The sequence below is a fragment of the Vigna umbellata genome, chromosome 9 (assembly GCF_029865625.1).
Source record: "Vigna umbellata cultivar VRB3 chromosome 9, Vumbellata_1.0, whole genome shotgun sequence".
In the NCBI taxonomy this organism is placed as follows: Eukaryota; Viridiplantae; Streptophyta; class Magnoliopsida; order Fabales; family Fabaceae; genus Vigna; species Vigna umbellata.
The window spans coordinates 39030464-39101674 of record NC_142173.1 but is presented as its reverse complement, the minus strand read 5'-3'; the positions used below and the strand labels follow the sequence as shown (position 1 = coordinate 39101674).

The 71211-nt window shown below is 39.6% G+C and overlaps 5 protein-coding genes, 1 long non-coding RNA gene and 2 pseudogenes across 11 annotated transcripts in view; 5 read left to right on the top strand and 3 right to left on the bottom strand.

Moving 5' to 3' along the window:
- Positions 1-1198, top strand: part of LOC148193480 (uncharacterized) — a 2834-nt gene extending 1636 nt beyond the window's left edge. Inside the window, exon 3 of the long non-coding RNA XR_015782126.1 lies at positions 870-1198. This is a non-coding gene — a long non-coding RNA (uncharacterized LOC148193480). The remainder of the gene's footprint in view (positions 1-869) is intronic.
- Positions 1199-1451: 253 nt separating this feature from the next.
- LOC148193479 (uncharacterized) lies at positions 1452-6124 on the top strand. Its single transcript, XM_088098615.1, has 3 exons — positions 1452-1497; positions 1587-1679; positions 2132-6124. The coding sequence occupies exon 3, from the start codon at positions 2852-2854 to the stop codon at positions 6122-6124; it is 3273 nt and encodes a 1090-aa protein (XP_087954741.1). The 5' UTR covers positions 1452-1497; positions 1587-1679; positions 2132-2851.
- Positions 6125-10944: 4820 nt separating this feature from the next.
- LOC148193478 (DNA repair protein RAD4-like) lies at positions 10945-16149 on the top strand. The gene is made up of 8 exons (XM_088099431.1): positions 10945-10969; positions 11565-11707; positions 11793-11894; positions 12590-12639; positions 13204-14025; positions 15054-15297; positions 15377-15571; positions 15671-16149. The coding sequence occupies exons 1-8, from the start codon at positions 10945-10947 to the stop codon at positions 15896-15898; spliced, it is 1809 nt and encodes a 602-aa protein (XP_087955557.1). The 3' UTR covers positions 15899-16149.
- Positions 16150-22177: 6028 nt separating this feature from the next.
- Positions 22178-22876, top strand: LOC148193477 (uncharacterized). The gene has a single exon (XM_088099430.1). It carries the CDS (start codon positions 22178-22180, stop codon positions 22874-22876), a length of 699 nt encoding a protein of 232 aa, XP_087955556.1.
- An 11606-nt stretch (positions 22877-34482) lies between these two features.
- LOC148193476 (uncharacterized) lies at positions 34483-36223 on the top strand (annotated as a pseudogene).
- A 15015-nt stretch (positions 36224-51238) lies between these two features.
- On the bottom strand, positions 51239-54820 carry LOC124848278 (putative 1-deoxy-D-xylulose-5-phosphate synthase 2, chloroplastic). 6 transcript variants are annotated; one of them, XR_015782265.1, is made up of 7 exons: positions 54708-54820; positions 54206-54617; positions 52938-53679; positions 52586-52736; positions 52194-52488; positions 52003-52091; positions 51239-51469 (listed from the first exon to the last, which is right to left on the bottom strand). XR_015782265.1 is itself a non-coding variant. In XM_088099145.1 (6 exons), the coding sequence occupies exons 3-5, from the start codon at positions 52695-52697 to the stop codon at positions 52077-52079; spliced, it is 426 nt and encodes a 141-aa protein (XP_087955271.1). In that variant the 5' UTR covers positions 52698-52736; positions 52938-53679; positions 54206-54792; the 3' UTR covers positions 51239-51469; positions 52003-52076. The 6 variants fall into 6 exon arrangements, 1 of the variants encoding a protein (XP_087955271.1); XR_015782263.1 differs by having other exon boundaries at positions 52938-53076; positions 53236-53679; positions 54206-54792; XR_015782264.1 differs by having other exon boundaries at positions 52938-53073; positions 53236-53679; positions 54206-54792.
- A 6402-nt stretch (positions 54821-61222) lies between these two features.
- On the bottom strand, positions 61223-61838 carry LOC148193475 (uncharacterized; annotated as a pseudogene).
- Positions 61839-65161: 3323 nt separating this feature from the next.
- Positions 65162-66274, bottom strand: LOC124835722 (MLP-like protein 43). Its single transcript, XM_047310695.2, has 2 exons — positions 66017-66274; positions 65162-65612 (listed from the first exon to the last, which is right to left on the bottom strand). Exons 1-2 carry the CDS (start codon positions 66201-66203, stop codon positions 65341-65343), a joined length of 459 nt encoding a protein of 152 aa, XP_047166651.1. The 5' UTR covers positions 66204-66274; the 3' UTR covers positions 65162-65340.
- Positions 66275-71211: the final 4937 nt, after the last annotated feature.

Below are 71211 nucleotides of genomic sequence, written 5' to 3'. Positions count from 1 at the left end.
TACCAAACATGTGTAAATAGTGTTCGTCCAAATATTTTAGTAAATGCGTATTTCCACGTTCGGTCATTGACTGGCAGACGGTTTCCCTAAGTGAATTGATCTCGGTATAAATCTTTATTTGTCTTGTGGTGTTTACATCCATTTGAATTCGGCCTAGAGCCTTTATACTTAACTTATTCTAAGTATTATTCGGATCGTACTAGAGTTAGTTCATTTAACTGATTCAAAGGAGTCTTTCTCGGTCTCGTCTTTAACGTTCGTCCTCGTTATGAAGAGGGCTGAACACTCGTACTTTTGTGTAATTGGAACAGTATAAGAAAATGATATTAATATGGAAAATTATAAAGAGTGAACAGTATATGAGGTGATTTGATGGTTGTGGAATTTGAACGAGCGTTCCAGGGAGGAACGACTCTTGAATGAAAGTTGGAATGGTAAAGTATGAATGTGGACAAAGCTTAGCTGGCGATTCATCCTGATGTTCCGTGAGTGCTTCGTCCTCATGTAGAGGGGAGTGTCATGTGTGGGAACGGCAGGAGGTCCTAGTCCTAGACTGTACTTAGGACGGAACGGACTAACCTCGGGTGGCAGCTGATGAGAGCAGTTACTACACCACCTGGGTGCACGAACGTCGTAGCTACACAGAATTCATACGGTCCGGACAGTCAGTCTAGTATCAGGAATTGGTTGATTTAAAGAGTTGTTTGAATTGTATACTTGAATGTAATTGAGATGGTTGATGTGTTATGAATTGCATATGTTGTACTTGAATTAAATTCAATAAGCTTACCCTGCATGTTTCCTTGTGTTGTCTCGTTTTGTACGTCCGCCCTTGTCCTTGCAATGATCATCCGTGTGGATGTGAGCAGATGGAGAGGCGTTGCTTGAGGAAGCTCTGGAAGAAGAAATTTTGGAGGAAGCAAACCTCGTTGATGTTGAAGTGAAGGCCGAACAGTAGTACGTTCGGTTAGCTGATTAGTTTAGTTATATTAGCCTTTTGTATTAGAGCGCCCCTTCCCTTCCTTTTAGTTTTTGACCGTTCGGTATTTTTTTATTTTGTAAATCGTTCGGTTGTTTTTGTTTTTGGAACTTCTTTAGATATATGTATAGTTATGTAAGGCCGTTCGGCCACGAGCGTGCTTTACTCCTTTTATTGTAAGACTGATTTGATAAATTAATATATGTGAATATTCTATTCTATATGGTTTATTACTGTATTTTATGGGATGTTACAGAACCCAAGTCTTGGATCCAGTGCTTCAACCAAAAACTTCAAAGGTTGGACATTGCAGTAGAAATCCCTTGGGAAATGCTTCTGCTGGAGAGAAATGTAGTAGTTCAGGTCAGGACCACTTGGATAACAAGGAAGAGCTCGATGACTCCGATTGGGAAGATGGTGTAATTGCCAGTGATGATCATCCTGTAACAATTGAATTGAATATGACCCCACATTCAACTGTACAGAAACAAGTCCGACGAGCTTCTGCCGAGGATAAGGTCAATTGCTATAACACTGAACTTGGCTTGGCTTTAATATGAAAATAACATTTAGCTATTTGGTAAAAGTAATATGTAAAATTCTTCAGGAGTTGGCTGAACTTGTACACAAGGTTCATTTGCTTTGTTTACTCGCACGAGGAAGATTAATAGACAATGCTTGTGATGATCCTCTTATTCAGGTTGACCATTGTTAATTTTTAATATTTTGAATGGATAAAAACTTTATATTACCATTTCCTTTATATGCTACATCTGTGTTATCAAGCTTTTGCCTCCTTAGCACCACTTGTTTGTGGTAATCCATAACTCAACTACTGTATCAGATATTACTCTTTTTGTTATATTTTTTAAAACAGTTGTTAATATAGGATTTCGTTACAACGTGTTCATTATATGTATATGTTAAGCTACTTCGTCAATTTTGATTGAGTTTACTTGTTCCTAATTCTATTTTATAATGTTTGATAGATATTTAGTTTGGAGAACATTTTTCTAAGCTGTCATCTGAAGCTGCAAAAGAAATATGATGCTTGGCTGGCCACAATAAAGGCTAATCTAAAAGTGAAACAATTTAAAACTTGTTCTCTCTCCAAAATTGTTTGTCAAGTTGTGCATTTCTTGATAATGGCAGGCTTCTCTGCTTTCTCTACTTCCAGCACACTTGCTCCAGCTATCAAATGTTGAAAAACTCACTTCAAAAGCTCTATATCCTTTAATATCATGGGTAGGGTTTAATTTAATTAGGATATATACTATTTGGTTACTGTTACTACCGTCGGTAGGCAACCGACCGTGGCTTGTGGTATTACCGAGAGTAAGTGACCGACCATAGAGTGTGTTATTACCGAGGGTACACAACAGACTGTGGATTGAGTTGCTACCGAAGGAAGGCAACCGGTCGGGTGTTCATAAAACAACCGATCGGGTGAGCGCAAGTAAAGGAGAGGGCAGACAGCCGTTAAATGTTCATGAATGCGTGGTTAATGAGGTAACGGCCCTTGTCGAGTATTTAAAGTGAGTATTGAAAGTCATTAAAAGGTAAATTAATGAATAATATTCCCTGTAATTGTATAAATAGAAGTCAAAGGGGAAGGTAAACTCTCTATTCAATTTGATAACTATAGACTTGCGAGAGCCCATTCTGACTTGAGCGTCGGAGTGTTTGCTGCAGGTCAACCCATTTGTACGGACACCGAGCGTAGAGGAGACCAGAAGAGGAAGACCGATCAGAGGAGGAGGAGTGTTTCCGGACGGAGGTGGCAGGAGTGTTCCCCGGTCCCGTTCAGCAGAAACATTTTGGCGCCCACCGTGGGGCCGAGGGAAGTAGAAGATAACCCTTACGACCAGAGGAATGGATCAAGACCCAGCTGCGTTTGTACAGGAGATGAGAAGAATGGAGGCTATGCAGGTGGAGATAGAAACTTTGAGAGCCGAGCGTGATGCGGCCAGGGGGGCGCACGCCAATCGTCCTGCGCGCGCCCTGTCACCAGTAGTGGAGATGCCGGAAACTGATCCGGATTCAGAAGATGGTACGGACCCAATGACTGAGAGTTATGGTCAAGAGAGGGAGCAGAGTGAGGCCGAGTCGCATCGGGGTGCTAATCGTCCGGCCACAGCCGGTCGGGTTAGAGCATTGCATCCATTTACGGCCGCGATTATGGAGGAACAGATCCCGGATCGATCGTTCCCAGCCTTGGAAAAATATGACGGCTCGGGTGATCCGGAGGAGCATTTGAGGTCCTTTGTGGACGCAATGACTATATATTCACCTAGGGAGAATGTGTGGTGTAGGGTTTTTTCTTTGTCAATAAAAGGAGAAGCCTTAGCCTGGTTCCACTCATTAAAACCACGAACCGTCAATAGTTTCACAATATTGAGGGATATGTTCGAACGGCAGTTTTCGGCGGGACGAGCGCGAAACCTGACATACCTGGAATTAACTAATATAAAGCAGGAAAAGGGAGAAAGTCTTAGGGCTTTCATGGACAGGTTCAATCGAACCGCGCGGCAAGTAAGGGGGGTGGGCAAGAAGTTCACCATCAGTACTTTGGCGACCGCATTGAGACCCTCCCCATTTGCTGATAACCTATTCGCTGAGCCTCCATTGACCCTGGACGAGCTACAAGAAAAGGCCGCTCGTTTCATTAGAATTGAAGAGATGAGGGCGGTTCAACGAAGGCAGCAGGATCAAGGGACGAGCGCGGGGCAAGAGAAGAAAGAAGGCAAGAAACCGTTCGTCCCGAACGAACGGCCAAAGGGCCAGAAATTTAGAGATGGCCCCAGGGGAGGAAGGTACGAGCAATACACCCCATTGAACGCACCAAGAGCGAGGGTACTGGAAGAAGCTCTAAGTGCAGATCTGATGAAGGTGAGACCGTCTAAGTCATCACCAAAAGCAGATGGAACTAAACACTGTACTTATCACTTGAACATAGGGCACAACACTGAGGAGTGCACGGTGTTGAAGGATAAGGTGGAGGACTTGATCCGAGCGGGTCATTTACGGAGGTTTGTGAAGGAAGAAAGGAAGACAAGAAGCCCGCCCAGGAGGACGAGGGTGGAAAGAGATAATAGAAGAGAAGACCGGCGGCCTGAACGTAGAAGGAGTAGAAGCCGCAGCCATGATCGATCGCTGCGAGGGACCATAAACACTATCTCAGGTGGGTTTGCGGGAGGATCGTCGGCATCTGCAAGAAAAAGGAACTTAAGGGAGCTCAAGAGTGTCCATAGGGTAGATGTGAGGAAGCGGCACATGCCGCCAATCACATTTTCGGATGAAGATTTCCATGCTCCTGATCTGGATGAGGATGATCCGATGGTGATAACGGCAGTTATTGCTAGATACAGCGTGGGAAAGGTGTTGGTAGATCAAGGTAGTTCGGTTAATATCTTATACTGGAAAACCTTCCAACAGATGGACATATCCGAGGACCTGATCGCCCCGTACAACGAGCAGATAGTGGGATTTTCGGGGGAGCGCGTAGACACAAGGGGATATGTGGACCTTAGAACATGCTTGGGAACTGAACGGAGCAAGGAAGTGAAAACCAGGTTCTTGCTGGTGGATGCTAACACTTCCTACAATGTGTTATTGGGACGACCATGTCTCAACGCATTTGGGGCAATCGTCTCCACGCCTCACCTTACATTGAAATTTCCATTGGACAATGGAAACATTTGTGTCGTTCGGTCGGATCAGAGGATCGCACGAGAATGCTATATGGCAGGATTGAAGGTTCAACCTTCGTCGTCGGGTTTGCGCAGGCGGAGTAGGAGAGGACGATCGGAAGTAGCCATGGCAGACTTAGATCCAAGGACAAATACTGACGATCGTATGGAGCCGATGGGAGAGACGCAGCCCTTCCGCCTGGGACCGAAGGAAGAACAAAATACAGCCATCGGGAGTGAATTGGAGGAAGATCAGGCCAATCTAATTGGCAATTTGTTGACAGACAACAAGGATTTGTTCGCCTGGACTGCAGCTGATATGCCAGGAATACATCCGAGGGTAATGTCACACAAGCTGGCATTATTCAGGGAAGCCCGACCGGTCGCTCAGAAGAAGAGAAGAATGGGGGAGGAAAAACGGTCGGCAATAGCAGTTGAGGTGAAGAAGCTGTTGGAGGCTAATTTCATTCGGGAAATCAAGTACACAACGTGGTTGGCGAACGTTGTGATGGTGAAGAAGATGAATGGAAAATGGAGGATGTGTACCGACTTCACTGACCTGAATAAAGCTTGTCCCAAGGACTCCTATCCACTACCAAGTATCGATGCGCTGGTGGATGGGACGTCCGGATTTCAAGTATTAAGCTTCCTGGATGCCTATTCGGGGTATAACCAAATCCCCATGTTCCCTCCGGACAGCGACAAAACGACATTCATTATCGAGCGGGCAAACTATTGCTATGATGTTATGCCGTTCGGGTTGAAGAATGCAGGGGCCACTTACCAACGGCTGATGGATAGGATATTCGCTGAACAGATTGGTAGGTGTATGGAGGTATATGTGGACGACATGGTGGTGAGAAGCCGTTCGGTAGAAGATCATGTGCGAGATCTGGCAGAGGTTTTCCAGCAAGTTCGCAAGTATGACATGCGCCTCAATCCAGCTAAATGTACGTTCGGGGTACCGGCGGGAAAGTTTTTGGGATTCCTGCTAACAACTAGAGGTATTGAGGCGAACCCTGATAAATGCCAAACGATATTGGAAATGAGGAGTCCTCGCAAGTTGAAGGAGGTTCAGAGGTTGGTAGGAAGACTCACCTCCTTATCCAGATTTCTCCCCAAACTGGCCGAGCGGATAAAGCCGATAGTGAGGATCATGAAAAAGAGTTCAGGTACGGATTGGGATGACCAATGTGAGCAGGCCTTTAACGAAGTAAAACACATGTTGGTCAGCCCTCTGGTCATGGGACGACCTGAAGAAGGACGCCCTTTACAGCTATTCTTGGCGGTTTCGGAGGACACGGTCAGCTCGGCATTGGTGCAGGAGCAACCTGAATTCAAACTGGTGTACTTTGTCAGTCGCACCTTGCAGCCGACGGAGACTAGGTACAAAAGGGTGGAGAAGATTGCTTTGGCCTTAGTGGTGGCAGCAAGACGCTTAAGGCCGTACTTCTAGAGCCATCAGGTAGTAGTGCGAACGGACCACCCGATCGCAAAAATATTGCGCAAACCTGATTTGGCAGGGAGAATGGTAGGATGGTCTGTGGAGTTGTCAGAATTCGGACTCCAATTTGAGCCGAGGGGATCAGTCCGAGGGCAGCATCTGGCCGATTTTGCAGTTGAGTTACAAGAAGAAGGACCTTATGAATGGATCCTTTATGTGGACGGTTCTTCGGAAAAATCTGGAGGAGGAGCAGGCATTGTTTTGGAGGGACCGGATGGCTTTATTGTCGAACAGGCAATTGTCTTTCAGTTCAAGATAAGCAATAATCAGGCTGAGTACGAAGCTGTACTAGCCGGGCTCGAATTAGCCAAAGACCTGGGAGCAGTCTCGGTCAAATGCCGAACGGATTCTCAACTGGTGGTGGGACAACTGACAGAGAGTTTCCAGACCAAAGACGATCAACTGCTTCGCTATTTCCACAAGGTAAAAGAGTTAGTGAAACAGTTCAGGACGGTTGAGTTCAAGCATGTGCCGAGGGAGCAAAATGCGAGGGCGGACATCTTGTCCAAGCTCGCCAACAGCAAAGGAAAAGATCACTTGTCTTCGGTCATAAGGCAAGTCATGATGAACCCATCGGTAGAGAGCTTGGTCGTTCATGAGATATCCGCTCCGCTTGACTGGAGGAAAGAAATAAGAGAGATTATTCAGAGCCAGGAGGGTGGATTACATATTCGGGCACAGGAAGCAAAGAAGGCCGCTCGGTATATGATGATAGGAGAAGACCTTTATAAAAGGGGATTCTCTGGTCCTTTGTTGAAATGCTTATCTATGGAGGAAGCCGAATACGTAATGAGGGAGTTGCATGAGGGAGCATGCGGCATGCACACAGGGCAACGAGCGTTGCGGGCCAAAGTGATACGAGCGGGATATTTCTGGCCGACGGTGGAAAAGGATTGCAAAACGTTCGTGCAGAAATGTTTGAAATGTCAAGAGCATGGCCGAAACTTCAATCGGCCACCGGAAGAGCTACACAGTTTGATGTCACCGTGGCCGTTTGCGCAGTGGGGAATGGACATTGTCGGACCCTTTCCAGTAGGACGAGCGCAGAAGAAGTTCCTGCTGGTGGCCATTGATTACTTCACCAAGTGGGTAGAAGCGAAGCCGCTCGCAACGATCACTGCCGCTCGGGTACAGAAGTTCGTATGGACGCTCGTGTGCAGATACGGGATTCCTAAAGTAATAGTCACGGATAACGGGCGGCAATTCATTGACAAGCGTTTGGGAGAATTTTACAAACGGTTGGGAATTAAACATGTGACAAGCTCGGTAGAACATCCTCAAACGAACGGTCAAGTGGAGGCGGCCAACAAGGTTATCGTGGGCGAGATAAAGAAAAGACTTGGCGAAGCCAAGGGCCTATGGGTAGATGAGCTACAGGAGGTCCTATGGGGATACCGCTGCACGCCGCATGGTACAACAGGTGAAACCCCATTTTGCCTGACATATGGTGTAGATGCGATGCTGCCAGTAGAAGTAGGGGAGCCCTCCCTACGAAGGAAGATAACCTTGCAGGATAATTATGAGGAGATGCGAGTAGAGTTAGACACTCTAGAGGAACGAAGAGAGGTGGCTATGATCCGAGCGGAGGCTGCTAAGAGACTATTGGCAAGACGTTACAACACCAAGGTGAAACCAAGACAATTTGTGGAAGGAGACTTGGTGTGGCGGAAAACAGCAGAAGCCCGGCGGAACCGATCGGCAGGAAAGTTAGCTACTAATTGGGAAGGCCCCTTTAGGGTGGTTCAGAATTTACAAAATGGAGCATACCGTTTGGAGCACCCGACGGGAAGGGCTATACCCAATACTTGGAACGCATCTCATTTAAAATTCTATTTCAGCTAAGAGATTTGTATACACCATTCATTATCAATAATACATTGCTTATTACACAGAATTTGTTATGTGTACACAGAATTGATGCTACGTCGACAACCGAGCGGGTGAGGCAGTCTCCTCGTGAGCTCTCACCTTGGTCTTAGAGCACGCTCCCCGGAGCTTCTAAGACCTAAACCGAGCGGGTGAGGCAGTCTCTTCGTGAGCTCTCACCTTGGTCTTAGAGCACGCTCCCCGAGAGCTTCTAAGACCTAAACCGAGCGGGTGAGGCAGTCTCTTCGTGAGCTCTCACCTTGGTCTTAGAGCAAGCTCCCCGAGAGCTTCTAAGACCTAAACCGAGCGGGTGAGGCAGTCTCTTCGTGAGCTCTCACCTTGGTCTTAGAGCACGCTCCCCGAGAGCTTCTAAGACCTAAACCGAGCGGGTGAGGCAGTCTCTTCGTGAGCTCTCACCTTGGTCTTAGAGCACGCTCCCCGAGAGCTTCTAAGACCTAAACCGAGCGGGTGAGGTAGTCTCTTCGTGAGCTCTCACCTTGGTCTTAGAGCACGCTCCCCGAGAGCTTCTAAGACCTAAACCGAGCGGAACTCGTGCAAAGATAAACCAAGCAGGAAATGAAAAGCTAAGTGCGAGGAGACAATTAAAACAGGAAAATACAAGTACATAAAGACAAAGGCGAAGTGGCAGAAGGAAATTAAATTCTTCATTGATTGCAAAATGCTATTACAGGTACATGTTTTAAAATAAAGCCCTAAATCTAGGCACTTAGGACTGGCCTGCGGGTTCGCCAGTCTCTCCAATCACCTCGACGGCAGCTTCGACATCCTGGCCGACCGGAGGGCAAGATGGGGGAGCATGGATGGGAACTAACTTGCCATCCATCACCATCATGCTCACGTCGATACGGGGATCGTCGGTAGGCACTTGGAAAAGAAGGTGGCATTGGGCGAGAGCCTTGTCAAAACCGAGCACATGCTCGTTCACTACTTCATCACCCAGCAGTTGGACTTCGGCCTCCAGCTTAGTTACCCGGTCGCGAAGGGAATCCCGTTCGGTAGTCAAGGAGGTGTTGGAAGCAGTGGCCTTTTGCAAGTCCAGCTGGGCATCATCCAGAGACCGTTGCAGGCGGCGCTGAGTAGCACGCGCTTCGGTCAACAGTGTGCTGGCTTTCTTCTTATCCTCTTCGGCCATCCGTTCGGTTTCGGCTATCCGAAGAGTAAGGTCCTGGTTGGCCTTAACAGTAGACTCCAGCTTCTCTTGGAGTGATTGAAGTTCGGCAGAAGCAGAAGCTTTCTTATGGCTAGCATAGGCCTGACATAAGGCCGCCCGTGCCGTCAGCTTTAGAGACATGTTGGAGGCCTCTTCCTCGGTCATCCCACTGACCAGGGCCTTATCCTCGGCAAAATGATCGAAGTGGAGGTGTTTTGATACCCAGGAGTTAGGACTTAGCAGACTGAGGAGAGGAGGCCCGTCGGGCAAAATCCTCCTAGCATGGATGGGCTCCGCAGAGGCGTCGCGAGCGGCTTTTCGTTTCCCTTTCTTCTTAGGGGGGGATTTGGAAGGCGCTGGAGTGGCAACTATCTCGACCGGAGGAGGAGGAATGGAAACTGGAGGCACTGAACGAGGAGCGACAGGTCCGATGGTGGTGGACGGGGCGTGGGAAGAACTCCCGCCCGGTTTTCGCACATCGCCCCCTCGTTGAGTGAACAGGCGAGCGAAAGTGCTACCCTTGGACGGATCCATCTTCGCCAAATAATCTGCAAAGACAAACGAAAACTCAGATAAGTTCAAAGGGCTGCTCGGTAAAGGGCGGCCAAAGGTAGCTTACCGAACACGTTAGAAGGCAGGTTCTTATTGCCAAGAAACCCGATCAGAACACGGCACGAGGATTTGGGGGTAGCTGACAGAGCTGACTGATTAAATCTAGGTCCTCGGTACTCATTTGCAGTTTGGGCCAGGAGAGGACCTTCCGAGGGTCTCGGGTCCAGTAATGAGGAAACTTGGCATCCCGGATGGGCCCGGGGTTGCAAAAAAGTGACTTTTAAAGTCTTTGTAGGAGCTGTTGTAGAGAGTCAGTAGATGCTTATTCCCGACCGTCCGCAGGGATACCCACGGTTTGGACGGGTGTGGTTGCACGTGGAAGAAATAGAGGAAAGCTAGGGGAGTCGGCTTAAGCGCCAAGCCAGCGCAGATAGCAGAAAACGCTTGCATGAAGGCCCATCCGTTCGAATGAAGTTGAGTAGGGGCCAAGTTGAGGGTTTTCAGTACACCCATCTGAAAGTCAGTGAAGGGCAGGAGAACCTTTAGATCCTTAAATAGGGTGGCATAAGCATAGAAGAAGTCAGTGCGGTAGTTTTCCCGACCGTGGCAGACGCGCTCGGTCCGCTGGCAGATAGCAAGCTTGAAATGTCTCGCGTCATTAGCATTCTTGACCAGGCAGGTACGGGTGACCAGACTCCGGAATGCGTCACGATTGTAAAAGGAGGAAGGAATCTGTCTAACCTCGTCAGGCACCCAGTCATAGCCGGGGACAGTAGGCCAATCTCGGGGCTTCCCGTCCCAAGCGCCGGTGGAGTCCACATGGATGGCGACTTCGTCAGGGGCATCACTATCCACCAGAAGATCGGAGGAGTTCCCGGAGGGCGAAGCCCTGGCACCATGACTAGCAAGGGCGGCTATGGAGGTCGACGGATTGGAATTGTCTTCATCAGCGTACCCCCTCCCCTCGTTGCCGGAGAAATCAGACGACATGATTACCTGAGAAAAAACGAAAGGAGCAGAGATATTTTGAGAAGAGGCTGGCGACGGCGAGAAGAGTAGAGACAGTAATAAATTAGGGTGAAAAGAAGGATATTTATACTTAGGTTAAAACCGACTCAGTGGATAAATCTAGAACGTCAAAGGTTGCGAGATCTGACGGTTCAGGAGTTGTGACGTTTCGGGGATGGAAGGATCTGACGGTTCAGGAGGTGTGACGTTTCGGTGACGGGAGGATCTGACAGTTTGGGGCGGGAAGGCGTTTTGATTTTTCACATTTCCCGCCTAAATGTTACAGGCGAGACTTCTCAATTCCCACCCGAAAACAGGGCCAAATTTTGCTAAGTGGCAAGGAAGGCCGAGCAGAGGTCACTTCAAAACCCTACGCAAAAGTACTTTTGCTAGGGCTTGGGGGGCTTGTGTTACTACCGTCGGTAGGCAACCGACCGCGGCTTGTGGTATTACCGAGAGTAAGTGACCGACCATAGAGTGTGTTATTACCGAGGGTAGACAACAGACTATGGATTGAGTTGCTACCGAAGGAAGGCAACCGGTCGGGTGTTCATAAAACAACCGATCGGGTGAGCGCAAGTAAAGGAGAGGGCAGACAGCCGTTAAATGTTCATGAATGTGTGGTTAATGAGGTAACGGCCCTTGTCGAGTATTTAAAGTGAGTATTGAAAGTCATTAAAAGGTAAATTAATGAATAATATTCCCTGTAATTGTATAAATAGAAGTCAAAGGGGAAGGTAAACTCTCTATTCAATTTGATAATTATAGACTTGCGAGAGCCCATTCTGACTTGAGCGTCGGAGTATTTGCTGCAGGTCAACCCATTTGTACGGACACCGAGCGCAGAGGAGACCAGAAGAGGAAGACCGATCAGAGGAGGAGGAGTGTTTCCGGACGGAGGTGGCAGGAGTGTTCCCCGGTCCCATTCAGCAGAAACAGTTACATTTAATGTGCTGTTTTATGTAAATCCATGCTATATCACTTGTTATATCTTGTTTGATTCCTTGTGTGAAACACATGCAGTTCCACAATAATTTCCATGTTAAAAACTGTACGAGTCGAGAAACTTCACCATGCTTTGGTTTGACATCAGCTTTAGAATTACATGAGGGCAGTCCTGAAGAGGTACATCTACTTTTATTATGGCCTTTTTTAAGATGTCTCAAACTGCATAGGAATATGGCTAGATACTGCTTATAGGACTTGTGCAGTCCTGCTCTCCCAATGTAGTATTTTGGGAGCGAGTTATGCTTAGTTGTGTTGTTCTCTAATATGGTATGTAAGCCTCTTTGATATCAATGTTGGGCTATCTGTAGATGTTCAGCTCCGCAAAATTTAGGCTCTAGATGTCCAATCTTGAGGGGTTGTGTGCTTAAGATAACCCATATTGATTAAGAATATGGTCTATACATTTTATAAGGCTTCGATAATGCTTGTTCCTTGAGCCGGCTTTTGGATGCAAGTTTGGCCCGGTTCATTTTTAATAGCATTTTTGTTAATATGCTTCAAAGATTTTGAGTTTGTCTTTTAATAAAGCTTCCATTCTCTGTCATATGATTACCCAGGCATATAACAAATGCTCTAGTTCTAAGGTCGGAACTTGAAAGTGCAGGATATGTTACTACTAATTCTTTCATTACTTGTAAAAAGGATCTGATGATGGTCTTCATCTGATTATTATTCACTAACCTAAATCAGTAGTAAAATAAAGTTTCTTGAGGGTGACTGGGTTGATTCTGTTATCTTGTATACTTTATATAATTGCTTAGTGCCTTGCAGAACATTTACAAGGGCAAGTATTTTTTTTTTTTAAATTGCAGATTGCAGCATTATCAGTGGCTCTATTAAGAGCTTTAAATCTTACAGCCAGGTATTAAAGCACATAACAGAATATCTTTCTATCTTTCCTGAATTACTTTTCATATTGCTGATTGGAAAATTGTGTACATTAAATACTTTTAAGTGCAACTTTAAGCTAGTATTTTCTATTTGATAGAGAAACACCCTGATATTACATATTTATATTCTTGGTTTCCAACTGCTGAAGCATTCCCTAATTTATGAATCATCCACTCCAAAATGCTTTCATATCTTTAACCACTTGCAGGATCGTACTTTCTATTATTTGAGCTGGGAATGGTAATATACAAACAGTGACAGTGCATGTAATGAATCTAGAAAAGGAATGATAACAATGATAACGTAGCAATTACTCTATTTTGACCTTCATGGTATAGAATGAAGTTCTGATTCCAGATGTCATGGCAAGTCAGAAGTGTGACTTTAAATAATTGGTAATAAAATATGTAAAACAAAAGTTAGTGGATCAATACTATTGCCATGAACAAGTGTCAGTAACGAAATTTATTCAATTTTTGTGATTCATGGACTTCTGAGGATATCTGCTGTTAAATTTATGAAATGCATATTTCAGGTTTGTGTCCATTTTGGATGTTTCTCCTCTTAAACCGTTTCAAGTTGCAAGTGGATCTAGTTGTGGGATATTTAAAACTTCTACACCAATGATATCTAAGCGAAAATTGGATTTTAAATCACCTCAAGAATCATTATCTTGTCGTGAGGGAGAGAATGTCTGTGAAAGTTCTCTTGCCCCTTCGCAGAAAAGTAAGAAATGTCGTGTGACAAAGCACATGGATCAGTCTAGAGAGAATGTCTGTGAAAGTTCTCTTGCCCCTTCGCAGAAAAGTAAGAAATGTCGTGTGACAAAGCACATGGATCGGTCTAGAGATCTTCCTATTTTTGAAGTAAGAAATGATAGTGTTGCAAACTTGAAAGCTTCTGAGACACAAGATAGTAACCTGGAATCGTGTCTCACTGACAAATCTCGTAAATCAAAGAGGAAAGGAGATCTTGAATTTGATATGCAGTTGGAAATGGCTCTTTCTGCTACAGCCGTTGAATCTAAGGAGAGTAAAAACAAGTCAGCTGCAAGTCCTGAGTCTTTGTGTTTTTCTTGTCCATCCAAAAGAGTGAAAAGGGTTACCGGTGAAGAATCTTCAACCTCCTCTCAAGTAATTTCTACAGCAATTGGATCAATGAAAGTAGGATCTCCTCTGTATTGGGCAGAAGTATATTGCAGTGAAGAAAATTTGACAGGAAAGTGGGTGCATGTTGATGCTGTGAATTTGATTATTGATGGAGAGGACAAGATTGAGGCCATGGTGGCTGCATGCAAAACATCTTTGAGATATGTTGTTGCCTTTGCTGGGCAAGGGGCCAAAGATGTGACCCGCAGGTTTGATATTTTCTCTATATGTGTTAAGTATGATAAAGTGAAGTTTTTTGAACTTTTATATTATTGCCTAACTTGCTTTGTTATTTGTTTTTGGGAATTTCAAATATTCTTAGAAATTAAGAATGAATTATTTGTGTTTCTTGGAGATCAAACAGAAATTCTCTCTCAATACTTCTTGGAAACTAAGTGAAGGACAATAGATGACAAGTTTTGCAGTGAATAAGCACTGTAGGATCAGTTATAGTAACATAGATTGTAATATACTATTTTTTATTAACTCTCACTCAAGTGAGAGGAATACAGGGGAAATCCTGTTCACTAAAATATCCATGTTCTCACTGAATACTTCTTGGATACTAACAGAAGGACAATAGATGACAAGTTTTGCAGGAATAAGCACCGTAGGATCAGTTATAGTAACTGAGATTATAACACACTATAATTATTTTAACTTTCATTCAATGAGAGGAATACGTGGGAAATCCTGTTCACTAAAATATCCATGTTTACTTTGGTCACATACACAATGATACGAAAAAACAAAATACTTCCTTAGACATTGGAGGGATTAGTTTAAGGCTAATAACTTGAGCTGCTGAATGGGTTTCTAAATTAGGAAAGGAAACATGGTGTGAAGACACAAGTGAATGCCTTTTTATAATTTTACCTTGTTAGAGTAAAAATTTTGAGGGAACAGGTGGGAAATCTGGGGGCCAAAATCCCACCTTTCCCATTTTCAACCCAATCCTTCCCCCCTCCCCCATCCCGCCCTTCTCCAATATTAGAACCAGTTTGGGGAAGAAAAGTGTTTTATAATTTCTGAATTGTGCTGATTAAATTGTCTTTAGATATTTTTCCCTATAATATTTAAGGTTGTAATAGTACATAAATTTTTCCCTCCCCTCCACCCTCTTCTTTGAACATGTTCATGATTACTTTTTAGTAGCTTTTCTTAAGGCATGAGACACCTCTATATAAAGTTACATCTCATGGTGGCCTGAAAATGCTACCACATGTTGACATGTCAGGTATTGTATGAAGTGGTACAAGATAGCATCACATCGAGTCAATTCAACATGGTGGGATCCGGTGTTGGCACCATTGAGAGACTTGGAGTCGGGAGCAACTGGAGGTGTGAATGATTTAAGAAACAGCCAAATCATTTCTAAGCAATCCAAAGTGAGGGATTCATTTTTCCCTACTAGGAGCTCTATTGAGGATATTGAGTTGGAAACTAGAGCATTAACTGAACCTCTTCCTACCAATCAGCAGGTAGGTCAAAAGTAATAGGAAACATGATGCTTAATACTCTACATGGTGATATATATCTTGACTTTTTATGCCTTTGCAGGCCTACAAAAGTCACCCACTTTATGCCATAGAAAAATGGTTGACAAAGTATCAAGTACTTCATCCAAAGGGTCCAATACTGGGCTTTTGTTCAGGTCACCCAGTTTATCCTAGGACTTGTGTGCAAACAGTTAAGACAAAAGATAGGTGGCTGCGAGAAGGACTTCAAGTTAAACCCAATGAATATCCTGTGAAGGTATCAATTGGCTGACTATGTTAGCGTTGCTTTCCTGATTCTGTTGTTTTCTTTCACTTTAATTAATGTAATTTATTATTTACCAATAAAATCCATCAGGAACTTCAACGTTCCATAAAGCCTCAAAAAGTAGAAGATTCTGAAGCTGATGACTATGGCTGCAATGATTCTATGCACAAAATCAAACTTTATGGGAAGTGGCAACTGGAACCGTTAAATTTGCCCTTACTTTCTGGGTGTTGTTTAAATATTGGAAATAGCATGGATATGTATGGTAATGGGTGTATGAAAAATTCTATGCAAAGTATTCAACTATTTACCACATGACTTGCACACCGGATCATTGCAAAACAATTGTTGGTTTGACATTTTAAGATCATGTCAAGTAGATTTGTGACCCCAACTGTACACTCCTAGTGGTCTAGTGTATGGGTGTTCTAATGAGGTATTTCTGTTCTCAGTACAGCCCTGTTTCTCTCCCAAAAGAATCCGCTGCAGTTCTACTTAATTGTTCTTTGTTCAGTACAATTTACCTTATAAAATATGTGAAGTTCAAAGAATGTTGGCTTTTCTTTAATCAAATGGAAAAACAGAGTTTTCATTTTCTTTATTATTATTCTTTTTTATTTACGCTAACAAGAGGGATGGTCTTCTAAATAAAATAAGATAACCCTACACTACCATAGTCATGGGCATCCCTAGTCTTCTTTATAGTTATCTCTTTTCAGAGGTGAATGGACACTAGTGTTTACATCAACAAGCAAATTCTTTATTTTAATATATGGTTGCTATAGCTTTTTATTTTTTTTTAACTATTGAATTAGACTTTGTATCTCGTTTTTAACAATTTCCTTTGCTGCAGTCTAAATCTTTTACCCTTTAATCCATGCACAACATAAAACTTAGAGAGAATGAGAGTAACCATCTAGGAGATATAGATAAAACGTTGATCTTGAGAAATTATCTTCGACTAGCATAAAGGACTAAAAATTATGAATTAGTAGTCCTTAGAAAGCTCTTTGAGTCTATATACCAATAAAACAAGAATCATCTCATTTAGAGTTTGGTAGAGAGAGTTATGCACAAAATAGTCAGCAAAGGTTAAAACTTAAAATACATGAGCGTGATTAAAACGTCCATTTTAATAATTTTACTGAAGTTAGTCCCGTTGTTCAAAAATTACTAATTAGTAGTCATTGAAATTGAGTCTATTTTCTAATAAAAAAGAATCATTCCATTTGGAGGTTTGTGGAAAAAGTTGTACTTAAAATATTGAGCAAAGGTTAGAGTTGACAATATGTTTTTTTATACGTTTATCTTTCTCTCTTGATTCAGATATCTAAGTGGCATGCCTTCTCTTAGACTGATTTTAAAATATGATCTTTCAATTTGATTATATTGTGGAAAAATGATTAAAGACATTGTTAAGGTGGTATTAAAGCATGCTCAACTAATTAAAGATTATATATTATACGTTGAACTTAATTATTAAGCTTTGTTGGATGTTGTATGTGAGATACTATTTCTGTATAGGTTGTAAGAATTAGCTCACCCTATTTGTTTGTGTTTGTATATTTGTGTGTATAAATTTGCGAAGATCGTATAATGTATGTTATACGGGAGCTTAGATAGGAACATAGATGATTTTGGAGACTTTAAATGACGAGAAATGGGATCTACAATGGCAATATATAGTAATGTTTTAGAAGTTTATAGGGATAAAGTATATGTTGTAATGTAGGTTTTCAAAGGGTACTACTTGAAACTCATAAATGTTAACATTTTCCTCTTGTTTTCCACGATTCCTTCATCGTTAACAAAGAAATGTCTTCGTTTAGTGGAGCAATTGATGGAGAACCAACGGAAAAAGTTAACATGAATTTGGTTGCGGAAGATATGTAGGGTAGGTTTTCAAAGGGTACTACTTGAAATTCATAAGTGCTAACATTTTCCTCTGGTTTTCCACCATGCCTTCATCGTTAACAAAGAAAAGTTTTCGTTTAGTGAAGGAATGAATGGAAAACCAGAGAAAAAAGTTAACATGAATTTGGTTAGGTGATGACAAATTTATGAACACCGAAAAAAAATAAAAACAGAAAATAAAATAAAATAAAATAAAAACCGAAAAATAAAAACAGAAAATAAAAACAAAAATTCAAATTTCAAAATTCAAAAACAAGTCAAAGATAATCAATAATCACAAAAATAAACTAGTTAAACCACGAGTCCCGGCAACGGCGCCAAAAACTTGATGACAAATTTATGAACACCGAAAAACGGCGCCAAAAATTTGTTTAACCCTCGGCAAGTCTAACCGAATCGTATCAAGTAATAAACTCGGTAAGACCAAGTATCGTTCTCCCAAAGGACTCACGGCCTAGTTAGTTATATGATTTGTTGATTATTTAGGACTTGCGAATAAATTCTTGAGGTTTCAAATACAAAAGACAATAAGTAAACATGTATGCATGAGTTTTGATCAATGGAAAAGAGGAACACAAACACTTGAACGAATTAGATGGATGAATACATTATTGGGGTAATCAATTTCATCTTATTCACTCTCATATACTTTTAGGAATTCATCATTCTTTTCATCAATGTTAATGCCACTCTCTAAATAACCTTGCAAGAAAGCCTATCCTTAATTACGAATTCATACAATTCCTAGCATCCCTAATAATTAATTCTGAAGTACAGAAGCTTAAAGGCAACCAACCCTCATATTCCTATGTCTAGGCAACATGCTATTGGGAGAATTTCCCCGAATCTAGATTTCCTCGTACGCTCTCATATCGACAAAATCAATAATCATGGCATCGAATGAGTTAAACAATGCATGCTTTGAGCAAAGAGGAAAAACCCTAACTAATGATGAAAGAAAGCATGTATCTCAAATAAGATGTTTAAACACAAATTCCATATATGAGAGCTTCACAAGATTACATTGATTCCCCAACAACAATACAAAGTTTAGTTCACCATATTCATGGTGAAGCTAGATGAACAATAATGAAAGAATGGAAGATAGAATCCTAGAAAGATGAGTAGGTAGCCTGAGCATCCAAGATCTTCCTCCAAGGGGTGCAAAAGTGAGTGTTTGTGATGGAAAACCATCAAGAAATCACATTGGACCTCTTACTAGAGCAATGGCTAGGAAGATTCAAGAAGAAGAAGGATCATCTAACATTTTACTTCTATGGAAGGTTACTTATAAAAATCCTTCTTCTCTTAACTAAAGCACTTATATTTTGTTTTGCAGGAATTAATAAATCTTGGAGAATATGATTGAGCCATCCAAGAAAGAACCAAGAAAAGGATCCAAAAAGCAAAGGAGGTGCTTACGGCATGCACCAGCATTTTCCACGTGAATGTTGGCTGATTTGGAAGGAAGCACACACCTTGCTGGATGAGCTGGAATGAGGCATGGATTTTGCTTGATCAAAATCTGAATAATTTGAATTTTAGGAGGGAATTACAAACAGAATTTAGGCTCCTCTTCACCTATAAATAAGAGGGCCTTTTCTTTGTTTTGGGTTACTTTTGAGCTTAGTAAATTGCTGCTGAAATTCATTGCCAGCCCTATTGCTCTTGAGTCACTAATTCTCTCTACTTTCTCTTCCCTTTCCTCTAGCTTCCTTCCATTGTAGGAAGGCCTTCTGAGCTGTGAGGTTCCCACACATACTTATTCCACTCAAATACACCAAAATCTCACCCAATTGCTACTGCATCCACTCTGCTGTATTTCACTCACTGCACCAATACTGTTTTTCATCCGCTGCATCTGTTTTGTCTGCAAGGCCAGGTCATTCAAGCATGGATAAGCTTCCATCAAGTGGTATCCAGAGCTTAGGTTCTCCACGCACCAAGGAGCTAAGCATTTCTTCTCATTCTGCAATTTAATTCTGCTGAATTCCATCTCTGTTTTTGTTTTCTGTTTCTGTTTTCTGTTTCTGTTTTCTATTTCTGTTTCAGTTTTAATTTTGCTTCTGTAATCCTGTTCCAGCCTTTAATTCTGTGTTCTTACAGTGCCTTATGTCCATCTTTCATTTTAAACGGTGAATTTTATTTGTTTGAGTCATTTCTACCTTTATTTTTTTCATTTTCCAGTAATGTCATGGTCATGTCCTGTTGTGCAGTTTTTCAACTCTGTCATCAAGTATTTGATTCTGTTCTAGCTTTCATTTTCGTTTTAAGTGTGTCCTGAGCAATTGCTAGCTCTATGTTGATCATATAAAGCAATGGCAACATGTCCAGCTTTGATCATTTGAGCCAATTAGCATTGCAAATATTGATTCCAGTAGAAAAATCTGCATAAAACATCATTTCTGGATTAATTTGATATCAGCTGATGCAGTCCAGATTTCTTTATTTTCAAGCTTTGTACAAGTTTGTTTACTGTTTTTACATGTGTTTGAAGTGATAGCAACTTCTAATAATCACAGAATTGAAAAATGAGTGGTTGAGTTGCTTGAAATCTGGTTTCAAATTACTGTTACTCTTTTAATCCAAGCTTTTCACCGTGCTAAGTTTCCTTGAATTGTATAATCTGAGTTTGGTCATGCTAAGCACATTAAATCTAGCTTAGATCTATGTTTTTACACTTCTTAGAGTCATTTCCTTTGCTGTCCAGTTTTTGATTCCATGAAAAGCTAAATTTGGTTGGTTCATTGATGGTTTTTGCTGCATAATTTGGCCATAGCAAGGGTGATTTTCGAATCCTGCTATTTCTGTGTGTTTGGACAGTTTGAACAAGTCTAAATGGATGATTAGAAGTTGCTAATACTGTTCATTTGGTCAAAATTGAAGTTATATGCAGATTGGATACTTAAACCATCAATTTTGAGTTAAAATTGGAAGTGGACCAGTGAATTTGAGTAGTAAGCATTAATTCAGCTGTTTAAGAGTTTAAACATGTTTAATATCATGAATAAAAGTTGTTTGAACATTCATCCAAGCTGCTGAAACACTGCTACTCATTTTGGGTTCCAAAACCACCATTTTAGTTCATTTTTCTAGTGCAGTTTCTGTTTTCCAGCCACTGTTTGGTAATTTTAGTGTAAAATTCATTGTTGGATTGTGAAAAAGCTGGTTCAATGTTTAAAAATGAAAATACATGATCAAAAGAAGAAGTATCAAGTGTTAAAAAGCTGTTAGAACCAACCAATCCAGATTACAGGCCCTGAAAAAAAATCAAAAACAAAATCTGAAATTCATTGGGGCATTTTATCAAACACTTCTGAAATTTATCAAACAGTTTGCATTTGGAATAATTTCTGAGCTGTGCTTGTGTTTTTCTTGCTTTCTTCATCCATTCTAGTGCCTTTGATAAGTTCATTTTGTGTACCTACTTTCATTTGTGTGTTGTCCAATTGTTTGTGTCTATTTTTTTGGCATCTAAAGTGTTCAATACAGCAGCCTATACTAGTGCAGTGTGCAGAAATTTGGTGCAGATTTTTAATCTGTTTGGTGTGATTTTGCTGAGTTTTGGAGTGTATGTGCAAGCTGTTTGGGGCATCCAGCACCAGAATCCTTCTCCTACTTTGGTAGCTTCCTAGGAAGTGGTTTGAGCATTGAAAGTGGAGCAAGAAGGAAGACTCAACAGCAGCCCAAACACCACTGTCCAGCAGCTGGAAACTTCTGTTACAGCAGCATTTCAACCCTGGAAAAAGAGCAACTCACACCTTCATTTTGAGTGGCTTTCTGCAGCAGCAAGAAGACAAAGCTCACATTACTTCTAGGCCTCATTTCAAGTTTATTTACATCAAATATCACGGAATTTGCTGTTAGAAATTGTATATTTTTTTTCTTTGCTGTTTTTGAGCCAAGTGACTTGGAAAAATGCTCTTGAAGCAATTCCAAGTTCACAATTGAACATTGTAATAGTCCAATTTCGTTTTCTTAGTGTGGAAGTGTGTCAAGGGGCTCCAAGTGTCACTTGCACTTTCACTTAGGGCCGTCTAGCATTTACATTCTTGCATCTTTATTGCTTTCCTTAAATGTCTTGAGTAATCCTTTTGTTTTTAGGTCTCCGTGGTATTTAGGATAGCATAGCATATAGTAAACCTTTCTTTGGTTTGTAGGTTCATAACATTTAAAAAGAATTTGAAGAATTTCTACTTAGAAACTAAAGTAAAAGAACATTCTAAGGAAACTCTGGCTAAGGAAGAACTTGGTTTCTAAGCTTGTCCATTTGTGACTCACCTCTTCTTCCTGGGAGCTACTTAGAAACATCTTTTGCTTCTAGAATCTCTTTAGAAATTTTTCACCAAAAAAACAAAGAAAGCTTGTGAAAATCTTTTCACTTATTACTTGTCAAATATTTTGAAAACTTTGTGAAAACCTTTTCCTTTGACAAGAATGAGTCAATCAAGTGTGCAAGGAAGTTTGAAACCCAATAGTGAAATATCTTTAAGGGAAGAATTTGAGCAAAGATTTGAACAAAGGGATAAAGAGATTAGTGAGCTCAAAGATATGATTAGTCAACTTTTGATTAATCAAGATAAAAAGAAAGAGAGGTCTTCCCATAGGAGAAGAGAAGAATCATCATCTTCTCCAAGTGAAATTGAGCAAAATAGTAGTCATCACAATGATGACCACTACCAAATGCCTCCTAGAAGACAACATAGAGTTAGAGAACATTACCCAAGAGAGCCTAAAATTGATCTACCTTCTTTTCATGGAAAGGATGATGTGGAAGAATATCTAGAGTGGGAAATGAAAGTTGAACAATTGTTTGAGTGCCACCAAATAGATGATGAAAGGAGAGTCACCATGGCTTCTCTAAGCTTTCAAGGTTATGCCTTAATTTGGTGGACAGCCTTAGTCAAGGACCATAGGCTAAGACACTTACCTCCCATTAGGTATTGGAATGAAATGAGAGCTGCCTTGAGGAGGAGGCATGTACCAGCCTACTATGATAGAGAGATAATGGATAAACTCCATAAACTCCAACAAAGGAACATGAGTGTTGAGGAATATAGACAAAAAATGGAGTTACTCATGTTGAGAGCTGGGATAAGAGAAGAACCTAGGATAACAATTGCTAGGTTTCAAAGTGGACTCAACTATGACATAAGAGATAGGGTTGAACTTATACCCTACAATGATCTCAATGAGTTAGTCCAACTTTGTGTGAGGGTTGAGCAACAACTAAAGAGGAAAAGCTCCACCAAGAAAGATTACCCTCATAGTTCTTACCATAAGAAAGAGTATAAGAGGGAGGGTAGTCAAACCAAGCCAAGATATGAAGACAGAGAGAGAGAGAGGAAAAGAAAAAGTCAAAGAACCTTCAAAAGATCATAAGAGTAAGGAGACTAAGTGCTTTAGATGTGGGGAAAAAGGGCACTATGCATCTGAGTGTCGCAATAGAAGGTCAACTTACATCCTTGAACATGAGAGTGAAAGTGAGGGTTCTTCATATAGTGAGTCTGAAACATCCACTTCTGAAGAAGAAGAAGCTTTACCTTGTGATGGTGACTTACTTATGGTAAGGAGACTCCTAGAAAGTAAACATGTAGAATTAGAACAATCACAAAGAGAGAACCTATTCCACACAAGATGCAAAGTTTTAGAAAAGACATGTTCAATGATAGTGGATAGTGGCTCTTGTTGCAACTGTTGTAGTTCTAGAATGGTAGAGAAGCTTGGTTTAACCACTACTCCTCATCCTAAACCTTACAAACTTCAATGGATCAAAGAGGATGATGGAATAGTAGTTAAAGAACAAGTAAGTGTACCTATTTCCATTGACAAATATGAAGATCAAATTGTTTGTGATATAGTACCAATGGAAGCTGGGCACATATTACTTGGAAGACCTTGGCAATATGATAAACAAGCCTTACATGATGGAGTCACCAACAAAATCACCATTCAACACAAGGGAAAGAAAATTATTTTGTGTCCTCTTACACCTTCACAAGTAAGAGAGGACCAAATAATTCTTAAAAAGAAGTTGGATGGAGAAAAGAAAAAAGAAAATAAGAAAGAAAAAAAGAATTTGGTAACCCATGCCTCAGCCCATGAAGTTGTCCAACCTCAAACCTTGAATATTTCCAAAAATCTTTTTCTTGGACAACCTCATTTCCTTCTTTATTGCAAAGAGGCATTTGTTTCAATCACTCATGAACTTGGTTCTCTACCAAAGGGGTTGCAAAAACTTTTAAAGGAATTTGATGATATATTTCCCAAAGAGGTACCAAGTGGATTACCACCTTTGAGGGGAATAGAACATCAAATAGATTTGGTGCCTGGGGCAAGCCTACCCAATAGGCCAGCCTATAGAACCAACCCTATGGAAACAAAAGAAATAGAGAAACAAGTTAATGACTTGTTGAACAAAGGGTGGATCCAAAAGAGTTTAAGTCCCTGTGCTGTGCCTGTGTTGTTGGTCCCTAAAAAGGATGGGTCTTGGAGAATGTGTACAGATTGTAGGGCCATCAACAACATAACTGTCAAGTATAGGCATCCCATTCCTAGGCTAGATGACATGTTGGATGAATTACATGGAGCAAATCTCTTCACCAAAATTGATCTTAAAAGTGGATACCATCAAATAAGAATTCATGAAGGAGATGAATGGAAAACTGCTTTCAAGACCAAGTTTGGTTTGTATGAATGGTTAGTCATGCCCTTTGGCTTGACCAATGCTCCAAGTACATTCATGAGATTAATGAATCATGTGCTTAGGGAATGCATAGGTAGATTTGTAGTGGTCTACTTTGATGATATCTTAATCTATAGTCAAGGCCTTCAAGAACATCTTAACCATGTCAGAAAAGTCTTGCTTCTTCTTAGAGAACATCATCTCTTTGCCAACTTTGACAAATGTACTTTTTGTCAAGAAAGTGTGATTTTCCTTGGATTCAAAGTGGGAAAAGAAGGTGTACATGTTGATCCAGAGAAGATCAAGGCTATACAAGAATGGCCAACCCCTAAAAATGTAGGAGAGGTGAGAAGTTTTCACGGGCTAGCAAGTTTTTATAGGAGATTTGTGAAAGATTTCTCCACCATAGCTGCTCCTTTAAATGAGCTAGTCAAGAAAGATATGCCTTTTATTTGGGGTGATAAGCAAGAGTTGTCTTTTGAGACTTTGAAACACAAGTTAACACATGCACCTATTCTAGTTTTGCCTGATTTTTCCAAAGCCTTTGAACTAGAATGTGATGCATCTGGGGTAGGAATAGGAGCTGTTTTAATACAAGGAGGACATCCCGTAGCTTACTTTAGTGAAAAACTTAGGGGGCCTACCTTAAATTATCCTACCTATGACAAAGAGTTGTATGCCCTCATTAGAGCTTTGAAAACTTGGGAGCATTACTTGGTAACTAGAGAATTCATCATACACACTGATCATGAATCTCTCAAGTACATTAAAGGGCAAGCAAAGCTAAACAAAAGACATGCAAAGTGGGTGGAATATCTTGAGCAATTTCCCTATGTCATCAAACACAAAAAGGGGAGTACTAATGTTGTTGCGGATGCTTTATCTAGAAGACATGCATTATTAGTAACCCTAGGATCTCAAATATTAGGATTTGATGACATAAAAGAGTTATATGAAAATGATGAAACATTTGCATCCACTTATTCATCATGTCTTAAGAAGCCTTTTGATGGATTCTATCTTTCTGAGGGGTATCTTTTTAATAAAGGAAAACTTTGTATACCCCAAGGATCCATTAGAAAACTTCTTATCAAAGAGAGTCATGGAGGAGGACTCATGGGCCATCATGGAGTTGATAAAACTCTAAACATTTTGAAAAGTAAATTTTATTGGCCACACATGAGAATAGATGTTCAAAGGCATTGTTCTAAATGTATAGCTTGTTTGCAAGCTAAGTCCAAAATTATGCCTCATGGACTCTATACACCTCTTCCTATAGCTAATACCCCTTGGGAGGACATAAGCATGGACTTTGTCTTAGGATTGCCAAGAACTCAAAGGGGGTATGATTCTATATTTGTGGTGTTAATACCCAATTTCGTCCGGATAGTTAAAAAAATATCTAGAGTCGAGAAGAGATAATAAAATAAAATAAATGTGCAAAGATAAATTTGATACGGAAAAATGATGGTTTTGTTTCGTTTCTCTTTTCCATTATCCTTTGTTTTTTTTTTACTTTTTTTTCGTTTCTATTCATTTTCTCTCCTATTTATATTTTATTTTTGCTTTATTTTATTTTTATTTCATTTGGTTTTATTTTATTTTGTTTTTTTTTTTCCTCTTTTTTCTTTTTTTTTTTTTATGTTGTTATTCCATTTTGCTTTTATTTTTTATTTCCGTTTTTTTAGGGTTTATTTTTATGTATTTTACTTTTATTTTTATTTTTATTTATTTATTTTTTATTTTATTATTACTATTTTTGTTGTTTTCCTTTTAATTTCGTTTTTATTTTTATTTTTATTTTTATTTTTATTTTTTAAAAAAAAAATTCAAGAAAGGTTATTTTTTTTATGAAAAAAATTTGCACTGCAATATTAAAAAAAAGAAGTGAAAGAAAAAAGCAAGCAGAAAAGTAAAATCCCAAGGTCAACTCTTTCCCTCCTCTGAAGCCAATTGCAGTGAATGCTTAGAAAGTGTTAGCGTGGTGGCAGCGTGGAAAAGTTACTTGTTTTTCTTGCTGAAATTCTTAAGCGGCAACAGCGGACATACATGGAAGAGGAAAAAGTTTTGAACGGGCATCAAGCCAACTGCAAAATGAAACATGAAAACATGAAAAAAAGAGACGAAGGAAATCTGGCACCAGAGGAGATCCCAAGGGGTACAGCAGAGAGGAGGGGGCTTTGGGTTTTCAAAAGGAGGGGAGAATCACATTAGAGAGGGATGATCATCATCAGAGGAGAGGGCAAGGGATCTGAGACAGAGAGAAAAGAGGAGAACCGACTGTGAACCTAGCTGCCCAGTCAACTTTACTTTCCGGCATTGAGGAGGGGAAAGGAAATTAGAACCCGAAAGACATCTTGAAGCTGCGAAGGTAAGTCTTCATGTACCTAAGCTCTTTGGTCATGCTTCACGTATATATGCTTTCCTTAGATACACTTTCCTCATGCGTGCTGAGTGATGAATGATTGATGCTGGATCAATGTATATATTTGCGTTTGCTTCCCTTCCTCTATTAACCAAAACTGCACCCAAAATGCAGTTTCAGTGCTTTCATCTATTTAACTAACGATAGAAGATTGGCATACACTCCCTAACATCAAAGCTTCAATACCCTTTAAACATCCAGAAAACATGTAATAAAAAAGATAACAGAAGCAGCAGAGATGTCTTCATATAAATCCTCATAAGAAAATAGAAAAGAGAAGTAGTTTTTCTTTCTTGTAAACCATGCGCATGTCTGCCACAGCTGCCTTCCGTCTCAAGATCATATTTCACCTATAGTAAACACAGTGAACAGACCAAATAATGAATCCCATGCCATTAGGTTCAGAGCTTGTCTTTTGGAACAACTCTCTCTATCCCCTGCTATATCCATTGCATTCAGGGCGAGATTGGCCACTGTCCCTATGTACTTGATCTTCCACTTTTCCTTCTGATACCGGCACAGTACCCTTTAACCACAAATTCGCAAAAGCCAGTTTCCTGCAAAGACAACACAGCACAATTCACACAACAAAGTCCCACCCTCCGAAACCAATCTCTCCGTCACGCACGTCCCAGAAACCTATCCCTTCACCCAATCTCCCACCGTTATCCATCCCCGTTGCTACAGCCACCATTCATCTGCAAGAGACAAGAAACTCTTTCCTTCATCACAACCGGACCCATTATAGTGAGAAGATGAAGAAGAGAACCTAAGTGTGGTTTGCAAGGGTTGTTGGCGATGGCAGCTGCGAGAAGAAGAAGGAAAGGGCTTCCTCTGTTTGCAAGCGAGAAGGGAAGGAGGATGTTGACGTGGTGACCGGAGGCATCTCCGGAGACGACCGGTGACGCTAGCGGAGCCTTGGCCGGCGCGGTGGTCGAGCTCGCCCAAGGGGCGATCCACGAAGGAGAGAACCATCTCTCTTGTGCGCGAGGAGAAGAGGAAGAGAGAAGCCTGATCTGGAGGCGGCGGCGGCCAGTTTCAGTGGGGGCGAGGTTCGGCGGCAACCTTGGCCGTGACGTGCGACGCCGGTGGTGTCTTGGTTCGAGAGGTCTGGGCTCGCTCAGGCGATGCTGGACGGAGGAAGGGAGAGAACTTCCCTCACGCGAAGAAGAGGGAGGAAGGAGTTGGCGGCGGCCCCGGTGGCGCCTGGTCGCCGGGGACGCCTTGGGCTGAGCGGGGATCCGTCACGTGATGAGTGCCTCTAGGATTTCTCGTCCATGGGAGAAGCTTGAATCTCTGATGCATGTCTGAAATGAGTTGGGACGTAAGAACCCCTAGGGTTTTCCAAACCTGAGAAGTGAAATGGGCCCTGGGCCTGCTCCAGTTTAAAAATATTCACATGTATATAATTAAAAAACATTTCTTTCCTTCGCGCACCCCCGTTTCTCACTCACGCGCCCTCCACCCATTCCCTTGGTCTGGGCTCAGGCCCATTCTGTTACTAAAAGAGTAAAAAAAAATGAATTGCTTCCCCGCATCCCCTTGTTCTTATTTCGCACCCCTCCCTGCCTGGGCTTTGGCCCAGTTCGTTTTTTTCTAAGCACCCTTTTTTTTTTTAGCACTTCCACACCCTTTTTTATATGTATTATTTACTTATTATTTTACTTCTATTTTGTTTTATCCCTTTACTGGGTACTTTATTTTCATTATTTATTTATTTATCATTTTATGTTATTTTCATTTCTATTTTTATTTATTATTATTATTATTATTTTTCTTTTCTTTTTTTCTTCTTCTTCTCTCTCTTTTGTTCCCATTTTAAATATTTATCTACTTTTAAAATGCCTTTTTATGAGAAATGATAAAAAATAATAAATGTTTTAAAGGTTTAGGCACATGTGTGATCGCACGCATCGTCCTTGTGTTAGAACCTTTTCTTCTTCTCTTCTAAAAAATTACAAAAATACGTCTAAAGGTTAAGGCACACGTGTGACCGCTCGCGTCGTCCTTGTGCTAAAAACCTTTTCTTCTTTCTTATAAAAATTACAAAAAATACGTTTAAAGGTTTAAGCACACGTGTGACCGCTCGCGTCGTCCTTGTGCTAATAACCTTTTCTTCTTCCTTATAAAATTACAAAAAATACGTTTTAAAGGTTAAGCACACGTGTGACCGCTCGCGTCGTCCTTGTGCTAATAACCTTTTCTTCTTCCTTATAAAATTACAAAAAATACGTTTTAAAGGTTAAGCACACGTGTGACCGCTCGCGTCGTCCTTGTGCTAAAACCTTTTCTTCTTTCTTAAATAAAATTACAAAAATATTTTAAAGGTTGAGCACACGTGTGATCGCACGCATCGTCCTTGTGCTAAATACCTTTTCCGTTTATTTTATAAAAATATCAAAAAATATAAAATTTTCAAAAACTAAAAACATCAACAATTTCAAAGCAACAGACAATTTCTTGCCAGAACTACGTGTTCCTTGATTCTTCATCAAAAATGGAGATCCGTAGGAGCAAGGTTAGCCCTTGTCAGGTTCACTTCCCTATTATCCAAAATCATTTTAAAACAAATTTTCAAACAAATTTCCAAACAAATTTCTCACGCAGTTTCCAAAAGAACTACGTAACCCTGATTTCTCATTCTGAATGAGAATACGTAGGAGCAAGGTCAATCCTTGTCGGGCCCAAAAAACTAAAAAAATATATTTTGCTTCTTTAGAGTTGTATTTTAGGGGATAGTTAAACATTTTGAAAACCACATCATATTCGCGTATTTAGTTAAAGGTACTGCCTTAGGGCAGGCGTTGTAGGGTGCTAATACCTTCCCTACACGTAACCGACTCCCGAACCCAGAATCAGGTTTTCGCGGACCGTGTCTTATCATTTTATGGTTTTTCCGTAGTTTTTCCAGAATAAACTATGGTGGCGACTCCAAATCTCTTTTTCAAAAACCGTTCTTTTTTTGGATCGTCGTCCCGTCGCGATTCCGGTTGCGACAGATGGCGACTCCACTGGGGACATGAAGAGAGTCAGGCCATTTAATTAGATATGCGAATTTGATGTGGTTTTTCTTTATGTTTTCCTTTCCCATTTCTTTATCTATGTTTGATATTTATAATAATTGCATGTGAGTTGTTTTGCTTGTTCTGTGAAAAAATTGTTGTATGTTGAACCCTAGGGTAGAAAACATGTTTATATCTGCCTGGGAATTTTTCTGGTCGTTTTGCAGGTGAGGGTTTGGGTATGCATTGCATTCTCCCTTCACACACACACTTTGTGCATATCATGAGTGAGGCCCTATACCCGGGTCTGAGCGTAACTTAGAATTAGAGGAGTTGTGTAGCGGTGTCATTCTGGGATGTACTTCCTGTCTGGCTATCGTGAGAACTCCAGCTAGAGTCTGTTCTCTTCATTTGTGTCTCTACATCTAGTTGATTACTCTGACTGTTGTGGAGAAGCAATGAAAAGGGCCATAGCTCTAGTGACCATCGACCTTTAGGTTCAGAGAGCCATCCTTGTGAGGTTGCATGTACTTGACTTTCAATCTGAAGCGCTGAACCTTTATTAGGGCACAAAGGGAGAAATGTGCATTCCTGTAACCCTCACTCTGTTTGTTCTTTTTTTGAAAATAATGACTTTGCATTCTCATACCATGCATACATTTTGTTAGTCATGTTGTTTTACTTCACTATATTTTCATGCATCATGTTCATTCGTCATTTGGTAACATGCTGGTTTTAGGGGGAAATCACAGGCATTCGCTTGATCTCGTACAAGATGGAAGTTGATGCAAGATCTGGTGCTACACAACAGACCGACTCTGCCGTGTTAAGAAAAAAATCTCGCCTGAGGACTCATAGTGGGAACTTGACAGGGTTGATAGACTTAGGCAAAAGGTTAAAGACCATAAAGAGGGAAAACTTCAAGAAGAAGTATGGGAATCTGTTGGATTTAATGGAGGTAGAAGTACAGTTGCCTGCTATCACAGCCCTGGCACAGTATTACGACTCTCCGCTAAGATGCTTCACCTTTCAAGATTTTCAGCTGGCGCCAACTATAGAGGAGTTTGAGCACATCCTGGGATTGCCGCTAGAGGGTACCACTCCGTATCAACACTTGGAGCATCACGCCTCCATCCCTACCATCGCCGCCATAATGAAGGTACATCCCGAGGAACTTGAAGACAGGTTGGTGACTAGGAATCAAGTGCGCGGACTGACGCAAGGATATTTGGAACAGTACTTGCACCATCTAGCTGATGGGGAAGAGTGGGAGACTTTTATGGACGTGTTAGCCCTTACCGTGTATGGCGTCATGTTGTTTCCCAAAGTAGAGGACTTTGTGGATTATGCCGCGATAGATGTCTTCGTGGCAAGAAAGACAAGATCAGAAAACCCTGTGACAGCAGTCCTCGCAGATGTTTATGGGACCTTGAGTTTTTGCCATGAATGAAAGGGGAAGAAAATTCTTTGTTGTTTGCCGGCACTGTATGAGTGGATGACTGCGCGCGTATGTAAGGGGGCGGTTAGTGTCAGGTGTCTATCGGGATATCCTTCACACCAAGGGCCCAAGGACAAAGGAGGAAACGAGTGGGCCCAATTCTTTGCTGGCTTGAATGGTGGAAAAGTAAAATGGCGTCTTCCTTGGCTTGGGATTAAGCCCTCCATCCATCATTGTGGCAACTTTCCCAATGTACCCCTCATAGGTACCCGATATTGCATCAATTATAACCCTGTCTTGGTTCAAAGGCAATTCGGAAATCCCATGAAAGGGGCACCTTCACCGGACTACCTTACGACATTGTTCGTCTATTATGAGGATGGGCACCTCACCGAAACGTTGAGGAAAGTTAGAAGTGCTTGGGAAAACGTTATGCGAGCTGAAAAGGATTTAAGGTTGGGAGTGGTGGACGACAAAGTTAGTTATCATACCTGGATCCTGGAAAGGGTAAAGGAAGTCAAACTGCCTTTCAAGCCAATCAGCGATCAGCCAGTTGATGAAGGGTCCTCCCAAGACCTAGAGAGCGAAGAGGTGAAGGGGTTGAAAATAGAGATGGAAAAACTGAGGGAGAAGAATGCTAGGTTGAGAAAGGAATTACAAGCTGCGCGCAACGATTTCGTTGATATGAGGAATGATAAAGAAGAAAAAGCACAGGCCTATGAAGAAATTGTCAGAAGTCAGAAAGCCGAAAGAGATTATACATTCCGACTGAAACAAGATCTTGCAGCTGCAAGCAAGGAGCTCGCCATGAGAGTGAAGGAGAAGAATGCGGCGTTAGAAGAGGGAAAACAGTGGAAGCACCTCTACGAAGAAGCCAAAAGAGATAAGCGAGAGGCCCTGAAAAGACTAAGAGAAGCGCAGGTTCAGGTAGAAAAAGCGGGGCACGAGATGAAAGAAATGGCCGTGTCTTTTGAGTCAGATATGAGCCAGGAGCGTTGGAAGCTAGCAGAAGCAGAAGAAGAGCATCGAACCATGATAAAACAAATGGAGGAGTACATTGAGGAGCAAGAGGAAAGGTGGAGGTCGACGGAGTTCGAAGAAAGGCATCAGGCTTTGGTAAAGCGAATGGAGGATCACATCGCCGAGCAAGAAGTGGTTGTGAGACATTGGAAGGAAAGTTTCTCCCAATTGGCGGCCTTGGCAAACGAAGCAATTGAAGACATCCCCAAGATGGTGTTGGACGCCGAAGCGAGTATTCATTTTTATAGCCCGCCGGAAGAGATAAAACTTTTTTAATCATTGTAAATGGTTGGTAGGCGAGATGAAATCCTTTATCGCTCGAGCTCGAGCGTGATGTATTTTGAGATCCTTGTGTCTCGTTTTCTTTATGCGATGTATTGAACTGAGTATTTTAATGAAAGATATGGAAGGTTTGTCTGGTATCAACTTGTATTGATTTCCATCAGTAATGTCATCGTGATCTTGTGATTTCCACCTGTTACCAACATGCATCATGTTTTCTTTATTTCGTTCTCATCTAATTTAAAGTTAATCAAATAATAAAACAGTACAAGTGAGGAAAACAACGGCCAATTTTCCGCGACATCCCTACAGGACTCGAGCCAATTCAAGGATAATGGAAAGCTGGGAGGAGTCGCAAGAATCCATCAAAGCCGAAGTTAGCCAGTTGAAAGACCAGGTTGGCCAGATCTTGGCTGCCCTTGAATCCTTGAAGACTACTGCAGAGTCTTCGTCCGCACAGATCGGAGGAAATGCCCATTTTTATCCCCCGTTGTTGAACACCGCCAGCCAATCGATACCTTTCCCGCCATATGGGTTACCCCCAGGTTACACTCCTCCCGTAGGAGAATACTTAGAAACAGAGCATGCATCTTTCTCCTTTCCCACAACTGTCAATGTACCGCCAATCGGCACTCAGGGACCCGTCTCCGTGTCAGCTCCCATGGTGAGTGCACAAGGGAACGAAACAAACACAGTTGAAGGGACACGAGTAACTGCAATGCCGTACGTGGTCGCTAATCATGAATCTTCAGCTAGGGCCGCATCGCAAACCGCAGTGCATGGGAGAATCAGTGACCTTGAAGGAGCTAAAGGCAGGCTGGAGATTCTTGAGGAAAGATTGAGGGCCATTGAAGGGGTGGAAAGCTACGGCTTTGGAGATGTTGCAAGACTAAGCTTGGCCCCTGGTGTGAAAATACCGCATAAGTTCAAGGCGCCGGAGTTTGAGAAGTACAAGGGTAGTACATGCCCTAAAAGCCATCTGACCATGTATTGTAGAAAGATGGCTGCGTACGCCTATGATGACCCGCTACTCATCCACGTTTTCCAAGACAGTTTGGCTGGGGTGGCGTTAAACTGGTATACCCATTTAGAGCCCTCTAGAATTCGTTGTTGGGCGGATCTAGCTGACGCTTTTGTGAAACAATACGTATACAACACGCATGTTGCACCGGACCGTCTGCAGTTGCAAAATATGGGGAAGAGAGACAATGAAACTTTCAAGGAATATGCCCAACGGTGGAGAGAATTGGCCGCGCAAGTTGAGCCACCTTTGTTTGACAGAGAGATGGTGGCAATGTTTGTAAATACTCTTCAGCCGCCGTTTTATGAACATATGGTGGGGAACGTGTCCGTCAATTTCGCGGATGTCATCATAATTGGCGAAAGGATAGAAATTGGGCTGAAAAACGGGAAAATTGTGTATGGCCCGCCCGCAGCTACAAACTACAAAAAACCCGGTTTCAATCCGGGAAAGAAGAAGGAAGGGGAGGTGCATGCAGCCTCGATAATGCCTGCGTGGAGAGGTCAGGCTCCCACTCATGGTTATCGACCATACTTAGGCCAACCCCCCTATGCAGCTAACGCCTCGTTCGATCATCAAACTAGGCCACAACAACAACAAGGGTATTATCAACCACCGCGAGTCCCAACTGAAGCGTGGAGGGCCGGGGCAAACGCGGGTCCAAATATCAATGCGGGTCAAAACACCAACCCGAGAAAGAATCAATTTGTTAATTTCACCCCCATCCCTATGACTTACACGGAGTTGTTGCCTCAACTTGTAAAAAAGGGTTTGGTTGCCATTTGCCCGATGAAGCCTGTACAACCTCCATACCCAAGGGGTTATGATGCAGATGCCAAGTGTAGTTACCATGGAGGAGGCATTGGTCACTCAACCGAGCGGTGTGTGGCTTTCAAGTATAAGATACAGGCTCTAATCGACTCTGGTTGGCTAAAGTTTCAAGAAGATAAGCCTAGCATCGAGGATAACCCATTGTCCGGGCATGGGAGTACCTCGACGAACGCCATCGAGGCCGAAAACAGGAGTTGATAAGGGATGTGAGTGAAATCCGGAGTTCTAGGAGGTTTATTTTCGAGGCGTTGTTAAAAGTGGGCCTAGTGAAAGGTGATTATGATATGGGTACATCATGTGCACTTCATCCAGATGCTGAGCACTCTATTGAAGAGTGTGTTGAATTAGAAGATATTCTGCAAGACCTGCTTGACAGAAGTTTGATGCAAGTATGCCGCGAGGATAAAGAGGAAGAAGTGTTTGCACAAACTGGTGGGGAATCTGATGTAACTCTACCGGAACCGCTGGTGATACGTTTCACTAGAACCACTCCTGCACCGATGACTGAAGAAAAACCGTCTGTGGTTATCTGTGTCCCATCCCCCTTTCCTTACAAAAATGAGAAAGCTGTCCCTTGGAGATATGGGGCATTTGCGTTAGGAGAAGGAAAGGGTGCTGACCCGGCCATTGAAAACATATCAGGCATCGGGGGAATGACGAGAAGTGGTCGAATCTTTACACCACCAGAGCTGACAAGAGAGGGAGCCAACAATAAGGAAGCAACAATGACCGCAAAAGCTAAGGAGTTCTTGAAAGGGAAGGGTGTACAAGAAAAAGAGACCCCTGACGAAGGAGAGAAGAGAGAGATATCCGAAGAAGAGGCTTGCGAGTTTTTAAAGTTCATACAACAGAGCGAGTACAAGGTGGTGGAACAGCTATTTTTTGTTTTCTCGCATGCCTGCCCGGATCTCCTTGCTAGAACTGCTCATGCATTCTGCATCTCACAGGAAGTTGTTAATGAAGATACTTAGTGAGGCCCATGTGGAGCAAGGTATTTCTCTGAACAAGTTTGAGGGCATTATTAGCAATATCGTTGCTAATAATTACCTCACCTTTACCGATGAGGAGATACCTATTGAAGGCAGAGGGCATAACAAGGCTCTTCATGTCTCTGTGAAATGCCTGGATCACGTCATAGCGCGTGTCTTGGTGGACAATGGCTCCTCTTTGAACGTCATGCCAAAGTCAACATTGGAGAAGCTACCCTGTGACGGAATGCATATGAGGCCAAGCTCAATGATTGTGAGGGCGTTTGACGGCAGCAAGAGGGAAGTCATGGGCGAAATAGAGTTGCCGGTCCAGATTGGCCCATGTGTGTTTCAAATAACCTTCCAGGTCATGGATATCCTCCCAGCCTATAGTTGTTTATTGGGTCGCCCGTGGATCCATTCTGCGGGAGTTGTACCTTCCACACTGCACCAGAAACTGAAATATGTCATGGGAGATAAGCTAGTGATAGTTTCTGGAGAGGAGGATCTCCTTGTGAGTGGGCCATCCTCTGCCCGTTATATAGAAGCAGCCGAGGAAGCTCTCGAGACAGCTTTCCAATCATTGGAGATCGTGGGAAACACCTATGTGGAACCATTTCCAGTAAACCCATATCTGTCATGTGCCTCTATCATGGCGGCCAAGGTCATGCTGAAAGAAGGCTATAAGTACGGGAGCGGTTTAGGCAAGCACGGACAGGGGCGGACATTCCCATTGGAGGTGGTCGAGAACAAAAGCAGGTATGGCCTAGGGTACAAGCCCAGCAAGGGGGATAAGAAGAGGCTGATCGAGGAAAGGAGGGAGCGTAGTCTGGCTCGGATAGAACGACGGGAACCAAGGACGAGGAAGATTCACATTTGTGATATCAAGGAGAGTTTTCGCAGCGCTGGATGGGTGAACACTAGCCTTATAGCGGTCTTGGAAGAGGAAGATGGATCTGAAAGCTCGAACTTCGTGTGGGCTTGCTCACCAGATGCGCGGCTCAGCAATTGGAAGACTGTGGATTTACCTGTGATGTTTAATTCGAACGAAATGTAATATATTAATTGATCCTATCGCTTTACCCGGGGCTTTAGGATTCATGACTTACGGGTTGACGCTTTTATTTTGCTTTCAGTGTGATATTTGAATCGTGTTTATCCTCATTTAGCCTCCTCCATCGTTTTTTTTGTTTATTTATTCTTTTTTCAAAAACTTAAATAATGCAGATATGACAATGAATATTTTGAAAATAACAATGTCGATATCCCTAATCTGGAGCACCCTGTCGATGATACGGAAGATGATTATGAAGATGGTTCGGAACCCTCTCCAGAACTAATGAGGTTAGTGGAACAAGAGTCTAAAGAAATAAAACCCTATCAGGAAGATGTCGAAATACTCAACTTGGGTGAGAAAGACGAGATAAAAGAAGTCAAGATCGGCACAACCATGAAAGAGGAAGTAAGAGAAAGGTTGCGTGTCCTATTGAAGGAATTTAAGGACGTGTTTGCTTGGTCGTACAATGATATGCCCGGTTTGGATACCGATATCGTGCAGCATAAACTCCCTCTTAAGCCGGAATGCCTCCCGGTCAAACAGAAACTAAGGAGAATGAAGCCTGAGATGTCTTTGAAAATCAAGGAAGAGGTGCAGAAACAATTTGATGCAGGATTTTTGGCTGTGGCGAAATACCCGCAATGGGTGGCGAATATCGTACCAGTACCCAAGAAAGATGGTAAAGTTCGAATGTGCGTTGACTACCGTGATTTGAATCGTGCAAGTCCAAAAGACAATTTCCCACTACCGCACATCGACACTCTAGTCGATAATACAGCCAAGTTTTCGCTATTTTCATTCATGGATGGTTTCTCAGGATATAATCAGATCAAAATGGCGCCAGAAGATATGGAAAAGACAACCTTTATCACGCTGTGGGGAACTTTTTGTTATAAGGTGATGTCCTTTGGGCTCAAGAATGCCGGGGCAACATATCAAAGGGCGATGGTGGCACTTTTTCATGACATGATGCACAAGGAAATCGAAGTTTACGTGGATGACATGATTGCAAAGTCTGAATCGGAAGAAGAGCACGTTCTCAACTTGAAGAAATTATTTGAGAGATTGAGAAAGTATAAACTCAGGTTAAACCCCGCCAAATGCACGTTTGGAGTGAAATCTGGGAAATTGTTGGGTTTTGTGGTTAGCCAAAAGGGGATAGAAGTGGATCCTGATAAGGCGCGAGCGATAATAGAAATGCCTGCGCCTAGAACAGAAAAGGAGGTTCGAGGTTTTTTGGGTAGACTGAACTACATTGCTAGATTCATCTCCCAATTAACCGCTACGTGTGAACCAATGTTCAAGTTGTTACGAAAGGATCAAGCTGTGGTTTGGAACGAGGACTGTCAAGCCGCTTTTGAAAAAATCAAACGATACCTGCAAGACCCTCCCGTATTACGTCCACCTGAGCCAGGAAGACCACTTATTTTGTATTTGACTGTGTTGGATAAGTCGATGGGTTGTGTGTTGGGTCAACACGATGAAGCTGGGAAGAAAGAGCACGCCATATACTACTTGAGCAAGAAATTCACAGACTGCGAACAAAGATATTCGTCGTTAGAACGAACTTGTTGTGCATTGGCGTGGGCTGCTCATCGCTTAAGGCAATACATGTTGAGTCACTCAACCTGGTTGATATCCAAGGTGGACCCTATCAAGTTCATTTTTGAAAAGCCTGCTCTTACTGGAAGGATAGCTCGGTGGCAAATGCTATTGTCAGAATATGACATCGTGTATGTTACTCAGAAATCCGTCAAGGGGAGTGCGTTAGCAGAATACCTGGCTCATCAACCCATCGCGATTATCAGCCAATGCAGCCCGAATTTCCCGATGAAGATATCATGGCTCTATTCGAAGAAGGCAGAAAAAACCGAGACGAAGAAACGTGGGTGTTATTATTCGACGGAGCCTCGAATGTGATGGGGCATGGCATAGGGGCAGTTCTCATCTCTCCAGAGCATCAATACCTACCTATGACGGCAAGATTATGCTTTAATTGCACAAATAACATTGCAGAATATGAGGCCTGCGCTATGGGTATTCGGGCGGCAATAGAGTCCAAAGTGAAAATTCTGGATGTATATGGAGATTCAGCCTTAGTCATCCACCAGTTAAAGGGAGAGTGGGAAACTAGGGATTCGAAATTAATTCCTTACCAAGCTTACATCAGGGGATTAATGGAGTATTTCGACGCCATCACATTTAACCACATACCGCGGGAAGATAATCAATTAGCAGACGCTTTGGCTACTTTGTCTTCGATGTTTGAAGTTGACCAAGATGCAGAATTACCAATGATTGAAATGAAGTGCCATGCAGAGCCAGCATATTGCCATTTCATCGAGGAGGAGGTAGATGGTAAACCTTGGTATTTTGATATCAAGCACTATCTTAAGACCCGAGAATATCCTGAGAAGGCATCTGAAAACGATAAAAGGTCGTTAAGGAGGTTGGCTGGCAGCTTTATTTTAAATGGGGATATTTTATACAAGAGAAATCATGACATGGTTCTCCTCAGATGCATGGATGCAAAGGAAGCCGAGATGATACTGAAAGAAGTGCACGAAGGTACCTTTGGCACACATATGAATGGGCATTCAATGGCCAGGAAGATCTTGAGAGCTGGTTACTTCTGGTTGACCATGGAAAATGATTGTTGTACACACGTGAGGAAGTGCGAGAAATGTCAAATGTATGCAGACAATATCAATGTGCCGCCCACGACCTTGAACGTGTTGTCTGCACCGTGGCCATTTTCAATGTGGGGAATAGATGTTATCGGAGCTATAGAGCCAAAAGCGTCAAATGGACACCGTTTCATACTAGTCGCGATCGATTACTTCACCAAGTGGGTTGAGGCTGCTTCTTATGCCAACGTGACTAGAAAAGTGGTGACCAAATTCATAAAAAAGGAGTTGATCTGCAGATACGGGTTACCTAACCAGATTATCACTGATAATGCCACCAACCTAAACAACCAGATGATGGCGGAATTATGTGAGGAGTTCAAAATTCATCATCTCAATTCTTCCCCTTACCGTCCAAAGATGAATGGGGCAGTAGAGGCTGCTAATAAGAATATCAAGAAAATTGTGCAAAAGATGGTAGTCACCTATAAAGATTGGCACGAAATGCTTCCTTTTGCTTTGCATGGATATCGTACATCAGTACGAACGTCAACTGGGGCAACACCTTTCTCGCTTGTGTATGGCATGGAAGCGGTACTTCCATTTGAGGTGGAAATCCCATCTCTACGAGTTTTAATGGAAACCCAATTGGAGGAAGCTGAGTGGGTTCAAACTCGGTTTGACCAGCTCAATCTCATTGAAGAAAAGAGACTAACAGCGGTGTGCCACGGACAATTGTACCAAAGAAGAATGAAAAAGGCTTTCGACAAAAAGGTGCGCCCAAGGGAGTTCCACGAAGGCGAACTGGTGTTAAAGAAGATTTTGCCTATACAAAAGGATCACAGAGGCAAGTGGACCCCAAATTATGAAGGACCATTTGTAGTAAAAAAGGCATTCTCTGGAGGGGCACTAATCCTCACAAGGATGGATGGAGAGGAGTTACCTTTACCGGTTAATTCTGATGCGGTAAAAAAGTTTTACGCATGATGATTCCGCGATAGGGGATGCCACTAAGGGATATTAACACTGTTTTTGAATTATGTTGTATTCTGTGTTACTTCATTCAATAAATACCATACGGTTTTATCCATTATTCAACTTTTACGATTTTTCTTTCGACACGATTCATGTCGCACTGGGTTTTAAAGTAAAGTAAGGAAAAAAGAAAGTGATAATAATTAAAGCATCACAGGTATATCCATCGAGCACAAACTCGTTCCTGAGGGATGTCGTAAAAAAATAATAATAATAATAATAAAAAGACACATGTTGAATTCGTTGTCAATAAAGTCTGCCGAGGGCATAGTACTTTCGAAAAGCAAAAGCAAACAAAGTTTTGAAAAATGCTAGTGTTGAGTCTTTTCCTGATTCATAGTAACTAGTGTTCTTTTCCTACTGAAGCATCTGCATTCATACTACTTGAACCCCTAGCTTTCTCGTTCCCCTTTAAAATAGAGGATTGTCATGAATATAATACTGGGGCAGTTTTCATCAGGATACGCGTACCCAATGATCCGTCGATCGGGGAGAAAAATAAGAAAAAAAAGAAAGAAAAAAAAAAGAAAAAGAAAATTAAGTTGATTTGTCAATCGCTGCAGAGTTTCACTTCAGGTTTAAGGTTGGGGGAAGTAGGGCGAGCAAGCTTCAGAATGACGTGTGGCCATTTTTCTTCACTCAAGTGATAAAAGAAATTTATCCAGTTGCACCCCCTTTGAGCCGTAAGTTATAACTGTTTTTCTTCATCACCCTCAACAAGAATCATTAGCATATCGATGTCAATCCAAAGGAACGTCAGGGCATCCAAGTCAAGGAGAAGATTTGTGGAAAAGATAAATGAAAAAAGAAAAGTTTCAAAAAGGGTCACAGTAGAGGCAACGAGACGAATGAAGAAAAAAAAACAAAGAAAAAAAAAACAAAAAACAACGACAAAAACAAAAAAATGAATGAAAAATAAAAGGACGTCCGAAGTTCCAAACTCCTAGAGACAGTTGACTCGACACCTTGCAGATGATTCTTGTTAAGACAATTCGACCGTCAAACACTTATTTGGGCCTTCATTATCCGTTTCTTTCAAAACCCTTTGACCTTTAACCACGGTACAAGCCAATTAAAGTCCACGCCGACTGAAGAATGTTTGTCCTGATCTTTCTCAGGAACTTAACTCTTGAACGAAACGATGTGGCGAATGACACGATCGCTAGAAGAAAAGAAAAGCATCATAAAGGAAAAATGAAAAATATAATGTGAAGTCTCCCCGTCAAGAGAGAACCGTCAAACTGGGGCGTTCCTTCCTACCCAAACCTGTCCACCTCTCCAAATCACACTTATTGTGCACAGCAAAGTTGGGGCAGGCTTGTAAGCCTTGATCGTTGAAATATTAACGACACCCCCGCGGATGGGGAGAGCATGAAAGTTAATGTTTCCCCCAAACCATCACTCAGCCATACACTTTTCATAACCATTTCTCACACTTTCTCGGGTTCAAGCTAGTTTGGATTGCAAAAAGCGATAAAGGGAATCTGAACTAATAGTTACACTCTTTTCCTTTTCATCAAAGGACTCACCAATTCCCGACATTATTTTCAATAAATGCATTTTGAATGTACATCGAATTTGATGACAATATTGACAACGGGTTCCAAACATGGAATTTTCAAAAAAAAAAAATAATAACAAATAATGAAAAAACAGAAAGAAAGAAAAGAAGGAGGAGAGCAAGAGAAGAGAACGAAATAAAGGTCTCATGTGTTTATGCATTCATGCACCCTCGTGACATTACATCATACATTTCATGAGGAGCAAGGAAAAAGGTGTGAATAATCCTTAAGGGGAAAGAGAAGTGGTGAAAAGTTTAACACAACCTTTGCTTCTAAGTCTCTTCAATGTTCGGCTCAGTATCTACCAATGTTTCAAAAATTTGAATACAAGTTTTCCTTCTACGACGGCGCTCCTCTGTAGGACAATCGTCGAACCTATGATCACTCTCATTCATTCATCCATAGGGTTGTTACACCCTCCACGAGGTTGTTACACCTCATTCACTTGTCCATAGGGTTGTTACACCCTCCACGAGGTTGTTACACCTCATTCATTCACTTGTCCATAGGGTTGTTACACCCTCCACGAGGTTGTTACACCTCATTCATTCACTTGTCCATAGGGTTGTTACACCCTCCACGAGGTTGTTACACCTCATTCATTCATCCATAGGGTTGTTACACCTTCCACGAGGTTGTTACACCTCATTCATTCATCCATAGGGTTGTTACACCCTCCACGAGGTTGTTACACCTCATTCACTTGTCCATAGGGTTGTTACACCCTCCACGAGGTTGTTACACCTCATCCCCTCATCCATAGGGTTGTTACACCCTCCACGAGGTTGTTACACCTCATTCATTCACTTGTTCATAGGATTGTTACACCCTCCACGAGGTTGTTACACCTCATTCATTCATCCATAGGGTTGATACACCCTCCACGAGGTTGTTACACCTCATTCACTCATCCATAGGGTTGTTACACCCTCCACGAGGTTGTTACACCTCATTCATTCATCCATAGGGTTGTTACACCCTCCACGAGGTTGTTACACCTCACTTATTCACCCATAGATTTATGACACTCTCCATGAGGTTTGCACACCTCAATTCTCTTTGCCCTGTTCTTTTTTGTTTAAACTTCTCTGTTGTTCCTCGTTCATTTTGAAATCCGGACGAAATTAGTGTTTCTTTCTTTACTTATCTTTTACTCTAATAATATAAAAACTTTGTTTGTCATATTATCCAGTAAAATCTAAGTAAAGAGGGGCAGCTGTTAATACCCAATTTCGTCCGGATAGTTAAAAAAATATCTAGAGTCGAGAAGAGATAATAAAATAAAATAAATGTGCAAAGATAAATTTGATACGGAAAAATGATGGTTTTGTTTCGTTTCTCTTTTCCATTATCCTTTGTTTTTTTTTTACTTTTTTTTCGTTTCTATTCATTTTCTCTCCTATTTATATTTTATTTTTGCTTTATTTTATTTTTATTTCATTTGGTTTTATTTTATTTTGTTTTTTTTTTCCTCTTTTTTCTTTTTTTTTTATGTTGTTATTCCATTTTGCTTTTATTTTTTATTTCCGTTTTTTTAGGGTTTATTTTTATGTATTTTACTTTTATTTTTATTTTTATTTATTTATTTTTTATTTTATTATTACTATTTTTGTTGTTTTCCTTTTAATTTCGTTTTTATTTTTATTTTTATTTTTATTTTTATTTTTTAAAAAAAAATTCAAGAAAGGTTATTTTTTTTATGAAAAAAATTTGCACTGCAATATTAAAAAAAAGAAGTGAAAGAAAAAAGCAAGCAGAAAAGTAAAATCCCAAGGTCAACTCTTTCCCTCCTCTGAAGCCAATTGCAGTGAATGCTTAGAAAGTGTTAGCGTGGTGGCAGCGTGGAAAAGTTACTTGTGTTTCTTGCTGAAATTCTTAAGCGGCAACAGCGGACATACATGGAAGAGGAAAAAGTTTTGAACGGGCATCAAGCCAACTGCAAAATGAAACATGAAAACATGAAAAAAAGAGACGAAGGAAATCTGGCACCAGAGGAGATCCCAAGGGGTACAGCAGAGAGGAGGGGGCTTTGGGTTTTCAAAAGGAGGGGAGAATCACATTAGAGAGGGATGATCATCATCAGAGGAGAGGGCAAGGGATCTGAGACAGAGAGAAAAGAGGAGAACCGACTGTGAACCTAGCTGCCCAGTCAACTTTACTTTCCGGCATTGAGGAGGGGAAAGGAAATTAGAACCCGAAAGACATCTTGAAGCTGCGAAGGTAAGTCTTCATGTACCTAAGCTCTTTGGTCATGCTTCACGTATATATGCTTTCCTTAGATACACTTTCCTCATGCGTGCTGAGTGATGAATGATTGATGCTGGATCAATGTATATATTTGTGTTTGCTTCCCTTCCTCTATTAACCAAAACTGCACCCAAAATGCAGTTTCAGTGCTTTCATCTATTTAACTAACGATAGAAGATTGGCATACACTCCCTAACATCAAAGCTTCAATACCCTTTAAACATCCAGAAAACATGTAATAAAAAAGAAAACAGAAGCAGCAGAGATGTCTTCATATAAATCCTCATAAGAAAATAGAAAAGAGAAGTAGTTTTTCTTTCTTGTAAACCATGCGCATGTCTGCCACAGCTGCCTTCCGTCTCAAGATCATATTTCACCTATAGTAAACACAGTGAACAGACCAAATAATGAATCCCATGCCATTAGGTTCAGAGCTTGTCTTTTGGAACAACTCTCTCTATCCCCTGCTATATCCATTGCATTTAGGGCGAGATTGGCCACTGTCCCTATGTACTTGATCTTCCACTTTTCCTTCTGATACCGGCACAGTACCCTTTAACCACAAATTCGCAAAAGCCAGTTTCCTGCAAAGACAACACAGCACAATTCACACAACAAAGTCCCACCCTCCGAAACCAATCTCTCCGTCACGCACGTCCCAGAAACCTATCCCTTCACCCAATCTCCCACCGTTATCCATCCCCGTTGCTACAGCCACCATTCATCTGCAAGAGACAAGAAACTCTTTCCTTCATCACAACCGGACCCATTATAGTGAGAAGATGAAGAAGAGAACCTAAGTGTGGTTTGCAAGGGTTGTTGGCGATGGCAGCTGCGAGAAGAAGAAGGAAAGGGCTTCCTCTGTTTGCAAGCGAGAAGGGAAGGAGGATGTTGACGTGGTGACCGGAGGCATCTCCGGAGACGACCGGTGACGCTAGCGGAGCCTTGGCCGGCGCGGTGGTCGAGCTCGCCCAAGGGGCGATCCACGAAGGAGAGAACCATCTCTCTTGTGCGCGAGGAGAAGAGGAAGAGAGAAGCCTGATCTGGAGGCGGCGGCGGCCAGTTTCAGTGGGGGCGAGGTTCGGCGGCAACCTTGGCCGTGACGTGCGACGCCGGTGGTGTCTTGGTTCGAGAGGTCTGGGCTCGCTCAGGCGATGCTGGACGGAGGAAGGGAGAGAACTTCCCTCACGCGAAGAAGAGGGAGGAAGGAGTTGGCGGCGGCCCCGGTGGCGCCTGGTCGCCGGGGACGCCTTGGGCTGAGCGGGGATCCGTCACGGTGGCCGGCCGTTTGAACGGAGGCTGGGCAGAGTGCGTGATGAGTGCCTCTAGGATTTCTCGTCCATGGGAGAAGCTTGAATCTCTGATGCATGTCTGAAATGAGTTGGGACGTAAGAACCCCTAGGGTTTTCCAAACCTGAGAAGTGAAATGGGCCCTGGGCCTGCTCCAGTTTAAAAATATTCACATGTATATAATTAAAAAACATTTCTTTCCTTCGCGCACCCCCGTTTCTCACTCGCGCGCCCTCCACCCATTCCCTTGGTCTGGGCTCAGGCCCATTCTGTTACTAAAAGAGTAAAAAAAGACGAATTGCTTCCCCGCATCCCCTTGTTCTTATTTCGCACCCCTCCCTGCCTGGGCTTTGGCCCAGTTCGTTTTTTTCTAAGCACCCTTTTTTTTTTTAGCACTTCCACACCCTTTTTTATATGTATTATTTACTTATTATTTTACTTCTATTTTGTTTTATCCCTTTACTGGGTACTTTATTTTCATTATTTATTTATTTATCATTTTATGTTATTTTCATTTCTATTTTTATTTATTATTATTATTATTTTTTTTCTTTTCTTTTTTTCTTCTTCTTCTCTCTCTTTTGTTCCCATTTTAAATATTTATCTACTTTTAAAATGCCTTTTTATGAGAAATGATAAAAAATAATAAATGTTTTAAAGGTTTAGGCACATGTGTGATCGCACGCATCGTCCTTGTGTTAGAACCTTTTCTTCTTCTCTTCTAAAAAATTACAAAAATACGTCTAAAGGTTAAGGCACACGTGTGACCGCTCGCATCGTCCTTGTGCTAAAAACCTTTTCTTCTTTCTTATAAAAATTACAAAAAATACGTTTAAAGGTTTAAGCACACGTGTGACCGCTCGCGTCGTCCTTGTGCTAATAACCTTTTCTTCTTCCTTATAAAATTACAAAAAATACGTTTTAAAGGTTAAGCACACGTGTGACCGCTCGCGTCGTCCTTGTGCTAATAACCTTTTCTTCTTCCTTATAAAATTACAAAAAATACGTTTTAAAGGTTAAGCACACGTGTGACCGCTCGCGTCGTCCTTGTGCTAAAACCTTTTCTTCTTTCTTAAATAAAATTACAAAAATATTTTAAAGGTTGAGCACACGTGTGATCGCACGCATCGTCCTTGTGCTAAATACCTTTTCCGTTTATTTTATAAAAATATCAAAAAATATAAAATTTTCAAAAACTAAAAACATCAACAATTTCAAAGCAACAGACAATTTCTAGCCAGAACTACGTGTTCCTTGATTCTTCATCAAAAATGGAGATACGTAGGAGCAAGGTTAGCCCTTGTCAGGTTCACTTCCCTATTATCCAAAATCATTTTAAAACAAATTTTCAAACAAATTTCCAAACAAATTTCTCACGCAGTTTCCAAAAGAACTACGTAACCCTGATTTCTCATTCTGAATGAGAATACGTAGGAGCAAGGTCAATCCTTGTCGGGCCCAAAAAACTAAAAAAATATATTTTGCTTCTTTAGAGTTGTATTTTAGGGGATAGTTAAACATTTTGAAAACCACATCATATTCGCGTATTTAGTTAAAGGTACTGCCTTAGGGCAGGCGTTGTAGGGTGCTAATACCTTCCCTACACGTAACCGACTCCCGAACCCAGAATCAGGTTTTCGCGGACCGTGTCTTATCATTTTATGGTTTTTCCGTAGTTTTTCCAGAATAAACTATGGTGGCGACTCCAAATCTCTTTTTCAAAAACCGTTCTTTTTTTGGATCGTCGTCCCGTCGCGATTCCGGTTGCGACATGTGGTAGTAGATCGTTTTAGTAAAATGGCTCATTTTATACCCTGCCACAAAGTAGATGATGCTAGCTATATCTCTAGACTCTTCTTTAAAGAAATAGTGAGATTGCATGGTTTACCCAAAACTATAGTGTCTGATAGAGATGTGAAGTTTCTAAGCCATTTTTGGAAAACTTTATGGGAAAAGCTTGGAACTAAACTTCTATTTTCTACTACATGTCACCCACAAACTGATGGGCAAACTGAAGTAGTAAATAGATCTTTATCTACATTATTAAGGGTAATATTAAGAGGAAATAACAAATCATGGGATGAACATCTACCTCATATTGAATTTGCTTATAATAGAGTAGTCCACAAGACTACTAATCTTTCTCCTTTTGAGGTTGTTTATGGTTTTAACCCTATCACACCTCTTGATTTACTACCTCTTCCAGAATCATCTTCTTTTCTTCATAAAGAAGGTGCTTCTAAAGCGGAGTTTATCAAGAAGTTACATGAGAAAGTTAAAATCCAAATTGAAAAACAAACTCAAAAATATGCAGAATACAACAACAAAGGGAGAAAGAAAATAGTTTTTGAAAAAGGAGACCTAGTTTGGCTTCATTTGAGAAAGGAAAGATTTCCCTCTCAAAGGAAATCCAAACTTAGTCCAAGAGGAGATGGTCCATTCAAGGTGCTCAAAAAGATAAATGATAATGCATACATATTAGACCTTCCTGAAAGTTATGGTGTCAGTCCTACTTTTAACATCTGCGATTTAATTCCTTTCACAGGAGATGATCAACAGGAGGAAGCAGATCTGAGGACAGATCTTTTTCAAGAGGGAGGGTCTGATGGAAAACCATCAAGAAATCACATTGGACCTCTTACTAGAGCAATGGCTAGGAAGATTCAAGAAGAAGAAGGATCATCTAACATTTTACTTCTATGGAAGGTTACTTATAAAAATCCTTCTTCTCTTAACTAAAGCACTTATATTTTGTTTTGCAGGAATTAATAAATCTTGGAGAATATGATTGAGCCATCCAAGAAAGAACCAAGAAAAGGAGCCAAAAAGCAAAGGAGGTGCTTACGGCATGCACCAGCATTTTCCACGTGAATGTTGGCTGATTTGGAAGGAAGCACACACCTTGCTGGATGAGCTGGAATGAGGCATGGATTTTGCTTGATCAAAATCTGAATAATTTGAATTTTAGGAGGGAATTACAAACAGAATTTAGGCTCCTCTTCACCTATAAATAAGAGGGCCTTTTCTTTGTTTTGGGTTACTTTTGAGCTTAGTAAATTGCTGCTGAAATTCATTGCCAGCCCTATTGCTCTTGAGTCACTAATTCTCTCTACTTTCTCTTCCCTTTCCTCTAGCTTCCTTCCATTGTAGGAAGGCCTTCTGAGCTGTGAGGTTCCCACACATACTTATTCCACTCAAATACACCAAAATCTCACCCAATTGCTACTGCATCCACTCTGCTGTATTTCACTCACTGCACCAATACTGTTTTTCATCCGCTGCATCTGTTTTGTCTGCAAGGCCAGGTCATTCAAGCATGGATAAGCTTCCATCAGTTTGCTTCGTTTTCAGCCAAAGATGCAAACCCTAGGACGTTCTAAAGCTTATATATTATTCGATATATTACAGAAAAGTGGGCCTAAGCCCAAAAGACCACCGCTCAGCAGTAAACTGCCGCTCAGCGGTACCAGCACTTAGTCAATTCTCCCCTCAGCTGCACTTTCACCCCTCAGCGGAACCAACGGGTGTTCCTGAGTGCTACTCAGCGGTAAACTGACGCTGAGCGATAGTTGCGGATTCTCTTCTTTTGCACTTTTTGAGTTCTTTTCTGATTCCATCTTTATCCTTCTTCACTTCTTTCACCAAATTCACCTTAAAACCTGCCAAAAACACTGAAATCAAGCATAAACATGTCCAACTCTCTTATTTCCAAAAATGTGAACAAAAGCATGATTCCAAGCTAGTTTCTTAGTGTTAAAGGTTGCTTTTGGTATCAATTTTAAGCATAAAAATAACAGTTTTTCAACTGTTATCATTAGGGAAATTATGTAGTGTAGGTTTTCATAGGTTTTCAAATGGTACAACTTGAAATGAAATCCAAATATGTTAACTTATTTCTTCGGTTTTCTATAGCTGCTTCATGCATCATCCAAACTTTTGTGACCTTGAAAGAGCTATGAGAAAACCGAAGAAAAAATGTTAACAGAGAGACGGGTTAAAATATTTTAAAAGTTGAGGTCTAGATGATTCACAAGGATTCAAAACTGTATATAAAGAAGATGGACTAGAACTTTGATGTCGAATTTGGATAGTCATTGACTTTAATCTTGATAAATGCTTTTCTTACAAACGAGGAGAACTCATTATACGTCCAACAAATAATACATTAAATTCCCATGGGATTCGACATACTTTCGGTGATTTAAAAGAAAAAAAATAACAACATTTATCATGACAAATAAAACTGCCTTGTCACATATGACGTAAACATCGCCTTTTGGTAAAATTCGACATCAATATCTCCGTTTGTAACAAAAGCATTTATCAAGTCTAACCAAATACAGTTTCCCATGCATAGTTGTTTAAAAGAAAAAAATAAAAAAAAATTAAAAAGGGAGTAACTGCCTGACCCGTAATACGTCGAATTCTGTTGTAATACGACGTACTGTTGGTCAACTAGAAAACAATGAGTTACTCCTTTTTTAATTCTTTTATTTTTATTTTAAATGTCCTATAATACGTCGAATTCCCATTTAGCTTCATCATATTATTCATTCATATCAGAATGTTAAGAGATCTATTACCTTTTCACTAAATGATGTTTGAACGTCGAATGCCACTAGGCTTCGACGATGTACTGCATATTCATGATGTAATGTTGTTACAGCTCGATGTGCTTGCCAATTCAACGTCAAGTACACATCTATTAATATAGCTCACATTTCACGTAACCCCTTGCCAATGTTTCTCTATTGAACATATTACGATTCATGTTTTTTTTATTTCCTTTGCATTTGCATTTTCTTAGATTTCGAAACATTTTTGTTCTTTACATTGCAATTTGATTTCAATTTCAAAGTGGTGCATTCAGCAGCTTCAGTTCATAAGAAGGTGCCCTTTGAAATTGAAGTCATCAAAATGTTTTTCATAGTACAAAAATGTTTAAGATATCTTACTGAAATGGAAGTGCTATGGAAAAAGAAATATGGTTCACAATATTTTTAATGCTAAAACAATTTTAAGAACTAAAATAAATTTATAAAAATTTGTTCAACTTCGTCATTTAGCAATATAGGATTCGTTTTTTAAATTGTCTTGGAGTTGTTTTCAACCTGTAGATTTCAAAGCTACCTGACCTAGGGTGGAAACAACTTCAAGACAATTTAAACCATCAATAATACGTCATTTATTTTTGCAAATGCGACGTAATATTCCTCAACTGGCCAAAAAGTTTCTCCCTTTTCTTCTTGTTTTTCTTTTAAAACGTCGCATTTTGTAAGAGCTGGACGTAAAACAACTTCAAGGATTTCAAAAAGAAATCCATATTTTTAAGAACGTATGTTCATAAATGAAAACAAAAACAAAAGAAAAGCATAATAACACTAAACATAATAAAAAAATGAAAACCTAACCACGAAAAGATAAACAATATAGTTAAAAAATGAAAAACACAATAACACTAAACATAATAAAAAAATGAAATCCTAATTTGAGTCAGATGTCTCCATAGACTCCTCTTCTGTTGTGTCATCTTCATCATCAGATTCACTTGCTGAGGGAGTTCTCAGAGCATCTTCATCTACTTTCTTGTGAATCATGATCACAAAGTTTTCAACTTTTCTTCTAGGTAATATTACCCAAGCAAGTACAAAAGCACACATTTTTTCTTCATTTTCAAATCATTAAGTAGATACGGCTTGTATACCTTTAGCCTTTTTGGATATCTCACAAATTCCTTGTAAATCTTCTTCTTGTTGGTCCATTGGTTGAGTTCAAAATTTTTTTCATGAGCCAAATAGCCTTCTGCTTTGAGAGTAGTAAAAGATAGCCCTATTTCATCATCAATTTTAATATCGACATCTTTCACCCGAGAGCATATAACACCATTGACAACCTTCAGATTGTGGTAGAAGACTTCTACTAGGTCAAGGTAGCATTCACCGACTTGTGAGGGACTACCGCGAAGAGTTTTCTATAATATCCAAATTTGTATCGTGCTTCGTCATCACTGATCCACTCATTTGGACTAACATTTCTTACAACTTGTGCAGCCTTCATTCCATGTCGTCAAGATGAAGAAGCCATTTGAGAACATGATTTAGAGATTTACAGGTAGGGTTTAAGAATCTAGTTTCTCACAATGATATAGGATCGATTTACATAGTTGGGATTTCCAAAAACGTCGGTAAATAATTTAATTTTTTTTATTATTCAAATTATTTGATTATCATTAATAAACCAAAATTAGATGATAGTAAACCAAAATTAAATGTAAACATTAATTATAAACCAAAATATTGTTATATAAATTGTAAACATTAGAAATACAATTAATGTTTCTCAAAAACTAAAATAAACATGTTATGAATAATAATTATATTTTGTAATTTTTCATTATCGTCATCATTTGATACTTCTTTGTTGTCTTCATCACTTAATACTTCTTCATTGTCTTCATCATTTGATAAGCTTCCTTTTTCAAATACCTACAATATAAAACAATAATTTGTTAATAATATTTAAAAATAAATTATTAGACGAATTTAAGAATTATTGATGGTTGAAAAATGTTAAAATATGATATAATAGAAACCAAATAGCCAACTTATATTTTAGAATTAAATTAAAACAAATTCATCTATAAATATATCTTTATGTATTAAGTATAGGTAAATAATAAAATATATTATATAAAATTTGATTTTCCAAAAAAATCATATAAGAAATATTTTTATTATCGATTAATTTTGAACCACAATCACACCAGCTAGAGAATTGATTATTGATCGAACTATTTAATTGGTCTGATGTTATCTTGTCTTGTAATAAAGAAAAAAAATAAGAACAAAGAAAAATATAAGAAAAGTTAAAAGAAAATATGGAAATTAAAGGAAAAAGACAACTATAGACTATATAGCTCCCAAAAAAAATTATGGGAGAGAGAAAACTATAGCTCGCAGTCTTATCATTAGAACCTAATATAATAGATTAATACTAAGCAAATTCTCGGAAAAGATACCTTAAGTAAAGCTTTTTACTTAGATTAAACCAAATCCAAAACAATGTATATATCTGATCTCAAAGTGGTGGTGGTTATAGCTCTGATAACTGGCCAAAAGGAAACGGAACAATGAATAAGATAAAGAAATAAAGCATGAACAACATGAGTAATCAAAATGAAAAAAAGAAAAAACATTAACAAATACTTGCATAAATCTTTGAACTGCCTGGCTTGTATCTGTTTGTGTCTCAACTTCTACATATATAAACAAAATCTGCACAGACCCAAGGGCATTGAAGAATTTCCCAGAACATTCACGCTGAGAAAAATATTCTTGATGAAAACAAGTAATGTAGTTGACATTAAGTATTACTATCATGTTAGAATCAAGGAAGCCTGCATTGTTCATGGCCTCGTAAGCTTGGCCTGTTGTCAATGTCCCATCTCCTATCACTGATATGATGTTGTTCTTCTTCCCTAGTAGATCACGTGCAATGACCATGCCTAATAAATATTCAGAGTTGTTGCTCAATTGTGAGATAAATGATTCTACACATATATTTGACGAAAATACATTCATCTTAAAATATAAGAATCTTACCAAGACCAGCAGATATGCTTGTAGAACTGTGTCCTACCCCAAAAGCATCATGAATGCTCTCATCCCTTTTTGGAAAACCTGCCAGCCCCAAAGTCTTCCTAATGGTGTGCATTCTGGACTTTCTACCTGTAAGAATCTTGTGTTGGTATGCCTGCAATTCGGTTACATTTTAGACTCTCTTACACACATCACACATGATATAATGATGAAAATTGTACAAAAGAGAATAAAAAATATAGAATTCTAGTTTTGTCATGAGCAATGAATTTTCTCTAAAAGAAGATTATATTTCTTTTGTTGTTATTTAACTTGTATTAGAAAAGAAGAAGAAATAAACAACACGAAAGATTACCTGATGACCAACATCCCATACAAGTTTGAGAGACTATAATCTCAATAAGTATCCATCTGGACCAAAAGATTTCATAGTAATAGTAGCCTTGCAGCACCCAGTCATTTAAACCAATAAAAATGAAAAAGAAAACTCACTGCTGCATTCAATATACATATAAACAAAATAAAAATTAAAAAAAGAAAAAAAAGGAAAAGAAAGATTGAGTGCATTGTTTCAAAAATAACTAAAGGTGATAGGAGAAGCAGAGAAAGAAAAAGTGTACAGAAGAAAATGGGGTTTAATTGACGAAACATACCTTGTTAGTTTGCTTTCATCCATTTCTATAGTACTTCCCCTTGAGGTATAATCCTTTATAGGATTACCAGAATTTCTTTTTCAATCCCAATGGTAATCAATTTCTTCATGTCTCGAATGTTTTCTATATTTATCTTCCACTTTTGGATGATGAATTCCTATGGAGCTATGGTTTCCTGACATTAGCCTCCAGTGCTTCATTATAAAAGTCACCTTTTAGTTTCTCATTTCCTTTAAAATGTCCAAGTCCCCCATTCTGCCACTTATCTGCCCTGGAAGATTTAGAATTCAAATAACCATTGTCCAGACCATATGTAGCATGTTTTCCATCTTGAGTCTCAGCACTTAAAGGATTAGGAGAGACATCATCTGCATTGGTTGCAGGACTAATAAATTTATCAACCGTGATATCCTCATTAGTTTCTGAATTTACAGTGAGGTGTCCCTGTTCAACACAAATGAAAAATTGAGTGCACATGCAAAAAAAACCAAAGTGTTGGAGGTAATGCCAAATGAAATAAACAGTGCTTAAAATCAGTTCACGAGAAAAATTAAATTTACAAAACTCATAACCAGTTCTTACGAATTAACTATAAGCCATTCTTCACTGAAACGCCTAGAGAGACTTCATTTGCAATTCACTCATGTTTGTCTTGTGCAACCAAGTTCTTACATATCTATGAGAAACTGACAGGGTACTATACAAAAGATCTCAAGAATTAAAAAAAGAAAACTCATTATACATCCGAAAACAAAACATCTCGGGAGGAAGTGAGATACACAGAAACACCTAAAATTGAGATCAAAAAATTATTCGCAACCAAAAAACAACATTACGAAAACGACAATTTTTTCAAATCTACTTCAATGGCCTCTAGTTTCTCCGAGACTAAACAAATATCACATTTATTGATACACAAAAATAAAACAAGTGAACTAAAACAAAATAAACGAAATCAATCGCAACATACCAAATTTTGATTATTAGATTGAACATCTCGATCTCCAGCCACCTTGATTTCACCAGGTTCGACATCAGATTCTATCTCTTTTTTCCCTACCTCACTATCCAGAGCTTCATCATCTAGTGTCTTGGAGCTTAGACCTGATGGAAGCAGAGAATTCGTACAAACTACAAAGGAAAATCAGTGATTCCTTCCGCGAGGGTTTGGAGACATCGACATGGATGAAGAACTGGTCCATGGCAGAATCCTTGTCCTTGGGGATCGACAACTACATGACGTAGACACTTACCCCTTCCTTATCGTAGCTGCGTTTCAGAACCAGACCTTGGGAGTTCCCTTCACGATGGTGAAGGGCGATGGAGGACTCACTTTCTGCGATGCCGTCATGGGAACCAATGTCTAGACCTATGGTAAAACCCTAACAAACAAAGAGAGTGTGAGAGATCTTACAGGAACCGGAGAAGTGAAGAAGGTTTGGGAACGAAAATGACCACCAGAGAGCACTCACAACGCCCACCAACGATGAAAATGGCAGGATCAATAGGAGGTTGGTTTCTTAATTTCTAGGGTTTGGGAAGACGTGAAGAGGAAAATGTCTCAGATGAGCGAGTTGGAGAAATTTAAAGTTGAAACTGCAGAAATTTATTTTAAAAAATTAAAAAAAATATATTTAACCGGGGTTTAATATAACCGCCGGAAATTTCTAGAGGTTTTCTAAACCCCAAAAATTAACCTCTAGTAAAATTTGATATTTTTGTAGTGAAACTATAAAACGTCTAACTCTTTGGGGGCTTCGACGTTTGGCCAAAGGATAACTCCATTTTATTTTTTTTTCTTTTATATTAAGCCATAAGGTCAAACGCTTTTTTATTACTTTATTCGTTTCTTTTCAACCAACCTAAAAACGTCAAACGGTTTGGCGGCATCGACGTGTTATATGGGAAAATGCAGTTGGCTGATCATGATGATAAATGTTGTTAGTAAGAACCGAAGAGATTCACGCCCATCATTGGCACCACTCAACATCTACTTTATATGGAAAATGGCAGTTGGATGGGCTTGATAAATGTTGTGTTTGAAACGAAAAGATCCATGTCAAATATTGATACCACTCTACGTCCACGTATATGGCAGGGCATGATAAATGTTATGTTAAAACGAAGAGATACAAGTCCAATATTGACACCACTCAACGTCCACGTTATATGGGAAAATGCAATTGGCTGGTGATGTTCATAAATGTTGTTCGTAAGAACCAAAGAGATTCACGTCAAATATCGACACCACTCGACGTCGACTTTATATGGGAAAAGGCACTTGGTTGGCATGATAAATGATGTGTTAAAACGAAGAGTTTCATGTCCACTTGGAAGAGGTTCGTCGTTAATTGGATCCTCTAATGCTTAACTGTTTCTCTCAGCCAAATATACCATTGCACAATTTGATGATTTTTTAATGATTCATTTGTTAGGTTTTCCTGAAGTTGTTTTCTGCCAGAAATCATATCCACTGATTTTGCATAAAACAACTTCAAGAAACTTAAAAATTGAATCCTATATAAATAGGGACGTCGAGTGCCTTCAGTATTCGACGTAAAATACCCTTTAGGATTTCTAAAAGAAATCCATTTTTACAGAATGTAGGTTCATAAATGGAAACAAAACAAAGAAAAAACATAATAACACTAAATATAGGAAAAAATTGAAAATTAAACCACGAAAAGATCCACGAGATTATTAAAATGTAGAAGGATTTCTGTGAATAGAGTTGTAGCATTTTGAAAGGGTGCGGAATCCACATCTCTCAACCTTTTTCTTTGGATTTCTATCAGTCATTCAAGCTTTTCACTATGACAGAATCAAAGCACAAGGAAATGACTCACTTTTGTGAACTTGAAAAAGATGATAGAAAAACAAAGAAGAAAGTTAACATATTGTTACAAGATATTTTATGAATGAAATTTGTAGCGTTTTGAAACGGTGCAAAATCCAAATGCATCAACCTTTTCTTCGAGTTTCTATCATTCCTTCAAGCTTTTCAACATAACAAAGAATCAAGCCACAAAGAACTGACTTGTTTTTGTGACCTTGAAGGAGGTAATAGAAACTCAAAGAAAAAAGTTAACACAAAGAAATTTTATAAATGGAGGTGTAGAGGTTATCAAAGGCTCTGAAATTGTATTTATAGAAAAAAGAATAACTACTGGGAGCCCATCACATTCATCCCAATAGAGTTCTACGTGTTATCTGGTGACCTCCTCGGCTTCATCCGCATAATAAAACGTCGCAGCCACCAGAACAAGGACGTTTTATTCGTTGGTTTATAAGAAAAAATAAAAAGCATAATTTCTGGCAAATAAAACGTCCAATTCAGAACTGGTTTAAAAGAAAAAAGTAACAAATAATAAAAAAGGGAATGAGGCTTTGGCTTCCAACTGGTAAACAAAACGTCGAAGCCCTCATCAATACGACGTTTTGTGGATTGATTTAAAAGAAAAATAAAAAAATAATTGTTGGTTCTAATATACATCATGAAAATTTTATTACGGTGGACGTCATATTTGGTAAATCACTATTCAGTATTTATTATTTTGTATTGGACGTCAGTTGTTCCTTAGTTGACGTTATGTGACTACTAAGGTCATCGATTTACGTCAATGTTGTTTATGGTTGGATGTTATTTCCTTTAAAACGGTAGTTATAAAATCCAATCGACGTGGAGCGAATGAATTTATTTACAACAATGTCATCGATCATTGTTAACGGTGGTTGTTCTTTTTTAGGACGTTGAACACGCGACGTTGTCAAAAGTTTGTCAAAAAATGGTGTCAAAGTATCATTATCCTTTAATTAAAGGTGCCACTTAGGACAAACTTTGTAGGTGCTAACATCTTTTCTACTTTCGGATCCAAAATTTGTTATCTTTCTAATTTTTCTTGTAATTTTTAAGAATAAATTATGATAACATCGTTTGTTTGAAAAAAGTGTTTTCTATTGAAAATTTAAATAAATTGATGGAAATCTATTTAGGGAACTAAAAGGATATCCATTCAAGAAGTACCAACTTAATTTAAGGATCTAATAAAGCTCTAAGACATATTCAATAGACCATGGACCAGTCAACCAAGCTTTTTGGATCAATGTTCAAGATTGTCAGCAAACTTCCGCTAAACATAGTGAAGGGCGCTCAACACCAACGAGCCAAATGTCTCACATGCTCTTCTCTTCCCAACATTGCCCAGCGGGCAACTAGGGGGTGCTCAAGCGCCAACGAACCATTTGTTACATAGTTCTGATACATTTTTCTTGTGAGTTAGCATGTAACATGTGACTCTTCCAGTAGGCTTTTATTTGAATTTTGGAGGGAATGTGACTCTAAATATAGGGTTTCCCTTACCTATAAATAGGAGAGCCTATGTAAAAACTCACTTTAGAGCTTAATGAATTGTTGTTGAAATGAATCAAACCCTCTTTTGCTCTCTGGTCAATCTGAATTTTGAATTCTCTCACTCTCCACTAGCTTACTTCCTTAGTAGGAAGGCCATATGAGCTTTGAGGCTTCATACAAACACCATAGCTTCACTAAACCCACATCAAACAACTTCATCTATGCATTTCTGTTGCACCTCATTATCCATCCACTACACTCTAAGTTTGGAGCTTCTACATTCGTTGATTCTACTTGGAGGAGTTTCCATCATATATGATACACAACACTTTTAAAATAAGCGTTGTCCATTCTAGAGCTCATAGACAACGCTTTTTGTGGAAATGTTGTTTATTAATAGACAACACTCAAATAGACAACCTAAAAAGCATTGTCTATAAGAAATAAAAAACATTGTCTTTTAACAATTTTGTAGTAGTAAAAGACACACCTTATCTACAAATAGATTGTGCTTGCTACAATTATTAATTAGTTCAAAACTCCTCGTGTCGATAAAAAATTTCAAGAATTTAACTCCTTTAACTTTTGTTCTATCAAAATGCTCAAAAACTTATGACAACAATTTAGAAAGATAAAAGGATCGTGGATAAATGGAATCTTTATTACTAGTATAAGCTTAAATGATAATACATTGTGAAGGAAGTCATGATTAACAATTGCACTACTAGTTTCTTAAACGTGCAAGTAAAGTCTCAATCTCATTCTCATTAATTATCAAAGAAGGGTAGAATTAGGTTACAAAACAAACACACACACACATCGCCACTAAAGTTTGACATAACACATGCTCCCAAAGTTATGGTCTACCACCTACATGTTTTTAATTTGGAATGAGAATGTTGTGACAACATAAGAACTAACGGAATCCTGCTTATAGCAGGAGGTATATGCAAGTTTATGTTAAAGAACTACACAAAGAGATAATTATATTGTAGTTCATTGTGGTACCTTTCATTCAACTGTGATGACTTTAAATAGTTATACAATTTGCCCTTGGACCGAAAACATGAAGGAGGTATATGCAAGTTTGTGTTAAAGAACTACACAAAGAGATAATTGTATTGTAGTTCACTGTGGTACCTTTCATTCAACTGTGCACACACACATATTGCTACTAAAGTTTGACATAAGACATGCTCCCAAAGGTATGATCTACCACCTACATGCTTTGAATTTGGAATGAGAATGTTGTGACAACATAAGAACTAACGGAATCATGCTTACATCATGAGGTATATGCAAGTTTGTGTTAAAGAACTATACAAAGAGATAATTGTATTGTAGTTCACTATGGTACCTTTCATTCAATTGTGATGACTTTAAACAGTTATACAATTGGCCCTTGGGCCGAATACATGCAGGAGGTATATGCAAGTTTGTGTTAAAGAACTATTGATGGAATTCTGCCTGATGTACCTTTCTTAGTGTTCTCTTTTTATTTTTCATTGTATACGTAGCTTAGCTTACAAGGAGCATGGGTTACTATAAATACCCAGCTCCTCTATTGTAATTTGGAACTTTTGAGATGAATGAGAATTGGGTTTTCTGAAACCAGAAACAATTCTCTCTTGAGAGTCAAAGGCTAGAGAGTCCAAGGACTTCCTCTAGCCACCTTCCAGCACACTACCTCCATTCTCATTTTCCAAATTCCTCGGTGCTTCTCGTCCACGACGTACTCCTTCCTCCAATCCTCTTGAGGCATACGTCAGGCTTCTTCATCCACGTGTTCTCTGTCACATCATCGTCTGTGCATCACTTTCCACTTTTCCACTCGCGCATCCTCATTACTCACATTTCCATTTCCAAGAAACCTCATCTGCTAGGGTTTCTCCCTCTCAAGTGCATCACCATCACTATAAGTCTCACTACAAAAAAGAAGGGCACTACCGAAGGCCATAAGCCCTCGGAAATAGATAGAAGCCGTCGGATTTGAGTTAAACATTTGAAGATTTTGTTTTTTTATCACACATATATGTTATACTGTTATTCCATGTGAAACATAAATATCTTTCATCAAATATAGCATTCAAAAAATAGAAAGAACATTACAATGATCATACATAACACGGTTAAATAATTGCATCCCCAACACTATGTTAATTTGAACGTAAACATAAGTTACCTTAATTAATTTATTTTTCTTAATTCCTTTTGCTATCATAAATTACATAGAAAATTATCTAGGCAAGGTTAGATATGGATCAGTGACAAACCTAAAGAATAGTTAGTACAAGGGAAAAGATGCCTATCCCTCTGTGAGCTTGTATATGGGGATCCTTGTGCCTGAAATATCTAGCAATAAGTGCCCCTACAGGCAGGATCAAACCCCACCCTATTATGACCAAAATTCAATGTTTTGTTCTCACCTGAGTCAATTCATGGGATACAGGACCCGTAGAACCTGTCAAAGTATAGTTCATCAAATTTATGCAGGTTATACATCATAGGTTGCCATGCTTCATCATGCAGAGATATATATATATATATATATATATATATATATATATATATATATATATATATATATATATATATATATCAAAAAGAAACCAGTTTAGATAAAATAATTTTCTGCTTCAATTGCTGAATGTGGTAATTTTGAGTTAGTATTCTATTATGTGGTTCACTGAAATGAGGTTTATGTAGAAAGATCTGAGAAGAATCCTATTTGGAATTGGAAGGAAACAACTGTCACTATGTGCAACAAATTATAAAATGACATATCTACTTAAATTTTGAAGGCATCATCTCTTAAAGTAATCCAAGTATTCACTATTTTACATTTTGATTATTCACCTGTAAAACCAAAGTCACTTCATTTTTTAAACTCTTTTAAAAGCAAACTACTTATTGTTGTTCAAATGAACATTGATTTATGTGACTCACTTTCTTCACAGATTTTGGAGCAACCCATGAATTGATAGGCAAAGGTTGAGGTTGAACAGTCCCTACTCCCTACATATTATCAGTTCTTTGAAGTGTGCATTCACATCTTTAATGCCCTGTTATCTTAATGTTCAGCAGGAATCTTCTTGGAGATTTCCTAATTAAAATGCACAAAACACTTACACTCCTTCAAAATATAAGATGAATTTACATTAGAACCTAACTTTGTAAAAGCTAGATATTCGGAGTGGGCTTACCTCAAATTAAATTAAATCAAATCAAATGACATAAGACTTCATTATTCATCTAAAGAAACAATTTATTCATTAAGCTGTAAATTAAAATGCTTAGATGAAATTTCATTCTAGCACATAAAGATAGAATCGCCTTTAGTTGCTTAGATCATAACAGTTTTGAAGCAAAACAAACCACCACAAATTTAAAGTTTCAACAATCTTGAATTATGTAATATCAACTCAGTAATCATAACATATTCCCTCCTTCAACAAAATCAACCTTCAAATTTCAAGATCCCAGTTGAAAAACACAATTAGGATTGGTCATCAATAACACTCTTCAACAATTATAACACACACACATTAACCGAACTAAAATTCTATACTCTCTCCAATGGTCATCTCGAACTCCAACCAAAATTGGAGTTTCATTCTCACAATTATTACAGTGAAGCTAGTTGATCAGAGCAGAATTCTGGTCTAATTTAGCACTAAAAAAGAGATGCAAGACAAAGAAAAGAAAAGACAGAGCAACACCGTATAGCAAAGGCGCTTGGGCACCTCGAGGCTTCCTCTGGATCTCCGCCACCACGCCGTCACCTTCGTCTTCCTCCTCCTGTGCCGCTTCTTCCTCAAGGCGAAGTCTGCACAACGGGCACGACGCGTGGAGGTCGAGTCACGGCGTGATGCAACCAGCATGGTAAAGGTGTTTGCAGGGCAACTATTTGGCCTCGACGTCAAAGAGGGAAATTTGGTCTTTGCATACAGCGAAGAAAACGAAGTCGTTGGGGTCTAGCGCGAAAAGGAGCGAGGGTGTGACGTTGATGGAGGGGAGAGGGTGGGGTTTGGCGAGGAGGGGCTTCGGGGAGGAGTAAGAGCACGTCTTGGAAAATGAGGTCAAAGAGGGGTGATTCGGCATCATTTTGGGAGAAGGGAGGGTCCATTAGTTCGAGGAAAGAGGTGTGGCAATGGTGACAGAGGAGAGGCGAGGGAAAGAGTGTGAGGGACACGCTCATATCGCATTCGTGGCACTAGTAGGTCTTCGCTTTTGGCTCCGCTGCCGTCGCCATCGGAGGTGTTTCCCTCTAAATGATTGTGAACTTAATAGGGAGGCACCCTCCGTGATTGCACGAACCCGCTCCACCACCGGAAATGCTCGAGCTCTTCACACCACCGTTATGCCAACAGAAGATGGAAGGGACCGATGATGGGCAAAGAAAAGGGAATCAAACAAAGGAGGAGAAATTTGGGGGTACCCTCACATGCCCTCGAATTTCAATTTTGGGGGAAGAGAAGAGAGAAATTAGGGGGAAAGAGAACTGCTGAAATTGAAAATGAGTGAGGGAATACCCAAAATTTAGGTGAAGACATCATGCACAATACCGAAGCCTCGTATCCGCCGATAAATTACAGGGCAGCGCAAATTACCGAAGGACACTTGACCTTCGGTAATTATCTGTTGGTAATAAGCGTGTTTCTTGTAGTGTCTTGTTTTCATCACAGATTCACTTCGTCACTCTCATTTCTCCCTCGCCTTAGTCTCTTCTCACCATTTCTTTATATTTTGACCGATTAAACACCTCTCCTCACATCGTTTTCCATTTTCCACCGATTGAACCCTCCTTTGCTTCGATCTAACACATTTCCACCGATTAAACTCTGTTTCTCACCGATTAATCGGTTCTGTTTAGTGATTCCTCACCGTTCTAGGGTTTTCCACCGTTTAAACCTAGGTCTAAGGTTTTTCCTAAGTTCTTCTCAGATTCCGCTTCAATCTCGAGTTCTCCTCCAATTAGGTCTCGAGTTTGGTTTCTCCTCCAAGTGATACATCTTTTCGCTGCGTATTTCTTCGTCAGAGAAGCTTCGAGGAGGTCCAGTTCGTGTTCGTGCAGCTTTAATCAACCTCTCGTTAGAGCTCTTCCATCAACTACACAAAGATAATTGTATTCTAGTTCACTGTGGTACCTTTCATTCAACTGTGATGACTTTAAATAGTTATACAATTGGCCCTTGGGCCGAATACATGAAACAGAAATAACAATTACCACGCAATAACAACTGGTCGGGTACATCTAAAAAGAAACATGTGCGACATAAAACAAAAATTGACCTGAACAAACCGAAATAAAAATAGACCAAGCTTGATAATAAAATCAGAAAACAAATAAGACTCAAACAAAAATAATCCCACACCAAAAATTTAAGTTCATCCATTAGTTTGGTCTAATAACAAGTGGCATTCGAAAAATAACAACATGGTAAGATCGATAATAATAATAATAATAATAGTGAAGATATGGTTCATTTCATGAAAAATCCAACGTGAATGAAGTTTTTTCTACTTACAAGATGTTTCCGAAGCAAGAATGGTTGATAGTTCTAGCTTAGGCTTTGGTCTTGCTTTCTTCAAGCAAAAGCAGTTCATAGAGATGATTATTAAAGCTTTTCTAAAATCAAAGAAAAAAGCACTTGGATGTTTTCATCTAAGGATAACCTAGATCATGGAAATATGCATCCTACTTAACAATTGGAAAAGGTGAAACACTTGGCTTATGGAGTCAAGGCCTTTTAGATCATCCAACCTATAATACCACCATAAGATAACATACAAAAGCACGATAGCTAAAATCAGGAATTTAAATTGAGAAGGCAAGTACAATTTCCAAATTGATCTATGGGATTTACAAAATTCGTAATGCATATATTACATAAATGTCAGGCATCATTCATTAGTTATAACCTAAAATATATATAGTAAAAAAAACTCAACAATTCCAAAACACAACTAAACAATGCATCACATGGCGTAAACTTAAACACCAAAACCAATTCTCTAATTCTATAGAATCTAGACGTCTTATCTAAGTTATATCACATTGTAATCATAAGGTTCCACCATTTGATCCTTGTCTTCAACTCCTGCACTTCAAAATTGCTAACAAGGTAACAGAAAGAAAGGTTAGTGGGTGGTTGTGTTGCTGGGAATTTAACTAAAAGGAACTAGGAAGATGTTGGAAAGTCTCACATCGATTAGAGATAAGGTAAATTTATAATATATAAGTAGGTGCAAACCTTACTTTATAAGTCGGTTTTATGAGATTGAGTTAGGCTTAAAGTTCACTTCTTAGCATGGTATCATAACTATAGTTAGAGCATCCATTATAGAGATAAAGCCAATTTATAGTATATAAGTGGGTACAAACCTCACTTCTTATATAATAAGATAAGAAGAAAAATGGAAAATCAACAAATGTAATGAGCAACAATATGAAATGGTTATGTTTTTTCTCCCTCTTGTTGTTTTGAAATTCCGCATAATTCTTATTTTCATCTTTTTGTCATAGAGTAGTTTATCCTAAGCATTACTTAAATAGCTCATAACCTATTATATTTTCAAAGCTCCACCGATAAAACTCACCTCAGTCATCCCCTCCCTCACCACCCATTTTCAATAACAAACAATTAAAAACAACGACCTTCCACACACAAGCCCAATCCCAACCAATTCAAACTTAGGTGTAGGGAAGACTATTCTCTTTGATTTGAAACAAACCAACTTAGAGTTTCACAAATGATAATTTTCAACCTTCACATTGTCAATATTATACAAGTTAATTTAATTCTACCTCGTTTAATAGCTTAATATTTTGATTTGTTATTTTCTATTTAACTATGACAAATAAACTCTGATTGGAGAAAGCGAGCAAGCCAGAGATTTTATTTATAAAAAAGAATTTATATGTAAAATTTGTAAGTAATACTTAATTTATTTACGAATTTTAATCTGTACGTAATTATTCATAAATAATTCAGTTTTTTATCATCCTCATCACCCTTCACATTACTCTTTTGATCACTTATGATTTATAAGACGAGACAACACCATAGTTGTAGGTATCAGCCGTGTCTCGGAATTGCCCTTCAATACTATACCCATGTGTTGTGTATCCCCTGCAACTGCATAATATATATAGTCTCCTGGAAGAAGCCTTCAAACCCAAAATAAGCAATTTTTGCCTTCATCATTTAACTAGATAATAATCACCTCCATTAAAATTCATGATAAGAAAATAAATTAAGAGCGTCGCATATCCATCTATAATTTTAAAACCCAAGTCTCTATAAAATTTTTACCAAATAATTAAACAACTCTAATTACCGTAATCTTATATAAAATTGTTACTTCTTCTCTGAACCCGGTGATCTCATAAACTGCTATTAATAGTGTATTTGGTGTTTCAATTGAAACGACTACATTAAAAATTCCATAACTTGTCGTTAACGCGTTTCCACGTGTGGTGAAGATTTGGCAAATCAACTTTAGTTTAAACAATGCACAAAACCTACAAAGCACAGCTCATATGTATATATATATATATATATATATATATAGTGAACAATAAATATGCATTATGTGCATCACAACGAGCACTATGAAACTTAGCACACTTGAAGGCGTCACTCATTACATGCATATCCAAATTTATTTAATACAAAGGAAGGATCTATATAAGAATCCTTCTGCTCAAACACATTCATTATTTCTTTTCTTTTTATACATAAGTTTTTGAGCTATGCCTTGAGAAGATGACCATCAATGTCACTGGTGCATTTGTGCACGTACTCGATGTAGCCGTATGGAGGTTCAACTTCTACACCAACCCTCTCATATTCAATGGTCCATTTGATTATAGCACTTCCATTCTCCTTATCAATTGCTTGAAATATGAGCCTAAACACCTTGAACTTGTCATCGATCTCTTCACCGAAGAGTTTGTAGTTGATTGTTTTGTTTGCTTCATCAACGGATTCAATACTCTCATGACATGTTGTAACCTTTCCATCTATTCTTTCCCAAACAATTAACATCAGTATAAACAATTATTGCATAACAACTACACCCAGAAAAATAATTAATCTATATATATTTAACATCTTCTAATCTACACAAAAATAATGCAAAAAAATACCAAAAAAACATGAATATGAAACCTTTGAATACTAGATTTCTTTTTTTTTTTAAAAAAAAAACCTTTGAAATTAATTTCACTTATATTTTATACCAAAGTCTATTCTTACCCAAATCAATATAAACACACATGTTTACACATTTAGGAGGTTTGAGAATCTATAAGCATCATACAATAATATATTTAAACAAAAGTCTTATGTTTACAAGGGTTTAAACAATTCTATTGCCTCTTTTCTATTTATATTTGTTATATATATGTATTAGAAGTTTAATTACCTATGACATAAGTCCAGTGCTTGATGGACTCATTATGATGCCAGTCTTCACCATGGTGCAGCTTGGTTCCATGAACTCTGTCAGCAAGGTTTTGAACATGATGGAGTTGAGTTGCGAAGAGGTTGTACCACTTTTCAGCAGTTGCATGAACACCAATTTCAGTGCTGATTTTGCCAAAAAGAGTCATGATGAAGAAGAAAGAGGCAAGTAACAGATGCAAGAAATGGAAAGGAACAAGATGAGAAAGATGGTGAGAATAAAGATGCCACCATATCCCACTTATATAGAACACAATTTGCCCACTCCTCTCACAGCTAATTCAATTGTGGGGTCTCTATACCCGAGAATAAAGGTTAAATGACCAATATTTTTTCTTTAAGAAATAAATTCAATTCAATTACTCAATTTTCTTGTTTTTTATTTTTCAACTGCTGTGAAATTTTAATATGAAACCTATTGCCATATTCTCAATTATAGTCTTAAAGCAATGATTTTGATATATAATATGTAAAATGTCAAACTTCTCGGAGAACATAATATGAAGTAATAATTAATTCCAATATAAATGAGGAGGAACTTTTAAAATATGTAATTGAAAAAAAAATTGTACTCTTGTTAAAGTCATCAATTATTGGATCAGTGCCAATAGCTTATTTTATTTAGTGTTTATTTATCTTGATTGATAACACGTCTCATTGTCGGTTTTAGGTAAAAACTTGACAAGATGTCAATGCATTATTACCTAATACATTCCATTTTATATTATTTGCATTCACATGATTCATAGGATTCTTTTAAAAAAAAGTATTTGTTTGAATACTAGAGCAATATTTCGTTCTTATAAATCAAATATAAGGTTTGAGTGTAATCATTATGGCGGATAATACTTAAAACGACTATGATCATTGGTAAATCCTTTTACATTTTATTACGAATATCTTTTTATATTAAATAAATATAAAATAAAGTACAAATTATGAAATAAGTTAGGAAACTAAAAACAAAAATTATTAATATAAACTTTTTATATTATGTAATAAAATAAAAACATTTACTAATTGAAAACAAGAAAAAAACACCAATAATATTCGAATGAGTTTAAAATAATATATAAAGGGAATAACGCCTAAAAACATCATCATTACAATTGATTATTTGGTTTCATAATTTAAGTGTAAATAATATTAATTAAAAATATGTGATACAAGTTATAAAGATCAGGTCAATATTAATTTCCATTCTTAATGACAATAATATAAATAGTTTATTTAAATTAGAGATGTATGACTTTTTAAAATTAGATCTTGCATATGAAATTGCTTTGTAGGATCATATTTTTTGTAAACGCGTTATAAAAATACTAAGGGTTTACATCATTGTCCGTTAACAAATTATTTCACAAAAAAATTATGTCGTCGTGCTAATTACACCTTGACTAAATCATATTTTCCTAAGATTATATTTGCAAGTTAAATATGACATCACGTAGGAAAGATATTCCCCTAAGAAACAGAAACACATTCTCATAATTTTACAAACCCAGAACAGTAAAGATCGCAAATCTCTTGATGTAACACATGTCTCTTTCCCAGTGAGCTGTTGAACACATAACTTTACAATATTCAGAACTTGATGCTATGATTTAGTTAAACTAATGATTATGTACCGGTCTAGCAGATTAAGCTATACAGAATGGTCTGCTTTGCGACCAAACACCACCTAGGATAAATGTCTGAGTCGTCTTTTTTATCCAGTAAGGTTGTTCTGAAATGTCTATTCAGACCGTCTTTCTAGTTGTCCATCCAGGTTGTTCTTTTAGACCGTCTATATAGGTCGTGTTCAGTATGAGCTAACAATATAGTTTGATGATCACTGATAATGACTCATTAAATTTCTAATGCAGATTAAGGTATGACAGAACCGTCATTAGGTAGTCAGAAAAAAGTAAAATTAAAGTTTAGCACAATTAATATAAATAAAGGTCTCAGGCATGACTTTAGAATCCTTATGCACAATATATACATCACTTGTTGTGCTAACCGTTCGATTATATTACTGACTTGAGTATTAGAGTGTTTTTATAGGTATTCACCCACACAACTTGGACAAAAAGGAGGAAAAGCAAACAACATAACTTGGATGATGGAAGACCACTAGGGACCCCATAACTAAAACATTTTGGCACCCACCGTGGAATCGAGCGAGTATCTCTCATTGTAGCCATAAGGAACCAGTGAGTGGTTCTTTAAAATATCTCAATTGTCCAACCATTCGACCTCAGTATTTATGCTCAGTATCAACATTTTTGGACCACTCGACCATATTCGGCCTCAACCGTGCGGTCATACCTTGGCCTGAACTGCTCGGCCAACCACGGTCTCACATGTATTCGACCAAACTTGGCCTCAATCGCTCGGCCATGCATTGGCCTCAACTGCTCAGCCAACCATGGTCTCATAGGTATTCGGCCATACTTGGCCTCAACCGTTCGGCCATACCTTGGCCTCCACTGCTCAACCACTCATGACCTCATAGGTACTCGGCTAAAATTGTCCTCAACCATTGGACCATACTTTGGCCTCAACTACTCAGCCAACCATGGCTTCACAACTACTCGGCCAAACATGGCCTCAACCGTTCGCCCATACCTAGGCCTCAATTGCTCGGTCAACCATCGCCTCACAAGTAATCGATGAAACTTCGCCTCAACCGTTCGACCATATCTTGGACTCAACAGCTCGGCCAACCATGGCCTCATAAGTTCTCGGCAAAACTTAACGTCAACCGTTCGGCCAAACCTTGGCCTCAACCTTTTGGCCATACCTTGGCCTCAAATGCTCGGCCAAACCATGGTCTAAGAGGTACTCGACCAAACTTCGCCTCAACCGTTCGGCCATACCTTGGCCTTAACTGCTCGACCAACCATATGCTCACAAGCACTCCGCTAAACTTGTCATCAATTGTTCGGTCATACCTTGGCTTCAACTTCTGGGCCAACCATGGCCTCACAAGTACTCGACTAAACTTGTCCTCAAGCGTTCGGCCATACCTTGGCCTCAACTGCTCAGTCAACCATGGTCTCATAGGTTCTCGACCAAACTTGGCCTTAACCGTTCGACCATACCTTGGCCTTAATAGCTCGGCCAACCATGGCCTCTTAAGTAGTCGAACAAACTTGGCCTCAAACGTTCGGTCATATTTTGGACTCAACTGCTCGGCCAACCATGGCCTCACAGGTACTCGGTCAAACTTCACCTCAACGACCATACATTGGCCTTAATTGCTCGGCAACCATAGCATCACAAGCACTCGACCAAACTTGTCCTCAACCATTCGACCACACATTGGCCTCTATTACTCGGCCAACCATGGCCTCACAAGTACTTGACCAAACTTGCCTTATCCGTTCGGTCATACCTTGGCCTCAACTGCTCAGCCAACCATAGCCTCACAGGTTCTCGGCCAAACTTGGCCTCAATCGTTCGGCCATACCTTGGCCTCAACAGCTCGGTCAACGCCTTACGAGTACTCGGCCAAACTTGGCCTTAACTATTCGTCCTCCGCTATTCGGCCTCAACCATTCGGTCGTACCTTGGTCGCAACTGCACGACCAACCTTGGCCTCACAAGTACTCGTCTAAATTTTGCCTCAACTGTTCGGTCATACCTTGGCTTCAATTGTTCGGTCAACCATGGCCTTACAAGTACTCAGCCAAACTTTGGCTCAATCGTTCGATAGTACCTTAGTCTCAACTGCTCGGCCAACCATGGCCTCACAGGTACTCGGTAAAACTTGGCCTTAGCCGTTCAGTCATACATTGGCGCAACTGCTCGGTCAACCATGGCCTCACAAGTACTGGGCCAAACTTGGCTTCAACCATTCGGCCATACCATGGCCTCAACTGCTCGATCAACCATGGCCTCACAAGTATTCGGCCATACTTGTTCTTAATCAGTCGTTCATACCTTGGCCTCAACTGCTTGGTCAACTATGGCCTCATAGGTACTCGACCAAACATGGCCTCAACTATTCCATCTTAACCATTCGACCTCAACTGTTCGACCTTACCTTGGCCTCATGTGTTCGGCCTTACCTTGGCCTCAACTAGTCGGCCACCCAAGGCCTTGTAGGAATCCACGCCGGCCTCACTGATGGTCAACGACCGTGGATCTTTACCAAAATAATCCTGACTGTCCTCTTCAAAGGTTGGCGACTGTGGATCTTCATCAAAGGAATCCTGGTCGGCCTCATCGAAAGTCAGTGACAATGGATCTTCACCATAATATTTTCGACTGGCCTCACTGAGATTTGAGGACCATAGATTTTCATGACCCGTTTTAGCCTTTCAATCACTCACCTTAATCAACGAACAAAAAGTACGCAAAGACAAAAGCTAACTGGAGAACACGTCTTTGTCAGGAATGGTATGTGCAAAACCCCTTCACAGAATAATATCATGCTTTGGCTTGGGGGGCTTGTGTACCTTACGGTCTGCCTTGGGACCAAGCACCACTCAGGCCAAATGTCAGGTCGTCCACCTAGGCCGTCATCCTAAGCTGTCCATCTAGGCTGTATCATATATGGCCTAACAATATGGTTAGTTGATCAGTGGTAATAACTCATTATGCCCCTAATGCAGATTAAGGTGTGATTGGATCGTCATTAGATGAGTGAAAGGTAAAAGTCCATCACAAATAGTATAAATAAAGGTCTCAGGTATGACTTTAGGATCATTATGCACAATATATACGTCACTTGTTGTGCTAACCGTTTCGTTATATTATTGACTTAAGGGTCGGAATGCCTTTGCAGGTACTCACTTACATGACTTTGACAAAAAGAAAAAAAAGAATAACATAACTTGGATGATAAAGGACCACTAAAGAATCCATCTCATCTTGAGGACGACTTGGAGTATTTTGTGTAAGAATATGAACCCGTAGCCGAAACATATTATAGTTTTGTTGTTAAGTTTCTGCATTACAAAGACGTCAAGTTTTAATTATTATGCTTAATTGTTTAAAAAGTAAAAGTGGTATATGGGATAGAAATATGAATATTTTATTATAAAATTTATTGGAGGTTTGGAGAAGTTGAACTTGCAACTAAAAACATGTAATCGCTGATTCTATATCACCATCGGCACAAAAAGCTTTTCCATTACCCTACTTAACACAAAAAAAGAGATGATAAAC

Coding starts and splice junctions, on each gene's coding strand:
- LOC148193477 (XM_088099430.1), top strand. CDS start 22,178: ATGCCTCCTAGAAGACAACATAGAGTTAGAGAACATTACCCAAGAGAG.
- LOC124848278 (XM_088099145.1), bottom strand. CDS start 52,697: ATGCACACCATTAGGAAGACTTTGGGGCTGGCAGGTTTTCCAAAAAGG. Junction 52,489..52,585: donor AAGCATATCTGCTGGTCTTG/GTAAGATTCTTA, acceptor AATATTTATTAG/GCATGGTCATTGCACGTGAT.
- LOC148193478 (XM_088099431.1), top strand. CDS start 10,945: ATGGAAGGATCTGACGGTTCAGGAG. Junction 11,708..11,792: donor GGTCCCATTCAGCAGAAACA/GTTACATTTAAT, acceptor AAACACATGCAG/TTCCACAATAATTTCCATGT. Junction 14,026..15,053: donor GCCAAAGATGTGACCCGCAG/GTTTGATATTTT, acceptor TTGACATGTCAG/GTATTGTATGAAGTGGTACA.
- LOC124835722 (XM_047310695.2), bottom strand. CDS start 66,203: ATGACTCTTTTTGGCAAAATCAGCACTGAAATTGGTGTTCATGCAACT. Junction 65,613..66,016: donor GCACTGGACTTATGTCATAG/GTAATTAAACTT, acceptor GGGAAAGAATAG/ATGGAAAGGTTACAACATGT.
- LOC148193479 (XM_088098615.1), top strand. CDS start 2,852: ATGGATCAAGACCCAGCTGCGTTTGTACAGGAGATGAGAAGAATGGAG.